The sequence below is a fragment of the Dipodomys merriami genome, unplaced genomic scaffold (assembly GCF_024711535.1).
Source record: "Dipodomys merriami isolate MVZ:Mamm:240054 unplaced genomic scaffold, mDipMer1.0.p SCAF_34, whole genome shotgun sequence".
Lineage (NCBI taxonomy): Eukaryota > Metazoa > Chordata > Mammalia > Rodentia > Heteromyidae > Dipodomys > Dipodomys merriami.
The window spans coordinates 12128925-12199012 of record NW_027204937.1 but is presented as its reverse complement, the minus strand read 5'-3'; the positions used below and the strand labels follow the sequence as shown (position 1 = coordinate 12199012).

Genomic DNA, 70088 nt, shown 5'->3' with positions numbered 1-70088 from the left:
GCTTAAAACCCTCCAGTGGCTCCCATTTTACCGAAACTAAAATCCCAACTCCTTACTCTGCTTACTAAGCTTGCCATGAGGGGAATTGTATCCTTCTCCTCACCTCTCCAATTTCATCCCCACCCCCATCTCTGTAGCCATTTTTTTTTTCTTGTTTTGACCAAGTTCATGCTTCCTTGGGGCATTTGTAGTGGTCATTGGTCATTTCCCAAGTGTGCAATGTTGTTTCTCTAGACCTTTGCATGGCTGACTCTTGTCATTTGGAACTTAACTTAAATGTCACCTCTCAGCAAAGACCTCCCAGCCATCCAATTCCCCATCACACCTTTTTGAGGTTTTTGTTGTTGTTGTTGTTGTTTGGCACGGAACTGTTCATTAACTAATGTCTTTTCATCTTGTTTGCTTACTTCTTTACTGTCTCCCACAAGTAGAATATGGTCTCCACCACAGCTTATTCATACTATATACCCAGTATCAGGCACATAGCAGAGTTCAGGAATTATCTATTAATTAGTAACAACTGGTTTGAAGTAGTTCTCATTTCCTCTAGTGAGAAGAGAAAGAAGGGACACCAGTTCTGGAACCATTTAATGAATTCCCTTATCCAAACCAACAGTAGCTCCCTGTAGGAGGCAGGGCTCTCAGGCCCTGGAGGATACCCCAGCTCCAAGTTCTCTGCTGAAGCACTGGGCCTCTGAGGAGGTCCATGCTGCAGGCATGTGTAAGACTTAGCCTTCACCCAAGATCCCACTGTAGCTCCCTGCAGGACACACCAGGCCCTGCATGAATTTCCAAGGCCAGGGAGCTTGATGCCCCTGTGCTGCCAGAACAATGTCCTCACCTTCCAATGAAACAGCCTCTGCAGTGGTCCCCCTCAGGGGCCTACCATGGATAGGCTAGCAGGGCTACGGGGGCAGAGCACATCTGCCAGCCCCACTCTCCTACACAGCGGGGTCAGACTGCCCTCAAGGGACTTGTCCCTTAACTCTCACCTAGTGTCTCAAGGGAACCAGTCTGGCGACCTAGACAGATTGGGGTTGGGGGAAGTTCTCTGCTGGGGTTGCGTGGATGGTGAGTATCCTTCCTGATGTGCCTGAGGAGGAGGGGATGCAGAGGAAATAAATGATGATCTGCAGCTGGGGTAGTCAGAAAGCGGCTCCTCTAGAGACTCAATGTCTCCCTCTTCCACTCTATTCTGGCCTCCGTTCTCCTTACAGCACTGACCTTTGATCTGTTGATTCAGTGGTTCACTGACTTCCCTGAATCCTTATGTGACATTCACTCTTCCCCAGGAGCTAGGTCCAGAAGAAGACCTGGAGATCTTGTGAGGAAAAATGAGGAAGGAGTCCAGGAGTATAACTCTGAGAATCCAGCAGCAGGCAGGAGAGGGCTTGGGCCTGGACTCAGTACTGAATCTGAGGCATCTCTTCCTGAGGAGGTGGGTGGGAGAGGGTGGTCCAGACCACATTGCAAGCAAGCAGCATCAGCAATGGCTTCTCGGCTTCTCTTACCTTCAATCAAGGCAACAGGTGACATCTGGGGCTGCCAATGACCCAGAAGAGAGAGGATGAGCCCAGGAAGTGGCTCTGTACACCCATTTTCACACACACACACACACACACACACACACACACACACACACACACACACACAAATATCCTGGACCATGGCAGAAGAGATGCCTTTTGGGAAAGAGGAAGGGAGGCTGATGAAGCCAGGTTGGGTGAGTTGGCTGTCATGGTCCCCAAGGGTGGTGGGCCAACGTGTGCCACCATCACTGTTTGCTTGGATTGCTGCAGGGAGAGGAGGGGCTGGCTCAAAGTTGCTGGATCTTCCTCCAGCCCCTCCCCCAACCTTCCCCTTATTCTTCTTGTCAGCAGCCCTCACCCACCTGGGCAGATCCCAGGCTGAGATCCCAGGCAGGGCCCACATTCCCAAAGTCCAGAAAGGTCTGAGTTTTACACTGGCCTCAAAGCTCTTCTCCCCTTGCCATCCCTGTTGGGTGGCCATGCCTCTAGACTTCCACCTCCTCCCCCTCCCACTCACAAGTGTGATGTTGACAGTTACCCAAACACTGCCATCCCTCGTCTCTCACAGAAGCCTGGCAATTGCACCCACAGTCACACTCCTACGTTCATCCAGCCTCCCTCAGCTGACACACCTGTTCTGGCTGACATTACCAGGCACGTACAGTCTCAGACAGTCTTATCTCCAGCCATGTACTCCACGCCCCTGGGGTGCCCTTCTCTTCATGAAGAACTGGTGCTAGGATGCTGAAGCCCTTGGCCACAGGCTGAGCCCACCGTCAGGGGCTCTATGTCAGCTTCTCCATCTGGACTGCTCACCACAGAGGACTGAGTGTAAAGATGCTTTATTAAGAAGTGAGGCACAGCAGGAATGGCACGGTGTGGGCGTTGCTGGCAGTGAAGATCACACAGCAGTCTCTAGGGCTGAAGAAGTCCTTCAACTACTGAGGTCCTAGCTTCAACTCCCCTGCCTTTAGTCAGACAGAAAGGGCAGGGTGTGTTCACTCAGCTCTATCCTAGGAACCATCCTGGCTGAAGTCAGAATTCTTCCTCCCAAATTAATCCTAAAAGTCATTTTGGGATACAGACAAGGGAGAGAGGGTAGAGGCAGAAGGAGGGTTGGAGGCCTTTTACATAGCATCCTCTCCTTCTCCTCCTGCCTCCCTGATTGTCAGCTCTTCGATCAGTGGATGCTTCTACCTCCACAGTGCCCGGATGTCACGGGGGAGGGGCCGGGCTCCAAGGGCTCCTGGTTTCATCAAGGCAGGGCTGAGGGTGAGTTGTTGAACCCGGAGACCCCGCTTAAGAAGCCAAGGCTCTGCTTTCTACTTTGAGGTGAGGGTGGGCCCACACCATCACCACATTCAGCCCTCCAGAGCTCTGGAGATGGGGCAGATGAGACCATTGGATCTTATCAAATTCTCTCTCCAGCCCTCACCCTCTCTCTCCCTCCCTAGCTTGAATTTTTGCTTAGATGCTATTGGACAGAGAGAACCCAGAAAGGTGAGTTGGGCCGGGACCTGGCCTGCTAGGAGGCGGCCCGCTCCCTGGGTAGGTTGAGCTGGTTTGCTTCGGGTCGTGGCACATAGACGGCTGCGGGGGCCGGCGGGTCCAGGGCGAAGAGGCTGGGGCCGGGGCTGGAGCGGCCGGAGGACGCGGCCGAGGCGGCGGGGCTGAGCTGCACGGCTGTGGTGTCCTGCGCCGTGCGCTCGCTGCTCTCCATCTCCAGCGCCACGGGCCCGGCGCGCCCAACGCCTGGATCCCGGCCAGCAGTCGCCAAGGAGCGCGCGCGGGGCGCAGGGCCCCGGCTGCTACACACGCAGCAGGCCGCGAAGAAGCCCAGCGCCAGCACCAGCAGCGTCGGCCCCACGATCAGTGGTGCGTTGTGCCCCGGCAGGAAGGAGGCAAAGGCGCCCACCAGTGTCACGTTCACGCCCGCCAGCAGCACGCATAGACCGCAGGCGCAGCAGAGCGCGGGCGACGGTAGGCCCGGCAGCCGGCCCTGGGCGCGGCCCTTGGGCGCCTGGGCCCCCTGGATGTTCTTCTTTGAAAGCGGCATCGTCCTGCACACGCAGGGTACGCCTCAAGCTCCCGCCTGTGAAGGACGAGATCACCGTGGTCCTGTGGGCACACAGCAAGAGGTGCAGCTCAGCCTCCCATCTGGCTCAATTCTGTGGGTATATTCAGGGCTTCATAGCCTAGGGTCATCTTGGGTGGCCTCCTGCTTCTATCTCTGGGTAATAACCCACGGTGCTGTGGGTTGTTGTTGTTTCTTTGCTCAGTCCCCAAGTGTCCCTAATGGTGAACCTCACCATCCACTAATCTTGTCTGCCTTCCACCTCCTTCCCTCCAGGAGGAGAAGAACCTTCCCGGGCTACTTAAGAGAGTGAATAGCTGTAAGTGCTCATCATCATCAACATCATCCTCAGTACTCCTCCAAGGCAGGTAGGTGGTTTAAGAAGCTCTTAGGTTTTAGATAACTCCCCACGTGGAAGAAGCTTGAGGATTATCTGGTCTGGCGTATCCTTGCTAAAATGGAGAAACTGAAGCTCAGAGAGACCTATGTATCCGAGATCCAAGACCAGGAACAAAAGGACCACATGAGACTGTGGGAGGCATAGCACCGAGTGGCACTAACTTTCTTGACCTTCAAATGAGGAGGCTCTGGACTGGGTGGGCTATGTGATAGAGAGGAGCTCTGGATGTTTCTGATGTCCAGAGTCGGGGGCCTGTCCTCACATGTGCTGGGCCCTAAGGCTCTTTCCAAATGGTGTATTCTATTAGATTCCAGGAATGCCTCTATCCCATCAATCCAGGATTCTCCTGTTGGACCTGGGTCCAAAAACCTGAAAATGGAGACTAGAATTCCTTTCTAGGAATTTCTAGGTTTATCTGGTGCTAAGAACTATCACTGGACATCAGAATTCTGAAAATGCTTGCAAAATCAAGAGTAATATAATTGGAGTCTAGGGATTTATGACTTGGATTTGCAGATTCTGCCTTATCACATGAGAGCATTGGTAGTAGGTCCTCAAAGGATGAGACCATACTTGTGAGCTGTGTTAGTATTATGAAACAATGTCAGTAAAGAGTCCTGGATGAAGAGAAAAGCAAGCAGATGGTAGTGCAGGTAGGCGAGAGCAGAGTATTTAGGGTAGGGAACATAAGACTAACCTCATAAGATACAGTGATAATGAATGTCTTAAGCTACACAAAGTGCTTAGAATAGTATTTCATGAACATTAACCACATCTTATGTTGTATTTGACAAAGATGGGGGCTTTTGAAGTCTTAGATCTAAGAAGTGGCTTGTGTCTGATTTGGAAATGGGGAAGTTGGTCTGTTTCCCAGGTAGAAGTATTTTCCTGCACAGAGTAGGATTGAAGAAAACTTGATGACTTAGGTGAGTGAAAACAAAGGCTAGTATCAGGGAAGGGTGGCTCAGATCCTTTACTCTGGACATAGGTTGGATTCAGCTTGGCCTAAGCAGGTCAGAGGGTCTCATATCCAGAGCTGAGTGTACCAGGATTCCTCCATATTAAGAAGTGGCAGTTTTCCTGGGAAATGCCAGAATCACCTTGCTGCCACACCCAGCCAGTAGGAAGACAGACATGTGCTTTCTTCAAACACATGTTGACCTTAGAGGCCATCAACAAATGGTAGATTCCTCAGGAAACTCCATACTGTCTGATCCAACCTACAGATGAGGGTTCTACCCAGCAACTACTAAAGGGATGCAGCATCCCACAGTCGCTCACTGAATCCCTAAAAGTATGTAGTGTTGATTAATAGCTATATTTTATAGTTGAGGAAACTGAGGCTCAGAGAAGTAAGTATTTGGGGAGTGGTGGCTGGACTGAAAGAAGAAAAAACCTGAGACCAAAGTCAGAGAATAGATGATTTGGTTCACACTGCATAAAAATTTTGCTTCATTTTAAAGAGATTAGTTTAATCCTTGGGAGGGATGAGATTCTCAGATCTCCTTCTTTCAAATTGTCTGCCTGTCCCTCACCCTACCCATATTATCACTACCTGACATTTGGCAAAGATGGAGTTTTTCTTTTTCTGCTGGGCAGCTGACAGGGCAAGCCTGGTGGAGGGAATGGAATCTTCATCTCACCTTACCTCACACCATACTAAAAGCTGACAAGAGAAATTCTGGGCAGCTGAGGGTCTAAGAATCTCACTTCTTTTTAATTCTCAAATTTCCCTACATTTCTTTTTATTTTCTAGCCTTTTTCTTTTTTGACAGTTGTGGGGCTTGAACTCAGGGCTTAGGTGCTGTCCCTGAGCTCTTTTGCTCAAGGCTAGTGCTCTCCCACTTTGAGACACAACACCACTTCCAGTTTTCTGATGGTTAATTTGAGGTAAGAGTCTCATGGACTTTCCTGCATGGGCTGGTTTTGAGCCAGAGTCCTCAGATCTCAGCCTTCTGAGTAGCTAGGATTATTGGTGTGAGCCACCAAGTGTCCAGCTACAATTCCCCCCCCCCCCCCGGCCCCCATACCCAGTTGTGAGGCTTGAAATCTGGGCCTAGGCTCTGTCCCTCAGCTCTTCAGCTCAAAGCTAGCACTCCACCACTTGAGCCACAGCACCACTTCCGGTTTTCTGGTGGCTTATTGGAGAAAAGAATCTCTCAGACTTTCCTGCCAGGCTGGCTTTGAACCGTAATCCTCAGATCTCAGCTTCCTGGGTAGCTAGGATTACAGGTGTGAGCCACCAGTACACGGCCCAGCTACAATTCTTTTTCATAGATTCCAGTTTTCTATCAAAAGATTCTCTACTGTTAACTGTTTATTTTTAAACATTTCAGCCTTTAAGTCCTATGCCTAATATTTCCATCATTTAGCTCTCCAGAGAGGTTGTTTCTAGAGACTGTTTTATTGCTCTTGGATTTTGGTCATCTTGTCTTTCTCCTTGAATGACAGATACTTTAAAGGGGGATGTTGTGCTAGGGATTGAATCCAGGGCATTGTATATATCAGCAAATGCTCTTACCACTGAGAAATTCACCACATCAGCCCTTAGATAACAGTAGAGAGAGCATATACTCCAGATAGAATTTACTTACTGCTCCCTCAGGCATCTGAAGAAGGAATAAGGCTACTTTAACGTAATCTGGGATGGATCTGATTAGAAACTCTGTTCCAGTTTTCTTGAATCTAGTCAGTATCTGTCTAGTCATTGTAGCCCTTTGGGCCAGTTAACTGAAATCTGGAGGAAGGTTGGTGTATATAATTCAGTGATAGAACATGTATCTACAGTGGGCAAAGCCCTGGGTTTGGTCTCCCTTTTGTAAGCCCTGAGTTCTAGTTCTGATTCCCTTATCCCATTGCCTTCTACAAATTGTGAAATACTTTAAAGGAATGATTGAAACAAAATATTATTTCTTTTCTCTCCACCATCTCCTGGACTCTTTATTGTCTATAAACAGATTTTGTTCTTTTTTTTTTTTTTTCAGTACTAGAGATTGAAATCAGGCCTTCTTTCTGGTAAAGCAGGCATAAGAGAGGCTGAGTGATGCTTCCAGCCCATTTTGGCTTTGATTATTTTCCAGGTATAGTCTTGCTTTATGCTTGCATTGCAATTCTACTTGTGTTGCCCAGTATCACTGGGGATGACAGTCATGTGTCACTGTGCCCAATCATTATGCTTCCTCTGTAGCTAGGATAACAGGAATGTACCACTACTCCCAACTATTGAGAGAGATGGAGTCTCAAGAACTTTTATGGACATGCTAATCTTGATCCTCTAATCTCTACCTCTTGAGTAGCTAGGATTATAGACTTGAGTCAGCATGACTGTCTTACAAAGAAATCTCTTAAAGCCCAACACTGGGGCCGGGAAGGTGGCTCAGAGGAAGAGTGCTTGCCTTGCATGCATGAGGCCCTGGGTTCGATTCCTTAGCACCACATAAGCAAAAAGAAAAAAAGCCGGAAGTGGCACTGTGGCTCAAGTGGTAGAGCGCTAGCTTTGAGCTGAAGAGCTGAGGGACAGCGCCCAGGCCCAGAGTTCAGGCCCCACGACTGGACCCCCCAAAAAAATAAAAATAAAAATAAATAAATAAATTTAAAAAGCCCAACGCTGGTGGTTCACACCTGTAATCCTACATACATAGGAGGCTGAGATCTGAGGCTTGAGGTTCAAAGCCAGCCTGGGTCAGAAAGTCTGCAAGACTGATCTCCTTTTAATCACCAGAAAACTGGAAGTAGAGCTGTGGCTCAAAGTGGTTGAGTGCTAGCTTTAAGCAAAAATGTTCAGACACAGTGCCCTAGTCCTGAGTTCAAGCCCCATGACTGACAAAACAAACAAACAATGACATCTCCTAAATATTCAATCAATTTTAAGGTTCTTCTCAATAGTAAGTTGAGTGAGTCTACCTTAGCTAGAAACAGAAGTCTAGATGGGAATCTAGCATTTGTATTTTCAGACTAATAATTAACATTTGTGCTATATAGAATGCTTAATAATATTTAATTTTTATAACATAAGATTGAGTATTACTATTATGTCCTAATTTGACAGATGAAGACATTGAAACAGTTTCTATAAAGTCACTCAAGACCACTCAATGGCAGTGATGGTACAAGGATTTAAATTTGCTGTTTTGGTGCCCTGAAACCTGAGCTCTCAACCTAGCTGGTGCTAGATTAACATTTAGCAAATGTTACATGACTAAAGCACCAGGCCCTAGCTCTTCTCCAGGTCCTGTAGGTGAGCTCCTGTAATTAGGACTTACACTATTCAAATGTCAACAGGAGAGCAGCACAGGATATGTTTTTTTCTACTGTAAGGAAAGGTAAACTCTGCTCATCCTGGGATTTAGTACACTTGATTCAACAGATTGCAAATTCGTGCTTAGGGATCCAGCTTCCAAGAGCTAATTGCCAATGAGTGATTCTTATCTGGGAGGGAGAGCTGGCAAAGAGAGCTGACTTGGAAACAAAACAGCTCCTAGAAGAGTCTCTACCCAAGGCACAGAAAGATGTAATAAATTGTGGGTGTTGGGTTTATTCCTGAAGTTTCCTCCATTGTGGTGAACAGGGATTTGGATCTGTGCAGGGGTGAGGTGTTGAGGTCATTCAGTGTGCTTGCTATTCAATTTGCCCTGCCATTTCCTCTGGCAGACTGTGGCCCTGGATGCCACTGGTGCAGGGCTGGACTTATTTTGTGTGGCTGGCACTGCCAGGATTGTCCTTGGTACTATTCATGCCATCTTTCTGGTATTTCCCTCTTCTAATCATGTTACAGCAGCATTTCTTGCCTGATTTGAGCTCTGGCAAATGTATTCTAGGCTATTAAGGAAGCAGGGCCCCCTGAGCTGATGCTAGTGCTATCTCAAATCTACCAAGCCCTATTTGATTACAAGCCCAGCCTTCAGTTCAGTGCCTGAGCACAGAGGAGGTCACTGCTTTGACTCATGAGTTGCTAGGTTTGGAGAACTGTTGCTTTAGTGAATCCCCCAAGCTGCTGAATCTGGGGAGATCACCTGGACCAAATGCTCCTGCTTAAAATTTTATTCTAAAAATTATTACTAGGATTATGATGGCTATTATCATTTGCAGTGCTAAGGACTGAATCCAGACCTCACTTATGCTACATAAGTGCCTTACCACTGAACTGTATATCCTTTGTCTTTTTTTTTTTTTTTTTTAGCAAATGTACTTATTTTGAGACAGGGTCTTGATAAGTTCCCTTGGTTGGCCTCAGATTTGCAATTCTCCTACCTCAGCCTCCCGAGTAGCTGGGATTACAAGTATACATCACCACAACTCACAACCAAGCCTTCCATCTACAGATGGGAGAAACTGAGGCTTGGCATGGGAAAGGTCATGGAAGGAGTCTATGCCAAATCAGAACAGAATCGTCCTTTTTCCAATCCAAGTGTTCTGAACACTGATATCAGCTGCCAAGGATTCTGCTTAAGAAGTTCTTCATCCCTGCCACCCTATCTTTGGTCAAGAAGATCTTGGCACTCTTTGAAAGTCCGGTCTAGAAGCAGTTTGGGGCAGGGGCAGGCACTTGGGAATTTTGAGTTGAACAACTTGGAAGAACTGGGACTCCTTTTTGGGTAATTGTAAAAAGAAAGAAAGAAGGAAAGAAAGAAGGAAAGAAAGGAAGGAAGGAAGAAAGAAAGAAGGGAAGAAAGGAAGGAAGGAAAAGGGAGGGAGGGAGAGAGAGAAAGGAAGAAAAGGAAGGAAGGAAAGAAGGAAGGAATGAACTAACGAATGAACAAGCCAGGCGCTGGTGGCTCACGCCTGTAATCCTGGCTACTCAGGAGACTGAGATCTGAGGATCAAGGTTCAAAGCCAGCCCAAGCACAAAAGTCTGTGAGACTCTTATCTTCAATAAACCACTCAGAAAACAGAAGTGGCACTGTGGCTCAAGTGGTAGAGCACTAGCCTTGGGCTGAAGAGCTGAGGGACAGCTCCCAGGCCCAGAGTTCAAGCCCCACATGACGAACAACAAAAAGAAAGAAAGAAAGAAAGAAAGAAAGAAAGAAAGAAAGAAAGAAAGAAAGAAAGAAAGAAAGAAAGAAAGAAAGAAAGAAAGAAAGAAAGAAAGAAAGAGAAAGGAAGGAAGGAAGGAAGGAAGGAAGGAAGGAAGGAAAGAAGGAAGGAAGGAAAGAAGGAAGGAGTAAAAGAAGTGTGTAGCCAGGTTATTGTCCCTGAATTAAGGTCCCTTGTCAACTTGCTGCTCTACCTTCAGTTAGCAGAGGTTTATAAAGGTGGAAATGGGGACTTGGTTTTATATGCCTGGTTGTTGAACTACTATGAAATTGAAAAGTCCATGTTTCTCTGCACCAGAATTACTGCTTCCTGGAAGGTATGGAGATATTTCTTTTCTTTTCTTTTCTTTCTTTCTTTCTTTCTTTCTTTCTTTCTTTCTTTCTTTCTTTCTTTCTTTCTTTCTTTCTTTCTTTTTCTTTCTTTCTTCCTTTCTTTTCTTTCTTTCTTTCTTTCTTTCTTTCTTTCTTTCTTTCTTTCTTTCTTTCTTTCTTTCTTTCTTTCTTTCTTTCTTTCTGTCGATTGTGGGGCTTGAACTCAGGGCCTGGGCACTGTCCCTGAGCCTCTTCGTGCCCAAGGCTAGTGTTCTACCCCTTAAACTATAGCACCACTTCCAGTTTTTGAGTGGTTTATTGGATATAAGAGTCTCAGGAGGACATTTCTGCCAAGGCTGGCTTCAAACTACGATCCTCAGAACTCAGTCTCCTGAGTAGCTTGGATTACAGGCTTGAGCCACTGGTGCTTGGTTTGGAGATGTTTTAAAAGAGTATAGTCATTGATTATAACCAGGTAATCATCAACAAGCTTAGGAGTGGTTCTCGGCAGAGGCAAGAGTTCTTAGGGAGAGGGTTTTTGGCTGAAGACCCTATAGGTGAGTTCATGGTTCTAAGATGTTCATGTTGCATGAGATCAGCTGCTTTTCCCAGCTGCAATTGCCCAGCTTATGGTCTCAGGTTTGTACTCAAAGGCCCCAAGAGCCTCTGGATGAGAGACCTGGGCTTTGGCAGAGATCTCCCACTCACTCCAGACCCTCTGTCCTCCATGTGAGACCCTGCCCTCATTTGCTCAATCGGAATGCTTTGTTCTTTCACTAGTAACTCTTCTGTTTCCTTTCCTGAAGTCTGGGCAGCCTATTTGTCTGGTGCTTCAGCCCCCTCTCTATCCCCAGTCTGCCCCCTTCCTCAGGGAACCTCCCACATCACTATTACTCATTGCTGGCTGGGGGTTATTCACTACCCTGCAAGCTCTGAATTTTGTCTCCCCAGAGCCCAGAGAGCCACCATCACCCCACTCCACCCAATCTACAGGCCCTTGCCCATCCTAGGCACACAGATGAGTAATCCCCTCCCCCATATTCCCCAACCTAAAAACAAGGCTTGAGGATGAAGGCCTGGCTTTGCCTGAGGGGATGTGTATGTATGTATGTATGCTCACCCCCCCACCCAATGGCTAGACATAATGGCCAGCATATATGCAGCTGCATTCCACACAGTGCTGCAGACAGGGTGAAATACAAACCTTCCCAGTTTCCTCTATGACGGAGTGGGCTGCAGCTCAGCAGAGCTACCTCTGCAGATGCCCTTCCTGGGAGAGTGGAGGCAGAGGCAGGTGCTTGAGAGAAGTGGTCCCTTGGGAGAGGTAATGGGAACCACTTTGCTTCAGTCATTCTGAAGGCATTCTCACATGGACAGTAGGTCTCCATGCCTCTAGCTAGCAAACCTCTCACAGCCTTGCAGGCTCTGGCTTCCAGCAAATCAGAGGGCCCCTGGATTCTGCAGCCTTCTTTGCAGCAATCACAGCCCTGTGTACATTAGACTAACCTGTGCACCCATTTGGGAAAGGTGTCTCCTCTGCCTTCTGCTTTCTGTCTTCTGATTCCTTCTAGTCCTTCCTGATGCTCTCAGCCCAGTTCCCAGCCAGAGCAGATTGGAATCTTTGGCCTTAGTCTGGACCTCTGCCTCCTTCCTGGAGCAGCTGGAGGAGATTTCAGACTGCTGGAGTGGAAACACTGCTTTCTGAGGCTGTGAGACTAGCTATGCCTTCCCTTCCAGTCTGTTCTACCTCCTTGAGGCACTGCAGCATTTTGTGTCCTCCTCCCCACTTCGCTCTTTGGCTCCTCATCTCCATTGCCTTGTTCTCCCTTCTACCTCCCCTCTTGTGACCTTCAAGATCTTACTACCTTTGGCATCACCTTGACCCAGTCTACCTCTGAGAAAGCCTGCTTTCAACTTACCCCCACTCCTATTGCTATACAAACACTTGTACAGCATCTGCTATGTGCCCAACACAGTTCTAAGCTGCTATGAGATCAAGTATAGCTTGTCCCCTCTAAAGCCTAGGTTTTCATTGTGATGGTGTTGGGAAGGAAGGCCTGTAAGAGGTGCCTAGGTCATGAAGAGGGATTAATGTCTTTCCCACTGGACTGGGTTAGTTCTGTCTCTTTGGGGGTGGGTTACTCACTGCAAAAGCATGTTATTGAAATGTTTTTGTCTGTTTTGCTCTTCTGCTGTCTGCCACAGGTTGAGCAGCTCCCAACTACTGCTAGAGTGTCCTGCTCTTAGGCTTTCCATCCCTGCTTACTCAGCCTCTCACACTCAGAGAGGCTACATTACTTGCCCAGGGTCACAAATGCAGTAGTCATACACGGTAGAGCCAGGATCAAAACCCAAGCTGCTCATCTCCTAAGTCTGTGCTCTCTTCTAAATCTGTGTGTATCTGAACCCTGTCAAGGTTCCAGGCTGCACACTGCCTGTTGCTGTCACTGTTCTCTGATCACATGCCATCCTCCAAACCCTACATTTTCACCATGGTCCTCTTGCACCTGCCACTCTATGCATCCAACCTAGATCTCACACTTGCTGATTTCAGCTCATCTCGTGTGTGTGTGTGTGTGTGTGTGTGTGTGTGTGTGTGTGTGTGTGTGTGTGTGTGTATGTGTGTGTGTGTGTGTGTATGTGTGTGTGTGTGTGTGTGTGTGTGTGTGTGACTTGTGCATGCAGCTTGAACTCAGGGCCTGGGTGCTGTCCCTGAACTTTTTTGCTAAAAGCTAGACCTCTACCACTTTGATACATAGCTCCACTTCCTTTTTTTTTTTTTTTTAAGTGGTTAATTGGAGATGAGTTTCACAGCCTTTCCTGCCTTGGCTTTGAATGGTAGTTCTCAGTTCTCAGCCTCCTGATTTACAAGGATTACAGGCATGAACCATCTGTACCTAGTTTCCTCTCTTATGTCTGAATATGTCCCTTTGTCCTTTTGCCAAATCTGTGCAGCAAAGCCTCAACTTTGACCTCAGTCCAGCTTGCTACCTTCCCAAGTGTGTGCCTACACAGCGAAGCCTAGGGTAGAGAAGAAGCCTCATCTGGGAGGGTGGGCCACCTGTGCATCCCTATTTCTGGCTCTACTGGGGCCCTTGAGGTACTAGGGAAAACCTCATCTTCTAGTTTAAGCTCCCCAGCTCTCCATCCCCCACCAGACTGTGCTGAAAACAAAAACTCCCTCCCACCCCACATCAGTCTTCAGCTAATACTCCCTCCCTTTCATGAAAGTGCTGCCTACAGTCTACTTCATCTCCTTCCTAAGTGTCATCCACCCTAGACTGGCTTCTGTTCTAGCACACTCCTGCTCACCAAGGCCACCAGCTGACTCCCTGTCACAGAGTTTAACACTTCCCTACCAAGGAGCTCTGCCTCTAGGCTACAGGTTTCCCACCCTCTCTCACGAAGCCCACAGCCTCAGCCCTGGCCTCTCTTCCTGCTGCAGGCCTCCTCCATACACTTTCAACCCCTCTCAGGGCCCTGCCATCCATTGCTTCCTCTCTGTTCTCACTGCTGCTCCTGCTTGTTCCCCTGTCCCTCTTTCCTGTTCAAACCCTCCTGGGTCCCCACTGTAGCTGTTGCCGCCCAAACTCCCCCAGGTAGCGTTCCCCTCCACTCTTTCTCAGTGGTACTGGGGTTTGAAATCAGAGCCTTGGGAGAAAAGAAATGCTAAGCAAAGTGCTCTACCAATGGCCAGACCTCCAGGCTGGGTATGGTGAGCTGGACTGCCCAGGTCTGGTGATCTGGTGTGCTGAGTCTGGTTTATCCTCAGCTGGCTGCCCCAGCTCTATCTTCTAGTGCAGCTAAAATGACCCCTGCCTCCTTCTTTGTCCCTCCCTTCCTCATTCCCTCCCTCTCATAGGCTCCCAAACTTCAGACTCCTTTCCAGCATCAATTCTGTGTACTGTGCCCCAACTGGCTTGAGCCCCAGGATGAGGCCACCTTGCTTACTGCAGCTCCTCCATTACCCAGAGAATATGAATGGCGAAGGGAGGCATTGGTCGGAGACCACCTAGGTTTGCCTTCTGCCTAGCTGGCTTCACTTCTCTCTTGGATTTGAAGTTGTTGGGTGTCCACTTGTGTGGGCTCCCTCCTCACTTTGGGCTTAGGAAGGAGGGAGGGTAGAGGGTGCTGGAGGGCAGATCCTACCAAGTTGAGGAGGCCAGGAGTAGCCTCTGTGGTCTCCCCTTCTCCCATGCGCCTCTTTGTCTCACATCTTTATTCAAGACTACAAGTCCCTGTCTCTTCCCAGGACTTCAGAGCTGGACAGATTCTCCTTGATTTCCTCAGCCCTCGCTCGCCCTCCCTCCAGCCTCCCCCAACTCGCCTGAGGGGTGCGTGGGCTCTTCTCTCTCCTGCCGTCTGACCAGGCGATCGTCCAGTGCCAGGGGGCTGTAGGGGAGTCGGCCGCGGGCCGGCTTCGAGGCTGGACGACGGGGTGGCTTCCCGGGCAGCGGCGCCGTGAGAGTCCGGCTCAGCCAACGCTGGGAAGGGGTTCCAGGAGGATGCGCCCCGCGCAGAACCAACACGCACAGCGCACAGCGGCGCTCGGTTCGGCTCCCTCGGAGCGGCTCCCGGGGCGGAGCCAGGCCTCCTCCCCCGGTCCCCAGCCCCTCTCCCCGCGTGGGAGGCTGACCGCGGCACCGGGAGCCCCCGGAGAGCTGCGTCCCCGCGGAGTCCCTCCCACCTCCCGCTCGCGTCCTCCTCCCCTCCGCGCCTCCAGGTTCGCGCTTTGCAGGCAGCCTAGCAAATAACGCCCGGCCGGCCGCCGGCCCACACGGTCTGGCCCGCGCCGGCCCGGGCCGGCGTGCATTCCGCGTAGCTGCCTGCCGGTCCTGCCTGCAGCTGGTCCTGCCTGCAGCTAGCAAGGGGTGCGGCCGCAGGCACCGAGCCCGTGACTTTATCTCCGGCTGGGGTTGGTTCCAGCACCGGCCAGAGATAGGGAAGGTGGCAGATCCTACAGAGTTGAAGAGCCAGGGGAGGAGGTTCTAGGCTGGGCTGTGTGGCGGCAAAGCTGCTGCACTGACTTCCCTGGTCCTCGAATTGTATCTCTCCCTTCATTCATTCATACGCAACCATTCACAAATGCCACCTGATGGGGCTGTGATGGAGCAGTTTCTACAGCCACCCTCCATTTGCAGATGTGGAAACTCAGGCCCAGCCCCCGCCCCCAACTTCTGGCCTCAGCTGCTCTTGGCCAGAAACAGGATGGCTCATTTCCACTTCCCAGCCAGAATCAGTCGTTCAGGTGGGACGGCAGGGTATGCCTTCAAGGGGCTGCCTGGACTAAGCACTCTTCAGCTTTGGCCCACCACTATGTTCTCAGCACCCAGCCCTGCCCAGCCCAGCTACAGCCCACATGTCAGGTGTGGGATTGAAAAGCAGGGATTCCTTTTGAAAGAAGGCTGAAAGAGCTGGGTCCCTGTCCACCCCCACCTTCGTGCTGAAACATTCAAGGGTTCTGTCGTTGCTTAGAGGCAAGGAGTCACTCCTCCAAATACCACTTAACTGTACTACCCTGCCAGCTTGGCTGTGACCTGGGAGAGTGGAGATACACCTGGGGAGGTTGCAAATAACCATCCACCTGCATAGAAGGCTTCAGAAAGTCCAGGTAGGGGAAGAAGGGGGACCAAAGGCCCAGGCCTCAAGAGGTCCAAGGATCCTCTGAACCCTCACTCAGATCTTCTCCAGTGGGCATGGAGATTTGCCATTTGTGTTCACTCCTTCATTCATTCCATTTGGATCCCTAGCACCTCTCTGGGCCTGGCTCTGCTAGGCATTATGGTACCATAACCCTGCCTTGGGGAGGTCATGCCTGGGAGGGGTTGATGGAGAAGGAGAGTTCAGGCTCTACATCCCCAGTTTCCACTCTCCAACATTGGACATCTTTTGGGGGGAACAGAAATGAGGAGTAAATATAAGAGGAAGGGTTTCCTCATTGATCAAAAAGGAGCCAGAGTTGTTTTTGTTGATGATGATGCAGAGGAAAAAGAGGAAGGAAAGGAGACGGAACAGGAGACAGGCAGAAGGGAAGTAGAGAGGAGGGAAAATTCAAGGAGAAGGAACCAGTTGGGCTGAAGGAACCAGTTCCCCCTACTGGCCAGCATTGTGGAGTTCAGCCCCTTTATGGAGATTGTCCCACTAGGGTCAGCAAAGCGAATCTTGTACCTGAACAGAGGACTGAACCTTGGGTGCAGAGACATGGGAGGAGACCTGGATGTAAAGCCTGGCTTCACAACCTTCCCTGCCCGACGAGCCTTTATCCCATAAGACCTCAGCTTTCCTATCTACAATGAGATGGATTTTTCTTCTCTGATTATTTTCCCCCAACTTCCATGGGATGCTTTTTGTACTCCCTCCCTCTGTTCTCAAAAGGGAGAAACAGATCCGAGTTACTCAAAGCAGTGAGCTGGAGGATGCCTTGGGGCTGTGGAATGACAGCTTAGTCAGAGAAAAGGTTCAGAGAAGACAAAGATCATGGAAGAATGAGATGATTCCTAGCGTCCTCTTCTCAAGCCAGGATATGGAGCAGGTGTCTTAGATGTCAGGCAAAACTGCTGTGCGTAGAGATATAGGCATGCTGAAGAATTTCTTCCTGGACATCAGCACCCGCATTTCCTCATTTCAAACCCTGATGTAGATGAGATCCCTGACGTGGTTCCTTAGGAAAGTCTACGGAGATGTTTGCACATTAAATCTAAGCCTCTAATGTTTATTGAATATCTACTGGGTGCTGCTTGACACTAGGGGCTAGAAAAGGAGCGACATTCAGTGGGTTTAAGGAAGCTTAATAATTGTTTTTATGACAAAGCCTTCAAGGTTTCAGAGAGAGAGGAAGGGGGACCAAGGCTGCTGGCAGAGGATGAGGACAGCATGAGGTTAGGGTGTTCTCTGAGCTGACTTTTAAAGAAGGAAGTTACCATGGGCAGAGAGAGCAGGGATGCCTTCAGAATATAAGGCCATGCTTTGAAGCAGACACATGTTAGCTTGTCCTTGGAGCAGGAAAATGATGAGGCAAGGAGACTAGAGTTCATCTGGGATTCAGGATCTGTTCCCAAGAAATTGCCCAGGATTTGAACATTCTGAAAGGATCTGGTTCTAGTCTTCCCTTCCTCTAGAGTCCCAAGGGCCAGTCTGTGGGAGCTGGGGACTCAGCTGGAGCTGAGTCCTATTGCCAAGATGAAGCCAGGGACTGGAAGTGGTGTGGGCGGGGGGAGGGAGGGGAGGGATGATGATTGCTGTTATAAGGCCTTAGACCTCAGATTCCAGAGAAATCAGCCAGTAGATCAAGGCTTAGCTATATTCCAGAAAGAAAAGCTAGATGAAGAGACAAGACATGTGAGCCACAAGGCTGGCAGCAACCCCAGGGCAAGCAGTTCTGATGAGCCTCAGCCAGAGGCAAATGCAGGCCTGCTGTCTTCAGGGTCTGGCCATTCTTCTGGTTTGGATCTTCTAGCTTGGACTCAGGAGGCCTGTGAGATAGGGGTGTCAAGCAGGAAGGGGAGGGCCAGGCAGGGGGGCAGTGCCTCATCCCTCCTCAGCCACACGGCCTCCTGGCTTCAGCTTCTCCAGGGTCCTGCTTACAGTGGACAGGCTGCTACGGGTCCCTGGAGGAGAGATCAGGTTGGGGCTGCCTAAGTACAGATTGCCATGGAGTTGTAGGTCAGGGGAGCCCCCAAAGGACCCAGGATAGGTGTTCCCAAGGCAGAGCTCAGACAGTTGCAGAGAGGGGCCTCCCAGAGGGATAGCTCCAGCCCAGTGGGGACAGGACAGCCCATCAAGAAGATAGCAGGACAGTGTGGAGGAGGGGTAGGCCTATGGGGCTGCTGTCTGCCTCCACAACTCTCCCCACCCCCATTTCCTAATTGTGTGATCTTGTGTGTGCTACTTAATCTCCCTGTACTTTGGTTGCCCCATATACAAAATGAAATGAGTATTGGCCCCTCCCTCACATGGCTATTATGAAAATTAAGTGAGTTGATATAGAGGAAGTGCTTGAGATAGCATCTGGAATAGGCCTCTGCTGAGTGAGTACTAAGCATCCCGCCGTTGGTGGCAGAAGCTGTGGGCTGGGCTCCCTTGGAGACACTCCTGCCGTGGGATTTTCCAGTGCATGGGGGACAGGATTGGTGAGTGAGATGCCTAGTGTCAGGTGTCAGTTCTGAGAGCTGGATTTCATCAGAATGAACAGACTGGGGAAATAAACTAGGGCAGGGTACCTGGAGGAGGGAAAGGGAAAGTGCCACCCCCATCTGTGTCCATGCTGGGTAGACAGGGCATCCCTGAGGACCAACAGGAGATCAGGTCAGCTCCAAGCAAGAAGGGTTCAGACATGGGGAAGAAGTATTCAAACTACCATGCTTTGCTGGGCTGGGAATGCCCCCCAAATTCCACTTGGGGGCCCACATTCTGCTTGGGTCCCCCAGAAATGCCCAGCCAGAGGGAGATGAAAGATGGATTCTGAGATTTCAACAATTTACCTTCCTTATTGCCATTGGTGCTGGATCTTCCCTCCACATGATCTGGCCCTGGGTTGGGGTGGATTCTCAGGTTCCCTGTGGGGTGAGAGCATCCAAACCATTGGTTACTGAACCATTCCCAAATCAGGTCCAGCTTGGGATGGGAAAGTTCTTCCTGCTTTCCCATCTCTCTTTGCTTTCACTGAATTCCTTAAGGTATCCCATGTACATTGAGCTGAATTGGGAAGGGGACAGTAAAAAAAAAAATGAGTGTTTGGAAAAGATAGCAGGGTTTTGAAGGTAGTGAAGGTCCAAGTGAGAACTAGGGATATGTATGTAAAGCCCAGTAGGACAGAGGGAGTAGGGAGGTGCTCTGTGGGTTGCTGAGAGGAGCTGGGAGCTATTCAGAGGTCCTGGGGCCTGGGGACATAGAGAGTCATTATGGGCCTCAGGGACAAGAGAAGATGATCTGGCTTGATTATCTGACCTTGGCTTTGAGGTGATGAAAAGTCTCTCAAGGGAGGACTTCCTAGGTTCAGCCACCTTTGCTCAGGCAGCAGGCTGGATTCTGCTACACTGTAGCCATGGCAACTGCTGCACAACACACACAGATAGCAACTCCAACATACAGCCAGGAGTAGTCTTACATAGACTCACTTAGACTGCACAATCAGTCACAGCCTTGTACACCTAGGGCTTTGAGCTGTCCTTGGCAGAAGGTCTCTCCTGGGGGAAAGGGGAAAGAGTGCTCACCTAGTGCAGGCAGGATGTGGTCCAAGTTGAACCGAGCCTTCAGGAAGGGGTAGGCGAAGATGAGAAGCCCTGAGAAGAGAGACACAGAGGGGTTCTGTGGTGGGAGAATCTGATCAGTGTGAGATGTAGGAGGCTATAGGTAGGCTGAGGGCCTGTGGGCTGGATTGTAAGGGTGATAGAAGGTGCATGGAAGGGCAAAAATACACTGGATTTGCGCTGTGGACATGCAAATGGAAGCCAGTGCATGTGTACATGAGGTAGCCAATCTAGGTTGGGAGGACTGTGTCTATCTGGGGAAAGGGTTAGAGACTGCGAAGGCCAGGCAAAGAGCAGGTTGGCTACCTTCCTTCTTACTTGGTGGGAATTGGGCTCTACTGACACCACTTTCCCTTCCAGTCCCTTAGGGCCCTCAGAGCTGGCTGAGGTATGGGAGCCTCCTCAGCAGGGAAATAGCAGCCCAGCAGGTCCTGCCCTACCCCCTCTCAGTGCCTTCCTAAACCAAATGCCTAGCAGAATTTTCAGATACTCATACCCCGAGCCGCTGGCTTGGGGCTTCAGGTTCTAACTTTAGCTTAAGGTGATGGGGTACAAGATGGTACTCAGCATAATTGTGGGGATATCAGTAGTCCTGGCCTGGATGGACAGATAAGAGTCCAGGAGCGGAAGAAAAGGAAACCCTTTGGAGCTGTACTGTTTTTCTGGTCTCATCAACCTGTTCTAAATACTCTGATGCATCCTACCACAAATAGAAGCCCTCTGGGTCTGAAAAGCAGGGTTGAAAGAAACAGCTCCTTCTTCTTCACACTGTCTCTTCCCTTCCAATGGTCACTCTACCCCAAACCCTAGGGCTGCCTCGCTCCCACCTCCAGCTTCTACTCCCCAACCAGTGCCTCCTGAGCCAGCCTTCCCCTCCATTTCTCCTTTACCTGGCCAGGCTACTGCTTCCCACAGGAAAGTCTCCCCTCTCCCCCAGCCCAACTCCTGCTCACCCAGCCCGGCAGCACCAAGGAAGATACCGCCCACTGCAGCTGCAGCCTTGGACACAGAGACTCCGATGATGATGCTGCCGGCCACGAGGCCAAGGGCCACACAGGCCAGCTGCAGGCAGTGGAAGTCTTTGCTGCTGATGGGGATGTCCATGCAGGCCTCTCCAGGTGCCTGCTCCAGCTTCCTGGGGCTCTCTGTCTTCTTGAATGTCCCTTTGTTATAGCCCTACCTTGAAGATGATTGCTTTCGGGTAGTAAGAGTCCAGGCTGGTAACTCTTGGGTTGATCTGTAATCCTATCTGATAGTTCTTGCAGGGGTCCCCAGGCCCACCTTGACCGGGAGCTTCAGCTTACTCTTCTTTCCCTAAAGACCCCTGGTGTTGGAGGCCACACATGGGACTTCTGTCCAGCTGCATTTCTGCACCGACTGCTTGGGTTCTAGGATCTTCCTCTGTCAGTCTCCACACAGAACCTGGAAAAGCTTGGTCTAATCTTTCCCACCTAGGACCTCCTGCCCCAGCTCCCTGCAGCCTGCTACCCAGACTGAGCCTATTAAAGTTTAAAGCAATGAGTGGCAGGGGGTGGGGCACTGGTCTGAGATATGCAGGTTCCTCTGAGGTACAGGTAGCAGGGAGCTGCTGAGTTATTCATGAAGTTGCAATGTGAGCCATGCCTGGGTCTTGAGGGCCTGTTAGGCAGTCAGCCCAAGTTCCACTGTTGGTTTCCATGTGGGAAGAAAGAGTTGATGGCTGTACATAAAGCTCAGGAGCCAGGGATGTTGATGGGATTTCCTGGTCGTTTTGTTCAAGGCTCACGCTTGTCCTTTGGCTTAGAGGCATTCCTGTGCCCTGCACTTGGAGACCTAGAGACAGAGACAAGAAGGAAATCTGGATAAGGCTCAAGAGACAGGAACTGGGAGAGGGACAAGAAGAGGAGAGAGAGAGGTAATCTCCAAGTCCATTTTTTTTTCCAGTACTAGAGTTTGAACTCAAGGTCTGCATGCTGTTCTTTCCTGCCCCTTTATTCCCCCCAAGGGTAGTGTTCTACCACTTGAGCCACAGATCCATTTCCAACTTTTTGGTTATTATTATTATTATTATTATTATTATTATTATTAGTCCAGTTGTGGGAACTCTGGGCCTGGGTGCTGTCCCTCAGCTCTTCAGCTCAAGGCTAGGGCTCTACCACTTGAGCCACCGCGCCACTTCCGACTTTTTTTTCTTTTTGCTTATGTGGTGCTGAGGAATCGAACCCAGGGCCTCATGCATGCAAGGCAAGCGCTCTACAACTGAGCCACCTTCCCAGCCCAACTTTTTGGTTATTAATTGGAAGTAAAAGTCTCATAGACTTTCCTGCCTGAAGTGGCTTTGAACCATAATTCTCAGATCTCATTCTTTTTTTTTTTTTGGTTGGTTGTGGGGCTTGAACTCTGGGCTTGGGCACTGTCCCTGCGCTCTTCAGCTCAAGGTGAGCACTCTACCACTTGAGCCACAGTGCCACTTCCTGCTTCCTAGTGGTTTCTTGGAGATAAGAATCTCATGGACCTAGCCGGGTGCTGGTGGCTCACGCCTGTAATCCTAGCTACTCAGGTGGCTGAAATCTGAGGGTCATGGTTTAAAGCCAGCCTGGGCAGGAAAGACCATCAGACTCCTATGTCCAATAAACCACTAGAAAACTGGTAGTGGCGCTGTAGCTCAAGTGGTAGAGCATTCGCCTTGAGCTAAAGAGCGCAGGGACAGCGCCCAAGCCCAAGCCCCATGACCGACAAAAAAAAAAGAATCTCATGGACTTTCCTGCCTGGGCTGGCTTTGAACCGTGATTCTCAGATCTCAGCCTCCTGAGTTGCTAGGATTACAGGCATGAGTGACTGGCGCCCGGCTTCAGATCTCATTCTTGAGTCACTGATTTACTGATGTCCAGCTTCAAGTCCACTTTTTTTTTTTTTTGTCAGTAGTGGGGCATGAACTCTAGGCCTGGGCACTGTCCCTGGGCTCTTCAGCTCAAGGTTAGTACTCTACCATTTGAGCCACAGGGCCACTTCCAGTTTTCTGGCAGGTTAATTGGAGATAAGAGTCTCAGAGACTTTCCTGCCTGGGCTGGCTTTGAACCTCGATCTTCAGATCTCAGCCTCCTGAGTAGCTAGAATTACAGGCGTGAGCCACCAGCTCTGAGGCTATCCCTCCTCCTCCATCCTAGGCACAGCTGGTTGGGGGGGAGAGGCTTGTGTCTTAGTTTGAGGCTTGATCTTACAGGACCCTTTTTTCCTAAGGTAGGCTTGGCAATCATTACTCTTCTAGTTGCCAGTGGGATAAGAGGGTGAACCCTTCCAGTTGTCCTGGAAATCCCTGGCAGGGAGCTGGCGGAGAAGAGCAGTGATGGTGAGTAAGAACTGGAAAGAGGAACTGGGAGGCTGGACGTCAGGAGGTTTAGAACAGGTAGCTGGCACATGGCTACTACTTTCTGACCTGGCCTGGATATCTCTACCCAGCCTGGATGACCTACTTGTAGATATACCAACCCAAGATCGGGCAATGGTAACCCAACCCAGTCTAGTCCTGATCCCTGAAGCCAGATCCTAGTTCCAGCTTTCATCATTAATTGCATTCTCTGGTCCTGGATCAGGGCCTTCCCAGTCCTAGAACATGGCCTGGCCTTAGTCCTCAGCTGACACAATACCCAGCATCCCATCACCCTGCTCAGAATCCTGTCACTGATCTCACCAACCGCTTTTTGGCTGGTCCTTCTCTCACCATTACAACTGCAGTCTCATCCAAGCTCTAGATATCCTGCCTGCACAGCTTTGTGCTCCTCCCTCACTCTCCCTGCTGAGTGTCCGCCAGGTCCCTGCTGTTGGAAACCCCTTCCTGGTCCAGCAGGATTTGCATGGCCAGCTGTCTTTGAGCAGCCTTCCAGATCATGCCTGAGCTGACCATTGCGGCTCTGTGATTCCACATGAAGGATTTATTCCCTATTCTTGTTCTGTTTCTTCTGTAGACTATGAGCCCTTCATGGCAGGCTGGGGTAGTAAACTCCACAGAACGCTATGGCCAGAGGGACCTGGGAAAGGTATCTGGACATAGGACAGAGATATAGAGAGGGTTTGGACCTGCATGACCACTTGGGATTGGTAAAGAGGAGGGTTGTGGGCATGGAAAAAAAAAAACCCTCTGTCTCTGTCAACAGTTTTCCACCAGGCACTCATGGCTCATGCCTGTAATCCTAGCTACTCAGGAGGCTGAGATCTGAGGATCATGGTTCAAAACCTGGCAGGAAAGTCTGTGAGATTCTTATCTCCAATGAACCATCAGAAAACTGGAAGTGGTGCTATGGCTCAAAGTGGTAGAGTGTTAGTTTTGAGCAAAAAGAGCTCAGAGACAGTGCCCAGGCCCTGAGTTCAAGCCCCATGACCAACAAAAATCAAACAAATGAACAGTCTTCCATTGTGGAACAAAGTGCTAAGAAAGCTCAGGATTACCTGAAGGGAGCTTCAGCCAGGAAAGCAGAAAGAGGGTGATACAGAGCTTGGATGAGCATTCAGGACCCCTTAAAGAGGAAGCCCCTGGAATTAGGCATTCCATAGGTACAGCTGACCCTTTCCCTCTAATTAGGCATCAGATTATAGCCTACATCTCTGTCACATGTAACCAATCAAGCACTGACTAGTTCTAGAAGGGGTTGCTGAAGTGTCCATGAAAATGTTCTCCTGAGAGTGGTGGTTTGGGAATCTTGATGCTCTGCTTGATGCTCTGCCTCCTATTCTCCCTGAAGTGTTAGTTGGCATCACTCCAGGTCATGCAGGATCTGTGGTAGTTCGTCAGCCATACAAGGCTGAGGGCCACTCTCCCACACATCAGCCAGAGAGAATTTCCTGGGGCCATGCTTCCATCATGCACTACACAACTTGCTGTGATCCTGTGAGTGGGACTGGGGTGCAGAGGCTGGAGGCCGAGAGCTCTGAGCTCTGTGAATTCCAGATTCCACGGGTCCCTGACCTCCAAAAATTGGAAAACATTTTTTTTGTTGTTGTTGTTGGTCATGGGGCCTGAACTCTGGGCCTGGGCGCTGTCCCTCAGCTCTTCAGCTCAAGGCAAGCACTCTACCACTTGAGTCACAGTATTACTTCTGGCTTTTTCTGCTTATGTGGTGCTGAGGAATCGAACCCAGGGCCTCATGCATACAAGGTAAGCACTTTACCACCGAGCCACCTTCCCAGCCCTGGAAGCCAAATTTACATTTGTGGGTTTTTTTTTTTTGTCACTATAAATCCCTAAAGGCATAGAAACAATTGTGTGATTATCAAACCAGGTGCTAGTCCAGAATCCTCAGTTGAATTCCTGTGTCTAGCTTCCTGCTCAGTTGGGAAGTTCTCTAGCATAGCTCTCTCCTGCATTTCTACATTATCTTATTTGAGGTTAAAATATTTGGTAATCTTACTGTATTTCATCTTTCTTTCTTTCTTTTTTTTTTTGTTCATTGTGGGGCTTGAACTCAGCTTCCTGAGCACTGTCCCTGAACTTTTTCACACAAAGCTAGCACTCTACCACACTGAGCAACAGCTCCACTTCTGGTTTTCTGGTGGTTAACTGGAGATATGAGTCTCACAGACTTCCTTGCCCTGGCGGGCTTTGAACCATGATCCTCAGATCTCTGCCTCTTGAGTAGCACAGGCTTAATCAGTGCCTGGCTTAATCATTTTCTATTGCTATGACAACATATGTGAGGCTGGAATACTTTACAAAACAAGAGAGGTTTATTTAGTTCACAGTTGGGGGTCCAAGTCCAAGATTAGGTGACCTTACCCATTGGCCCCTGGTGAAGGCCTCATGAGGGATGGATCATGGTAGATGGCATTCCAATGGCAAGAGCTCATGTGAGAACAAGAGATCACATGACAAGACAGGATGCTAGACAGTGGGGAGAAAGTGATCTTGCTTTTAAAAAATGTTAACAACCAAGCCTCATAAGAACTCACTTAAGTAACCAGCATCAATCCCTTCTAAAGACAATGCTTCTTCCCAATGCCTTAATTAACATGCACTGGGCCATATCTCTTCAAGGTCCCTCCCATCATGGCCATACTGTGGACCAGTGTTCTAACACATGAGCCCTCTCTCAGGAGACACACTCACACCGTGTCTAAATCATAGCATCTACTGGTAGCATTGACAGGTGACATCATTTAAGACTCCTGAATTGATGGTAATGACTGCTGCTCCACTGATTCCAAACGTAGTGAGAGACGTCCATTTTTTCCTCCTGAAGAAGAAAACACTTGTTGGTCTCTGGTTCTCACAGTAAAGGAGAGTGAGTTCAAGGAAGTTCTGTCTGTGGGCAGTTCTGAGGTGGTGGCCCAAGGAGCCCCATGGGTTCCCAGGCACAGAGCCCTCTTCTCAGGAGCCTGGGTCCTCCTGGAGTCTTAAGACAGAGGGTACAGCTAGGCCATAGGCATATGTAAGCTTCTACCACAGAATCTCCTGTCTTCTGATAAGGCATGGGCTGAAGGATGTCTCCCTGTGCACCTTCTGTCCAAGTGTAGTGTGAAGGCGGGAGGAGTGGGTGACCAGGTCTCAGCTTGGTTTGGTTCTGTTTATTTTCCTTCAGGGGTGAGAGCCCTGGAACAGAGTGTGATTAATTCAACATTTCCCCCCAGGGGCGGGGGATGCTGAAGTCAGGGAAGTGGCTTCCAAGGCAACTGCTACCATGGCAACAAAAGTGTTAGCCTTGGTGGGGGGACCTTGCTTTCTAGGCCCCCTCCAGACCTGAAGCAGCGGGAGCAGTTGGCATGGGATCAAGGCCTTACTGTTTATGAAGATGGCTCTAGTGAGAGGCAGTGGGCCAGGAGAGAAAGTGGTCCCCCAGTGCTCAGGAAGGTAGACACACAGAGGCACAAAGTCTTGATCATCTCTGTGGCTAGAAATACTTGGACAGGAGTCCTCAAGCTCTAGAGCTGTGACCAAGGCCTGCTAGCTGGATTTGAGGAATGAAGTCTGAGGTCTGAGATATTCCAGCTAGCTGGAAGCCACTCTCTTCTTCTAAGGTCCAGCCAAGTGGCAACCCTGGAGCTGTGGGACTGGCTTCCACCACCGCAAATCCCATGTCTTACTCAAGGGCCTCCCTCAGTACATCTGCCATGTCTGCCTCTTCCCAGCAGAACCCTGTGGACTAGAACCCAGGTCCTCTGGTCCCCAATAACAAGCTCTTCCTCTGGGGCAGAGGGCTCCCTGAGCAGAAGGAAGGGAAAATTCATTTCCATCTCTGGGTCTGTGGCTTGAATAATTCTGTTCCAGGAGATAACAGATGGAACTGAAACCATGATGGGTAACACTGAAGAGCACCTACTACGTGTACTGGATCCACACTCAGTACTTTTACTACTTTGCAGTTTTCTCAGTAACACCACGAGCCAGGCACTGTCATCCTTTTGATGGATGAACAAACTGAGAATCAGAGATGAGCTAACTTGTGTAAGGTCCAGAGCTAGGAAGAAGCTGGGCTGGATTTGGAACTGGGGAATCAAGGCCCAGGGTCTTAAGGAATTCTATTTCTAGCATTCATTCTTAGCTGTATATCCCGGGGCAAAATATGTTTCCTTTCTTTTCTTTTTTTCTTTTCTTTTCATGTTAAGTGTGTGTGTATGTGTGGGTCAAGTAATAGTATCTACCTCATTGGACTGTTGGGAAAATTAAACACCACTCATAAACTTCTTAGAATGTACCTGTTAGTAAGTGTACAACAAAACTAGCCAAACCAAAGGAGCCACAGCAGCATTTATGCAAGGCTGTGCAGAGAAGGGGGCATTGCTGCATGGACCAGGGAGAGAAGGTAGGTGGGTGGGCACAGCACATGAGAACTGGGTATGTGTGTGGAGGGCTGTGAGGCTATGGGGTGTGTCTGTGGCAGAGTACTTGATCCAGATGACCATTTTAAGTCACATTTCTTTTGGGCTAACCTGGGGAACTGACCAGCCTGGTTCTAGGCCCAGAAACCTCAGCTTCTGCAGGTCTACTTTTCTACCTGACCTCACTTCAGAGGCATGAAGCTTTAGGCATGACGGGGTATAAGGCTTGTTATGAAGGGAGGGCCATCAGCAATGTCATCACCCATGTGCAGGTATTTGAGGGACCTAGGACCTGAGCCCATAGTGAAGAGCCCCACACCTCCTTGCCACACCTCCGTGGTGATTTGTAAAGGTCCTTATCTGGCTCTGGGATGATTCCATGGACCTGTGCGTATAGACGTCCTTCCACCTGATGTACATGGAGGCTGTAGGAAGGGGTACCATTTATCTTTGTTGCTAACTCTTAACAGGAAAAGGGTAGTCCTGGACACAACAGCTCCTCAATCAAGGCTTAGTAATGCTTTAGACAGAGGGGACATTTGTTCCTGCATGGCGTGGGTAGAGGGGACATTGAAGTCAAGCAAAGTCTGTTTCTTTCTCATTTCTAGGTCCTGGCAGACATGATTGATACATGCTTGATAAATTTTCTTTTCTCATGTTAAAACAGAAAAGTGAATATCTCCTTTACTGTGCCATTTCCTTTTCTTCTTCTTCTTCTTCTTCTTCTCCTCCTCCTCCTCCTCCTCCTCCTCCTCCTCCTCCTCCTCCTCCTCCTCCTCCTCCTCCTCCTCCTCCTCCTCCTCCTCCTCCTCCTCCTCCTCCTCCTCCTCCTCCTCCTCCTCCTCCTCCTCCTCCTCCTCCTCCTCCTCTTCTTCTTCTTCTTCTTCTTCTGGCACTAGGGTTTGAATTCAGGGCCTCTTTGTTCACTCAGTTTGCTTGCTCATGGCTGGCGCTCTACCACACTTTACCCCCCCCCCTCACTCCCTGCCCCCTGCCCAGTGATGAGGAGTTTATTCTTCAGCCAGAAAATAAGGAAAAACTGAAGAGGGGGAATAGCTCATAGACATGTTTCTCATCTAAGGAATAGATTCCTTTTAAGACTAAGGGAAAAAGAGAAATTTTAACTAATGAGTAGGATTAACAACTTTTTTTCAGGAAGAGTAACCAGTCCACATGCATCCTCTATGGTTAAACTGTGTGTTGCCAAGTCTCATTCTGCCTTATGGCAGCAATTGAGGCCCCAGCTGTCTGTGTGGCTGCCTAGGTGAGGATCTTGTCTTGAACAGATCACTGGCTAGCACAAGGGATAACTCCCACAATTTGAGAAATCATTTGCCTGTGACACCATGGTGCATAGCTTTCAAGTCCACTCACAGCCTAATGCTACCTGGAGCATGGCCAGCCATAGTCCGGGTGCTTAAAAAAAAAAAAAAATTTTTTTTTTTGCCAGTCCTGGGGCTTGAACTCAGGTCTTGGGCACTGTCCCTGAGCTGCTTATTTGCTCAAGGCTAGCACTCTACCACTTGAGTCACAGTGCCACTTCTGGCTTTTTCTGTTTCTGTGGTACTGAGGAATCAAACCCAGGGCTTCATGAATGCGAGGCAAGTACTCTGTTGCTAAGCCACATTCCCAGCCCAGTCTGGGTGCTTCAGTCCCAGTCACGTTAATCACTCAGCTACTAAATTAAACCCAGTGACAATTTTTCATACCAGGTCTTTGTTACCTTCTCTCTGATGCCTCCTCAGATGATGATTCAGTGCTCAGAGGATCACAGAACCAACCTTGACCTACAGTAATGCTGACTTCAGAATGGTTTCAGATGGTTGCCCCTTCTCAATAAAGGGAAATCAGTGTTCTCTCAGCACTGAGCATGGGCAAGTGTCCTCACAACAACCAGCTAGGTGTGCTTAATCCCACATGTGGAAGGGAAGATGAAGTCCAGGTGGTTAAGTGACCCCTGATCTCATAATTCCATAGCCTCTTAGTGCTTCACACTCAAGTTCCAGCCCAATCTAGTTTTGAAACACAAAAATCCTCCAGGACTCAGCCTCTGGAGTAGCTAGGATTATAGGTATGAGCCACTGGAACCCAGACTTAATATTACTTTGTGGATCAGAGGTAGTATTTATATGCAGCATTTACATTATATCTGGAGGAGAGGTCCTTACAAGGGATCTTGCGCCCTACCTTGCCAGGTTGAGGCTTAAGTCTTCAGGTCTGTAGGTAAAGAAAAGACCAATAAGGGAGCCCTGGCTAGAATTTAAAATAGTTTTATTAAAATAAGCAAAATGTAGTGGCTATGGTTATATTTTCTTTATGTAACTCAACAGCTTATTTGACAATGGCCACACTTTCATTCTCCAGGGCAGCAAGCAATGGATCAGATCAGGGCAGTGGGCTGCCTTCCATTTGGCAAAGTGCTCCATCTATCTGGACCTGCATCATTCTCCACACAGGCCCCAGGGGACAGCAGGAGTGGACACCCACACTGTCTCCAAAGGGCTCATCATAGTAACAGTTTAAAACCAGTTCAATTGTGGGGAGGAGCTGATTAAAACCTAAGTCTGCTCTGTGAAGTCCATGGGCTTGCAGCGAAGTTAAAATGTTCCTGTTTGCTGGAAAAATATGGTTAAAAGAACAAATACTTAAAAAAAAAGAAGTAATACTGACTTTAGCAGCAGTCCCAAACAAGGAAGAGGATGATAAATGAGGAACACATTTTGGTCACGGCAAAGAAAGATTATGTGCTTCTCCATGCTACAGACTGGAAGACTGATCTGCCCTCTGAGGAAGGGGGGCTCCCTGCCCTTCCTGAATTGAGGGGATGGCTTCATTCAGCCAAAGAGGACATCCAGAGGACAGAGGAAGGGGGAAGGACTGTCAGGAAGGTGACAGTGCAGAGAAGCACACGGGTCCAGCAGCCCCTGTCAGCTTCTTGAAAGCCGGCTCCCTGGAGGCTGCTGAAGCCCCAGCAGCCCAGACACAGCCCTGCTGCAGGCTGGATGGGGTCTGCAGGCAAGTGAGCAGGTGGAGCCCAGCAAAGAGATGACCCTGCTGTAGGCGATTATGCAAAGTGACAAGTGATTGCTTTCCTTTTCAAAGACAACCCCTTTGGAAAAAGCTTTTTCCTACAAGGACCCTGGGGAGATGGGGGTTGTGTGGGAACCCCAGGGCCTTTGTGGATAGGAAAAGCTAGACTGGAGTGGCAGAGCAGCCCCTCAGCTTGCTCACAGACTTTGGCCTTGCAGGTTCCGGGAGTGCAAGGCCTGCACAGGTCTGGGTCTAGGAGGTGTGACTGGAGTGGTTGAGTCCTGTAGGTGTTGGGCATGGCTTAGCATCTCCACCACGGCCTGCTTGGGCCAGGGCTCGCCGGCGGGCCAGGCGAGACTTGGAGGGAGGGGAGAGCTTCATGGAGCAGAGCCCCTTAATCAGGGCCTCCTGCTCCTCAGCCAGTTCATTCTCCTCATGCTGGGACAGCTGGCGGTTAAGGGCGATGGCTTCAGCTGCAAAGAGTGTCAGATCCATGGTGCTGCTGTTTCTGCAGGGAACAGAAAAGGCACAGAGAAGAGGGAAGCAGAACCTAGGGTCAGCCAGGCCAACTCTGGGATGTGCCCACTCACTGCTGGGTTCTATACTCCCAGGAAGATTTTCCTGAGACACCAGCTACTCTTTCCAAAGCAGCTCGTGCATCGGGTTGGAACCTTGGTTGACTGAAACTAAAATGGTCTTTGAGCTTCAAAGGCCACACTGGCTGGGCTGCACATGCAGGACAAACTGTCCCCTTTCCCCAGAGCACCCTCCTCTAGGTCACACCACTCTGCACACAGCTCTTCCTGAGACAGCCGTGACACTAACTCTCCTGGTAGGGCAGGATGCTATGAAGCAGGGACTGTGTATTTACGTCAGTGTCCTCAGAACCCAGGACATGGCAAACCTATGACAAACACTTTGGGTCTGCCTAATCAATCACCTAAGGAGGATCTGAAGTTAGGCACTTGAAGGCATGAGGAACAGCTGGGAGTCTGGTAGGAACCCTCGCTGGGCAGCAGGGGCAAACAGACTGTACAGCCTAAAACTTCCCTGTGTAATTCCTAAAAGATAGTTAAGAGGCTGGATCCCCAGAGACGTCCCATAAGGCTGAGCCCCAGTCATATAGTGTGGTCTCAGAGATTATATCATCCAGTGTTGTCATAGCTGTCTTGGTTTGTGGTAAGTACTCTATGATGTTTGCACAGGATGAAATTGCATTTTTTTCTTTTTCCTTTTTTTGGTGCTGGAGGTCAAATCCTACAGCCTCATGCATGCTTACACCTCTGGCACTATGAAATCACATTTCAAACGACACATTTCTCAGGATGTATTCCCATCGTGATCAAGGTACTGAACACAAAAAGCTCTTAGCACCATGTCAGATGTGTTGTAAATATTTAAGACATGGAGGCCAGCATCATTACTGTCTGTCTTCTAATTCATGTGACAACTAGACCCTCTACCTATATTGCCTATACACCCCTGGTGAATAACCCACAGGTAAAGTCTGTCTGGATTATGAATGGTGCCTGGAAGTTAGATTCAAAGGGGCACACAAAACAAGTCTTTGTCCTGAAAATACTGCAAGTCCTTAAAGGTACCAGCAAAGAAAACAATTTAGGTATAGAAAACCAAGGGAGAGAACTACCTGGAGGGAAGAAAGAGAGAACAGGAGGTAGAGAAGGGGCCAGGGGACCTCTCCATTAAAGGGCACTTGAGCTCAAGGATGGGCTCTCTGTCCCCCACCTCCATTGTGACATGGCTAAGGGCTTGAAGGAAAGTAAAAGCCAAGGAGCAAGGGTGCTGGTGTGATTGGAGCATTTACCTCTGGAGGACTTGCGGCGTGGGGAGTCCCCTTTCTGGAGCTTGCTAGAATGGGAAGGACAGATTGTGGGTAAGTGCTGCTCCTTCCTTCCAAGGTCTACCCCCATCCCAGGCCAGCACAGAGCAGACAAGTGATTACACTACAGGCACTGGCCCAGTGTGGAACTTGGCCATGCTTGTCTGCAGGGGTAGAGCTTCCAATGAGAGAAAAAGAAAGTCACAGCCACTTCTGCACAGACAAACTTCTTTTTTCTGGCAAAGTCCCAACTGCCCTCCAAGATCCAGCTAAAGGGTCACTTCCTCTTGGGGAACAGCTCCCTTCCCTGTCATAGTCCCAAGCAGAGGTGAAGCCTTGGCCATTTGAGCCCTTAGAACTTTAACTTTCTTTCTTTCTTTCTTGTTTTTTTTTTTTTTTTTTTTTTGGGTCTGGTCGTGGGGCCTGAACTCTGGACCTGGGAGCTGTCCCTCAGCTCTTCAGCTCAAGGCTAGCGCTCTACCACCTGAGCCACAGTGCCACTTCCGGCTTTTTTCTTTTTGCTTACATGGTGCTGAGGAATTGAACCCAGGGCCTCGTGCATGCAAGGCAAGTGCTCTACCAATGAGCCACCTTCCCAGCCCCGAACTTTAACTTTCTACATGTATCCGCCATATCAATTCACAACTGTCTCTCTGTCCACTATGAGTGTGATGATGGACTTGGATCTTAATTGCGTCTGCAGCTCATCTTTGACATACAGTGGTGCTCACTCTTGGGTGTTTAGGAATTAGCCACTGAGATATTCTGGTGTCCCACCTGTGCCAATTTTGTATTAGAAGATGGAACCACAAGCCTTTGGTGACACCATGACGCTACTGCCTAGGGTGGACGTGGCTGCCAGTGGTGAGACATGTCAAATCCCTGGAGGCTTATGGCCAAAGTTAAAGCCAAGTGTTTGGAAGCAAGGGCTCTGCTAGGGCTTGGTGGGGGAGTAAGTTTACTGCGTGCACAGCAAGGGAGCTACTATCTCACCTCCCTCAAACTGGCGGCAGCCATTCAGGCTGGTGATTGGCTCTTGCTAGGACGAGAGCTTCCTCATGGCCACACCACAGGCCTGCAGAGGTGGCATGCACTCCAGCCCATACTCACCCCCTGCACCCATGGGTGCTGCAGAACTTGGGCCGCACTGAGTCTTTGCTTTGCATCTCGAACCAGGAGCTTGGAGATGAGGTCCTTTGCTTCACTGGAGATGTGAGCCCAGTCCTTGTCAGGAAACTCATACTTGCCCTCCTGGATACTCTCAAAGAGCTTGTTCTGGGGAAAGAAGATTCTTCATGAGTCACCCTGGCTGGGGATGGGCTGGATGAACCTGTCATTGATTTGAGCATTCTTGTTCCAACTAACCTCATTTGTAGCTGTTGCTCATGGCTTGAAGTCACTATAGATGGGGACCCCTTCTGAGAACCCCCCCCTCCATTCTCCCCTAAGTCATCAAGCAATACAGAATGCTCTTGGTAGGCCAGGGTGGCTATGCCACTTAGAGGGCTGTTAAGAGAATAATACCATAGAATAAAACCTTTCTTCAGCCCTTTAGTGAGGTCTTGCTTCAAACTGGCTTCTGGAACTTCCTAAGCCTTGACCCTAACTACCGACAACCTGTTTCTCTCTTCTTCCCTGTATACATGCAGCCATTTCACACCTCCATGTTTGCCCATGCCATTCCTACTTCTCTTTTTAATTGTAATTAGAAAGGTGATGTACAGAGGGGTTACAGTTACATAAGCCAGGTGAAGGATATCTTTCTTTCTTTCTTTTGGGCAGTTGAGGGGCTTGAACTTCCGCTCTACCACTTTGAACCTCAGTGCCACTTCTAGTTTTCTGGTGGTTAATTGGAGATAAGAGATAAGATTACAGACTTTCCTGCCTGGGTTGGCTTTGAACAGTGATCCTCAGATCTCAGCTTCTTGAGTAGCTAGGATTACAGGTGTGAGCCACCAGCACTGGCCAAGAGTACATTTCTTTTTGGACAATGTCACCTCTTCCCTCGCTCTCTCCCAGTTTTCCCCTCCCATCCCCATTCTTAAGTTGCACAGTACACTTTCAACATAGTGTCCAGTGAGTATCATTGCTGCATTTGTTCACCCTTTGTCTCTCCATGTCTGTACCATTCTTACTTTTTTCCTTGTCCTTCTTCCCCCGGGCAAGACATCTTTTTCAAAGTCTACTCAGCTATGCTCTCTTCTCCAGTAATCTTCCCTGAACTTCTAATAGGGCCGAGTGTCAATCTCTGCTTTGTCTGTGGCTGCTCTGACAGAAGAGGCGGGAGCCCTGTAAACCTCTTCCAGATCAGGAAAAATCTCCTAGTACAGTCGTGCTGGGTACCCCACAGCCACCCTGATCCCTTAGGGCTTCCACAGTGGATCCTGGGGGTGTGCTTACCTGGCACACCCTGCACACCTCTCCTCGGTCCCAGCCACAGTCAGCTCCACAGTGTCCCACAAAGGGGGGGTAGCCACTCAACATGATGTAGAGGACCACACCCAGGCTCCACAGGTCACAGCGCTTGTCGTAGAAAGTGGCCTCATCTCTGAAGACCTCTACCACCTCAGGGGCCATGTACTCTGCAGAGCCACACTGTGGGTCAGGGTTCAGGGAAGGAGAGATGGCAGAGAAGAGAGATGAGTCCAAGGGAGAAGGGATAGCAGAGTATAAACACAACACAGGATAGTTGGAGTCAGAGAAAGGGGAGGGGTAATCAGGACAACCAATATACTGGCCTGATCAAGAGAGGCTTAAACTGAGCCCACCCTGCCCCATGGTGCACATGGCCAGTTCCAAGTCACCTTCTTGTTTTTTAGGTACTTCTCTAATGGAAGAACCCCTGAACAAGAAGCCCAGGACCCCTTTCCTGCCTCAGCTCTCCATAATGAACCCTGCATCTGTTCTGGGAGAGAGGCCCATAGAAATCCAACTCTTTCCAGCAAAGACTTGTTAAAGTGGCTGCCCAGGCTTCTTGCTAGCTTGGGAGCAAGGAAGCATGGGATTTAAAATTAAGAGACAATTAAAGCTAGAAGAACTCTGATGACAAGAACAATGCTGCCACCCCTCCCATCCACAGGGAGAAAGGCAGGGCCCAGGCTGGGACATGAGGCACAGCAGTGCCAGAGCCAGGCCAGGATGCAAAACTGCCCTCCTGTCCTTGCCCAGAGAACCCCTGAGAGGAATGAATCACATTCTTTTTTGTTATCCTCTTCATTATTTCAGGCTCATCGACAAGTAGCTCTGCACTCCTACCCCACAAAACGAATTTGATTGGAAGGCAGTGAATGCTCTCAAAAAGGATATTTTCTTTGCTATTGGCAATTAGATCTAATTAATGATTTCGAGAACAAGGTACCTACCCTAGTGTGTTAGAAGCTAATACAGAAGCATTCCTAATAATGTTGCTTAGAGTAAGATGCAATAGAGCATGTTTAAAGGCATGCTCTTTAACAAAGGCTATTAGGGAAAAAAATCACTTATGAAGCATGCAAATCTCAAAAGAATTATCCTAATTATAGTAATATCAAGTAAGTACAAGACATGTATTAGGAAGAAGCAGCTTCCAGCAGTACAATCTGGGTGTGAAATATGAAGTGGGATGAGTAAGCAACAGGACCAGCAATCCTATGTGGATGTAGCCTGGGGCCAGATTCACCACAGCGACTATGGGCTTGCCTCCATGGGGAGGATAGCACCATCCTCTACCACCATGGGGGATGCCACTATTCAAGAGGGAATGGAACTCTCCTATCCATGTGTCATGTGCTGACCAGGCTGGAAGTGGTCTTTTCATCTGGGAGACCAGTTTCAAGTCTAAGCTCCAGGGCAGGTTTGGGAGCTACTGGTACAGAGCACTGAAGCAATAGGACAATTCCAGAGCCAGAGAATCACACAGGCCTGGGATACACTTGGTTTTCCTTCTTCATCCCTCTGTTACAGATGCCACAGCTTTGGCTGGGCATGCCACATGCCCAGCAACCTAGCAGGAAGGCCAGGGAGGAAGTGGTTGGTCACACATACCGGAGTGGTTAGCTCTGGCGTGGTTATAGGAGTGCAGGAGTTGTTCAGTTTTACCCCACTTCCCAAGTCGAAGTCACATATTTTCACCAGAGACACCTGCACAGAAAAACAGAAATAAGAGGCCACAGATTAAGTGGGCACTAGTGGCTCATGCCTGTAATCCTAGCTACTCAGGAGTCTGAGATCTGAGGACCACAGTTCAAAGCCAGCCCAGGCAGGAAAGGCTGTGAGACACTTATCTCAAATTAGCCACCTAAAAACGGAAAGGTGAGTTGTGGCACAAAGTGGTAGAATACCAACATTGGGAAAAAAAGCTCAGGGATAGTGCCCAGGCCTGAGTTCAAGCCCCATGACCTCCACCACCACCACCACAACCATCAACAACAACAACAAAAAACGCTGAGGGCATGAGGAGAGTGGTATGTCTAATGAGGGCTGCATGGTCATATGGTCATCATGCCAAAATGCTCCATTTACCAGAACTTCTTTACTCTCCTGTCACTAACTAGGAGCCAGCAGGTGGTTGTTGCCAAGGTGTGTTCTTCCTCATGTACTCTTCTTGGAGAAAAACCAATGAACTAGATGCTAGAGTTAGAACATCTCTGGGTTATGCAATATTTCCAAGTTTAGCCTTTATAGGAACTGCCAAACCGTTCGCTATATTTGCATTTCAATTCCTCTATGACCTCACCAACCATTACTACTGTCCATTTAAAAAATACTGCCATTCTAGTAGTTTTGTAGTCTCACTGTGAGATATATATATATATATATATATATATATATATATATATATATATATATATATCTGTATATCTACATACTATACATATACACACATACATACACACATTAATAATGTATATTATATATTAATTATATAACATCTAACACTAAATACTGGTGAGCATCTAGCTCACCAGTTTTTCTAATCCTGAGGCTTGAGCATATGACTTGAGCTTTTTTGCCCAAGGCTAGTACTCTATCACTTAAGCCACAGCTCTACTTCTGGCCTTTTTTTTGGGGGGGGGGGCTGGTTAATTAGAGGTAAGCGTCTCACTTGACTTTCCTGCCTGGGCTCATTTTTAACTACAATCTTTCTATCTCAGCCTCTGGACTAGCTAGCGTTATAGGCCTGAGCCACCAGTCCTATTTCACTGTGATTTGCAAATTTCCTGATGACTACAGACATTGAGTATTTTTTCCTGTACTTCTTAGACAGCTTTGGGAAACATCTATTAGGTGCTACTAGATTTTGGTACCAGGGTTTTGTGCTTGCTAGGCAGGAACTTTTACTGCTTGAGCCACACATGCAGGCCTGGGCCATCCTTTTGTTCTGAGTGTTAAGAAACCTTTTTTTTTTTTGAGCATTAAACCCTTATCATATATATGTTTTGCAAAGATTTTCTCCTATTCTGTAAGTTGTCTTTTCAGTTTATTGGTAATGTTCTTTCTAAATTTTAGTTTTTCTAGCCATAGCAAAGGAAACAATGACGGCTATCATGAAGAACAAATCCAGGGGCTGGGAAGGTGGCTCAGTGGTAGAGTGCTTGTCTTGCATGCATGAGGCCCTGGGTTCGATTCCTCAGCACCACATAAGCAGAAAAAGCCAGAAGTGGCACTGTGGCTCAAGTGGTAGAGTGCTAGCCTTGAACTGAAGAGCTGAAGGACAGCGCCCAGGCCCAGAGTTCAGGCCCCATGACCAACAGGAAAAAAACAAAAACAAAAAACGGAACAAATGCAATAAAGGACCTGAAAGTACCTGTAAGCCAGTGGCAAAAGGGGTAAGTTCAGAGCACCTACAAAGTTTGGAGGTCAGCCTCGATAGTATTAGTGTTGGCTCTTCTGCCTTTCAGCTGAATGACTTTACAAAAGTTTCTTAACCTCGCTGAGCTTTACTTTCCTCATCCTTAAGATGAAGATAATAATAGTATCTACCTCAATGTATTTTGTAAATACTAAATAAGCATAAGTGCTGGGCACAGCATGAGCACTTGAGAAATGTTAGCTATAATTATTAATCCTAATTATGCCAAATTATAAAGTATTATGCCAGAACCACTGACAACAAATCACAAGATCTTATTCGAACTAACACATTATCAACCCCATTAAGATCTGTACCTAGCAGACTGACTCACTCACAGAAATTGTCTATACCCCAGGATAAGCTGCTCTTGTCTACACAGATGTATGGACACATATGGAGCTGGGACTGTGGTCTACAAATTCTACCAGGGCCTAAATCTCTTCTAACAGACACAGAAGTTCTCAAATTCATACACTCTTATGAAAATGCAAATGATTCCATTTACTAGTAGGTTGGGTTAAGGCAATGTTTACAACAGACTGCATTTATTTACTACCAAGCATAAATGTTTCTTCTTAATGAGCTCCTTCAAAAATAGAAATGGAAACAGAAACTCTTTTTGAGAACTTGCTGCCTAATTATTACTTCAATGATGGACATCATTTGGCATCCATACCATAAACATCATTTATGGGGAGAGATATGTCCATAAAAAGCTGAATTGTTTTGGGGCTGGGAAGGTGGCTCAGTGGTAGAGCACTTACCTTGCATGCTTGAGGCCCTGGGTTCAATTTCTCAGCACCATTTAAGCAGAAAAAAAAAGCCGGAAGTGGCGCTGTGGCTCAAGTGATAGAGCGCTAGCCTTGAGCTGAAGAGCTGAGGGACAGCACTCAGGCCCTGAGTTCAGGCCCCACGACCAGACCCCCCCCCCAAAAAAAAAAAAAAGCTGAATTGTTTTGACTCCCATCAGTTGTTCTCAGGTACACGGGACAAGAAAATTACTGATGTTGTGCAGGTTTTATATAGTTTACAGCCTGCATGCTTAAGCCAATCATAGAGATAAAGAGCAAAGAAAGGATAAGGACTAACTACTTGAAATGCTGAATCATCTCATTTTAGGCAACATAATCTCATGTGTCCACAACAGTCAGCTTCAGTTGATACCAGAGGCCGAAAGAACTGCCAACAATCTCTACTGGAAGCAGGGTGTTACTCCTGATTACTATGAACTGTAACATCCCAATCAGCACCCAATCAGTACCTTTTCTGGAGATTCACATAATATATTTTCTGGCTTTAGGTCACGGTGAGCAATGCCTGAAATGACAAACAGCAAAGAAATGGTTAACATATGCACATAATTATCAAACTTTCCACACACAATTAATTTTTTCCAAATGCTGTTGTTCGCAGATTAATTCCCAATTATGGTACATTAAAAAATCAACGAGCTGCAGGAGGCAGAAGTAACCAGAGACATAAACCAAAAGCACAGTTGATTCTGCAAGTTCTTTTGAAGCACAGGCTTTAGAAGTCTGGAAGGGATAAGAAGGGCTAAATGAATCCCAGCCAGCCTACTTTCAGCACTGCAGAGACAACCAAGAATTCTTATTGTGCTGCCTGACACAGAGCAGAGCAGAGAGCTCTGCAAACACCAATGCCTGCAACAGCAATGCAGAAATAATTAGTGCCTTGTTTAAGAGCATCTCAAGGGGCTTAGACTCTCTACCTCATTTCTTCTTGTATAGCTGATCCAGAAAAACAAACCTTGTGAATCTCACAAGGCTTGTCAGATTCCTCTCCCCTGCTTGGAGGTCCAAGTCAGTCCTGCCCACAGCAGGGCAAGGACACTTTTGGCTTAAGGATACTGTCCTTCAGAGAAGTTGCCCCAGCATTTTGGCTGGATCTTCTATGAAGGACTGCAAATAGCAGCTGACCCCTGGAGGGATTAAAAGCTGCTAACCAGGCCAAGAAGGCACCTAAGAGGGGAAAGTCATTTTCTAGTCATAGAAAGAAAGAACTAGGGCTGGGAAGGTGGCTCAGTGGTAGAGCGCTTGCCTTGCATGGCTGAGGCCCTGGGTTCGATTCCTCAGCACCACATAAGCAAAAAGAAAAAAGCCGGAAGTGGCGCTGTGGCTCAAGTGGTAGAGTGCTAGCCTTGAGCTGAAGAGCTGAGGGACAGCGCCCAGGCCCAGAGTTCAAGCCCCACGACCGGACCCAAAAAAAAAAAAAAAGAAAGAAAGAACTAATAAACAGAATCATGGTGTTTTGACAGAGAACAAGAAACCTTTCCTCCTTCCTTCCACGGTATGGAGATAGGAGGCCTGTAAGGTTGAGCAAAAGTCAAATACCTGCTTCCAAGGACTGGGAGACAGCAGAAGTTTCTTGGGTAATAGAAACAGCAGACTTTACTTTCCTCTAATTCTCTGGACAATCAACTCCTTAGGTAACCACTTCTCTACTAGAAAGCAAAGGCCTAGGGCTGGGAAGGTGGCTCAGTGGTAGAATGCTTGACTTGCATGTACGAGGCCCTGAGTTCGACTCCTCAGCACCACATAAGCAAAAAGAAAAAAGCCAGAAGTGGCGCTGTGGCTCAAGTGGTAGAGCACTAGCCTTAAGCTGAAGAGCTCAGGGACAGCGCCCAGGCCCAGAGTTCAGGCCCATGACTGGACCCAAAAAGAAAGAAAGAAAGCAAAGGCCTGTCCTACCTGAGGCACTTAACTAAAGAAAAGGCCAAGCTCCAGCATGCTAAGTAACATCATCAGTCACCTAATTGAATGAGAACCCAGAGCAACTCAACCCGGCCTGCACAAATTGAGTCAGACTACTGCTCACTGCACTAAAAGTGAAAGATATTTTCCATTACAGCAAGTGCTCCCACAGAAGGATCATGAGCCGCACACGGAGCCTTACTCTTCAAATAGGTGCCCGTGGCCCATTCGTCCCCTCAGCCTGAGAACAACTCCAGGAGCCAGCCTGTAATAATGGGCCTGCCGATGTGAGTGCACCAGCCATCCAGCAGCTCCAGTTCATTTCCCAGAGGTTAAGCTGCAGTGTGTCCAGTATTTAAAAGTAAGGAACTTGTTTCAGGGCTGACCCATTCTTGCCAATTCATCTTCCCAGCATGAAGTTATTTAGAAAACAGCCAAATTCAGCTGGAAATCGTTTTTCATGCTCTCCAACTTCTACTCACATGGGCAACTGGCCAGTTAGACATTAACAAGCACTTCAGAGCTCCTAAGACACCACCAGCCTTTGTTCCCTTTGGTGCATTCTTGTAAATAAATAAATAAATAACACACACACCCCTTTACCCCTCCTCCAAGGTATGGCTCTTGTAAAAAGCATGACCCAGTTTTGCAATCTACAGAGGCAGCTTGGGGAACAGTTGTAAATCTTTGTCAGGCAGGTGTTACCTACATGCATCCCAGCTTTCAGAAACACAACTGCTGCTATTCATCACACTGCGGAGGGTACAGATACTTCCTTCCAGGAATTTTCAACTCTAACATGGCCACTGTCAGTTTTTGGATCTCTGTCAGCTACTGGAGGAAACCAGACAGATTCCTCGAACCTGAACCTCCAGCACATCTGCCATGCCACACCGGGCAGCACTCTACTATTGGCACAAAGTGAGATGTATGCATAGTATATCTATAGTTGATCCTGAGCACTCTAAGCCAGTGCGGCTGGCCACAGTCCATTGTGAAAGGAGTATTCCCAAATTACTTATTCTTCCAGTCCCCTGGCAGAATGTTTTACCTTACAGGGAATAAAATTAGAAATATAAATATTTTCTGCTTGGCAGTAGATGAGGGGAGAGGAAATAACATTTAATGAAGAACTACTATGTGCCAGGAATGATGTTCCAACCAAGCCCTACGCGCGCGCGCGCGCGCACACACACACACACACACACACACACACACACACACACACACACACACACACACACACACACACACACACACACACACACACACACACACACACACACACACACACACACACACACACACACACACACATCCACATATCACCATATACAAATAAAAATACATTTTAAAGTTGGGTGAGGTTGCCTACATCTATAATCCCAGTACTATGGAGGCTGAGAGGCAGGCCGATCCCAAGTTCATCTGAGGCCAATGGGACATAGAGGCCCATACCTATAACCCTAGATACTCAGGAGACAGAGATCAGGAAGATCAAGATGGCCAGCCAATCTCAACCAATAAAAAGCTGGGTGTGCTGGTGGCTCACACTCATAATCCTAGCTATTCAAGGCTGAAATCTGAGGATTGCGGTTCTGAGGATTGCAGTTCAAATCCAGCCCAGGCAGAAAAATTGCCATGAGCCTCTTATCTCCAATTAACCTCTCAAAAAGCAGAAGTGACACTGTGGCTCAAGTGGTAGAGCCCTAGCCTTGAGCACAAAGCAGCTCAGGAACAATACCAAGGCCCTGAGTTCAAGCCCCACAACAGACAAAAAAAAAAAAGCTGGGTGCAGTTCTGTTGCATGTGATTAATGATGATGATGATGATGACAGCATTTTTTCATTTACTATAAGCAAGATCCATTAAAAACTATACATATCCAATCATACCAATTTTAAGAGATATAACTAATATGCTTCAAAGGACTAAATAAAATGAATGACACTAAAATATTTACATTAGAGTGATCATGTCATGCATGAGTTTCATGTTCTTCATCAGGAAAAGAAAAGGAGCACCATCTACTCAGAATTGCAGTGTACACATGAACACAGGATTTGTTCAATCTGAAATTCATTTATTTCCTTCTCCCTTCTCCTGTTTCTCTATCCACTACCTATATTACAGCTCTGCCATCCCACCATTCACAGTAGAAGCCAAGGAGTCATGCTGGACTGCCCCACCTGTGTGGGCATCCTGATAGCTGCACCCACTCTCGGGCAAGCTCCCCTGGGAAGCCTATCCCCTCTCCCTTTGTACTCAAGAGGCTGTCCAGCCTAACCTCCCTGCCCAAGGTGGAGGCTTGGATCACCTTTGGTATGTAGGAAGTCAAGGGCAGCAGCAACATCCCGAACTACTCGGCTTGCTTCTAGTTCATTGAAGTGCTTCCGCTTCTGGATGTGGGCTAGGATGGAGCCTGAGGAGCAGAGGGAATGTGGAAGAATGAATGTGAAGGGTCTAGTAAGCAGAGTCGAAGCTTTTACAAGTTTGGGATGGGGATACAAGCTAAATATATGCTAAATGTCCAGCACAAAGTATGGTCTTTTACAGAGGAGGGACTAGCATGTATCTGCTGAACAAAACTGGACTTTAACATTGTGTATCTATAAAGAACTCAGAAGCAGCAAAGAACAAGTATATATATTGTAAAATAATAATAATGATGATGATGATGATGCCAACGGGCTGATGTAGCTTCTGATATCAAAAGAACTAAAAAAAATGTACTCTTTACATGACTTACGTAACTGTAATCCCTCTGTACATCACCTTTATAATAATTAAAAAAAAAAAAGAACTAGAAACAAATGCACATAGGGCTGAGGATCTCAGGAGTATTTCTTCCACAGCCTCTGAGGTCAGACCTAGGTAAGAGTTCATACTTTCCAATGGGAGATATATAAAAGTCTGGAAACCGGGGACAAACTCTTCAACTTTCCCCTATGCTACTATTATTATTTTGTTAGCAAGGGATAACATTTATTGGGAAGGTATTGTGTGCCAGGTACTACACAATGCTCTTTAAATAAATTCTCAACTATAATTGTAAAAAATGGGCAGGACATCAATCCCCATTTCAACTTGATGCCAAATATGGTTAAGCAACTAGTCCAAGATCACACACCTGGAAGTGGCAAAGCCAGGACTTAGGGCCAGTAAGTGGACTTCCTTCAGTAGGAATGTAATCTAACTACTGAATGCACCATCTGAGCCAGCACACTGTTTACCCTCTAGGTCTGGGGGAAGCTCACTTAGAGCTGTACTCTTGTTGTTTTCTTTTGGGTCCGGTCGTGGGGCCTGAACGCTGGGCCTGGGTGCTGTCCCTCAGCTCTTCAGCTCAAGGCTAGCGCTCTACCACTTGAGCCACAGCGCCACTTCCGGCTTTTTTCTTTTTGCTTATGTGGTGCTGAGAAATCGAACCTAGGGCCTCATGCATGCAAGGCAAGCACTCTACCACTGAGCCACCTTCCCAGCCCCTAGAGCTGTGATATGGCTACCAACGACTGGTGCTGCATCCAGCATTCCAAATACATAATTCACGACCTGATGGGGCTTGGTGTGGCACAGGATGGGGTGGGACAGACCACAGGCATGATCATATAGCTTGGCTTCATGTGAGCCATACTCATTACTGAAACCCCACAGCTGGACTGAAGGTGTCATTCCTGTGTCTAAGCTTACTGCTTATTATTTCTGTTCTAGTAGGGTGTTTTGATTTTTGTACAGGAAGGGGATGAAAGAAGCACATGTCATCCAATCCAAGCTGTCAAAGGTCATCCAATCTGTCAGATTAAAAAATCAAAACAGCTGGGCTGGGAAGGTGATTCAGTGGTAGAGTGCTTGCCTTGCATGCACGAGGCCCTGGGTTTGATTCCTCATCACCACATAAGCAAAAAGAAAAAAGCCGGAAGTGGCGCTGTGGCTCTAAGTGGTGGAGTGCTAGCCTTGAGCTGAAGAGCTGAGGGACAGCGCCCAGGCCCAGAGTTCAGGCCCCACGACTGGACCACCCCCCCCCCCAAAAAATCAAAATAGCCTATCATGCTAGAACCAGCTCCTACCTAGGCTCTGGCTTGTTTTGCTATAGTAAGCCTCTTGTTTCTACATTTGTTAAAAGTGAGGGCAGAGAGTAATATTCTACATGTTTCTAAGGCAGTCCCCAGCCTACCTAGTTGTTTTAATGATATAAACAACTAACATTTCTTGAAACATTCATTAGTGCCTATTAGGTACAGTGCCCTGCATTTCACATGGCCTATCTCCTATAGTCTTCATAGCAACCCCATAAGGCAAGCTTTACCAACAGACAACAATGCTGTTTGGGAAACAAGGTCATATAGTTGGTAAGTGATAGAGCTAGATATGCTTAGCTTTGTGCCTCCCTAACCACCAGGCCCCTCTGTATACCCCTCCTCTGAACTCCACACATCTCCTAACCTTCACCTTGCAAATGTGTCCTATGGTTGGGTGAGGAATGGGAAGGGAAAGTGTTTGTCTAGCTCCTTCAGAAAGGCAACTTCAATTCACACATGTGGGAGGTAATAGCAACATGGTGGTAGGCAAGAGTGGCATCCGTCCCCCTGACGGGTGGCATGTTCTTGGCCTCCCCTCTATCATGGGTCTGTGTCTCAAACAATGGGACACTCCTCTTTTCTGTTCAGCCTATATAGACTTCACAATGTAAGCTGAGCTTCCACCCCATAATTAATTTAGTTAAATAGTGAATGTGTCAAAACAGGGGATGGATAAATTGATCACTAGATCTATCTATATATATATGACTTCTATTATAATGAAAAGGCATTTACAGAAAGCCCACACAGGTGACATTCTAAGCTCTGCAAAATGCTAATTATCATCCTTCCCTCCGGCTTCTCCCAAATCAAGGGCAGTTTTTAAGTCCTTCATCCTTTGTATTAGCTAGAAGTCTCTGGGATTCGTGATGGATGATCACCACCCTGGGTCTTAATCCAAAGTCTAAACACATACTCAACAAGAAGTACCTCCTTGTAATTTCTCAAAGACCAAGTAAAACCTGGTGTCATCTTCAAAGAACTCAATCAGCTCCAAAATGTTCCTTAAATAGGGAAAAATAGGAGGAAAGGGAAGAGGAAGGGTGATAGTATTATATATTAAAGTCCACTTACAATACACAATGAAAAAAAATACAACATCCTGTAGCAGAGCAGAAATCAACTTGAATCAGAATGCTTATTAGAGACCCATGTTTGAGAAGCAGCCAATGGTGTTAGCAAGATTCAGGTCACCTTATCTTTCCATAATGTTTAGTCTCTGGTGTTTTCACCAAGTCTGCGCTGTCAAACCCCAACCCTAAAACCCACTAGGTAGAGTTATAAAAAAAAGTCCCGGTCACATTAAACTGAATAAAATCTGCAGCCGACTGGAAGCAATTGCGCCTAATAACACTGAATAGTAGGTGTGTGTCCTGGAGGCAAGCAGCAAATAATTACTTGCCCTCCCTCTTGCCCATAAATCACGGGGCAGTATTTACATTGCCTGGAGAAAATGGAAACATCTGTCAAATAGACTTGGGGCCTAACGTGGGCACCGCTAGACCCTAACTGCTAAGCGCTGTTTAATGAAACGGCCGCGCTCCTGGCCACCATAGCACTTGTGGCCTTCCCCGGTGAGCACTCGCTGTCTGCCCAAGTACTGTGGTGCTCGGCCAACAAGGTCGTCTTGTAGCTCAGTAGGGAAGCTACTGGCCTGGATATTGGAGGTGTTGGGGGCTTTTTTTCTTTGAAAGAATGAAATAAACCAAGTAGAATCTCTAATGCTGTACTAAGAAGCTGCAGGGCTGAAAATAAAAATCTGTACCTCATAAAAAAAATGCTGACCACTTGGGGAGATACCAGGCTTTTTATTAGTGTGAAGGCGTCCAAATAAGATGGCCAAAATGGCCTAATTTGAAAGATTTTAGAGGCAGTGCCTGGAGTTAAATCAACAGCAGCCCCCATCCTCCAGGCTTAATGACAGAACCATCAATACCAGGCCACTGGCTCCCCGCTGAACCTGCCATAGAGGAAGCGTGGGCAAAGCAAGTCTGGGAGGTGACTCTGATTTAAAGCCACATTGGGAAGGCCCCTCATTTGGAACAGTCTAATACAGGGCTACAGGTTAGTGTGGCCAGATATCAAGCAAAGAGTACTGGCCTTGGTTTTAGGGTAGCAGTATTTGTGCATATGTAGGCCCTGGCTTCAGGTAGCAGTATCCATGCATATGTGGGACTTCTTTTCAATCTCATCTTGGTATTAAAGAAGCCCCAGCTGGGCACTGATGGCTCACATCTATAATCTTAGCTACTCAGGAAGCTGAGAACTGAGGATCACAATTCGAAGCTTGCCCAGGCAGAAATGTCCCTGTGAGACTCTTATCTCCAATAAACCACTCAAAAATCAGAAGTGGCTCCAGTGGTAGAGCACTAGCCTTTAGTGCAAAGAGGCTCAGGGACAGCACCCAGACCCTGAGTTCAAGGCCCAAAACCAAAAAAAAGAAAAAGAAAAAAAGGAAAGAAACCCCAAAGATTTTATTTTATTTTTATTTTTTGTTGGTCATGTGTCTTGAACTCTGGCCCTGGGCACTGTCCCTCAGCTCTTCAGCTCAAGGCTAGCATTCTACCACTTGAGCCACAACACCACTTCTGGTTTTCTGGCGGGTTTATTGGAGATAAGAGTCTCACAGATTTTCTTGCCCGGGCTGGCTTTGAACCGTGACCCTCAGATCTTAGCCTCCTGAGTAGCTAGGATTATAGGCACGAGCCACTGACACCCAGCTAGCCCCAAAGATTTCTATCAAGCAACACTCAGCCGGCCCAGCTTCCACAGGCACTAGAAGGAAATGAAACATCATTTTTAACTCAGCCACTGACTGCCACTGCTCACCCTTCTACCTTGCTGGATGGCTAATAATAGTGTTTCAGCCTAAAGAGAAAACGGCTTCTTGGGCCTACTGCTATTTATCCTCCCTCCCTCCATCCGTCCTTTCTCTCCCACTGGAAGATCAAATTAGGAGGAAGGGTTGACGGTAAAGCACTGGGGTCAAGGGATGGTAATCTTTTCTTTGGCCAAACCTCTCCCAGAGAAGCAGCAGACACCACACAGGACACTCACTTGTTTCCTTGACACTGGTAGAGTGTCTCCACCTCCCGGAATACTCGACTCCGACTGTGGCCTGCTTGTTTTTCAATGATCTGTGGGAAGAATAAGATCTGTACACCATCTGACCTCACCATAGCCCCTCGACAGGAGCCCCTAGGAGAAGGCAAAGGCAGATACAGTCCAACCCCCAGTTTTAAGCAGGAGTTGGGAGTAGGTCTTGGTGACAGGCATATAGCTCTGTCAGGGAAGCAGGAGACTGGCATGAGGAAATTCAGCCAGCTGCAACCATACATGACACCAAGGAAGCCTATGTGGCGGCTGCCTCAGCTGTACTGGCAGACAGAGGCAGCCAGCAAGAGTCTATTCAGTTCTTTCTGCCTCATGAGAAACAAGTGAGAGCCTCAGTGGAAGGACCTTCTAGAGCTGGAGAAAATAGGAGTGAGGGAGGAAGCTCTGAGGAACAACAGCCTCCAGGCCAGCTCAGATGCCACTCCACAACTCCCCAGGCAGAAGTAAGCACTTCCTCTTCTGAGAATTTAACTTTTCTGTATGCAGACTTCAGGATAAGTAATTTAGACACTTAATCTCAGTGGACCTTTAGAACTGTGTCAAAAGATAGGATGGTATAAAGCATTCTGTTCATAGCCCAAAGCTGATTCCACAGCCCCTCGCTATCCTACATCAAAGAGTGTCTGCCATGACCCAATGGCTTCATCTCTCCTCAGATACTGTAGGCTGCTCCCTCCACACTTTTATCTGGAGATGCTTTGCACATGCTGGCTATAGGATCCTTGAGTCTACAGAGTAGTGGTTTCTGCAGGGATTCGCTGATTTAGAAAAGCTCTCTGGAACCATCTAGAGTTCCAGATCTTCAGAAACAAAGCCTACAGGTAAGTCTTCTTCAGGGCTGGCCCTGTCTTACAACTCCAATGGGATCATTCAGTTCCTTTCCTCCAATACTGCTCGGGACACTTCAAATATCTCCAATATGCTATATCACAAACATTCATAACCAACTATAATTTCCTAACTAAACCCATATCTGCTAGTAAAACACTATGGGCTCATTTTCTGAGCTATCTTCCAGGTACAGGGGAATAGAAGCAATTTGATGCCAGGTCTCATTCACTAAGCAGTTCAGGTCAAAGTCAGGGAGAACTTCCCAGCAGATAGGCTTTCCAATAACAGGAAGCAGAGTTGATATCTAGCAGGCTGTAGCCACTAGAGATGGGGAACAGAACATGGACAACTACTGGGAGGCTAGATCAAATTATCTAGCCATTCCTTTCTGGTCCTGAGGTTCATCATTTGGATGGCTGTAGGGAAGCAGTGATAAACCAAGTCTTGAGAAGTCATGCTGGGAGCAGTAGTCCATCTTAGGGAGCTTTCAGACAGTAGAGGTGACATGAGACATGTGCAGAATTGCTGATACCAAAGATCTGGCACACCAAAGCTGGTGTTTGCCCCAAGCTTCCAGTGGGACATGCAGCAAAAGGCCACATTTCCACTTGTGACTCCATTTGGAAAAATAGATCTGTCATCCATAATGTATCAAACCTTTGAAAACCAACTTATATTTGTGGGTTTCACCACATACATTTATGCATAATTTTAAAAAAATTGCTTGCAGACCAGTGCCAGTGGCTCATATCTGTAATTCTAGCTACTCAGGAAGCTGAGACTTGATCCTGGAGGATCAGGGTTCAAAGTCAGCTCTTAGAAAAAAGCAAAATGCTAGACTGAAAGGCACAGTTTAAATGGTAGAGCACCAGTTGTGAGCAAGAAAGCTGAGTAGGAACATAAGGCCCTGATACCAGGACCAAAAAAAAAAAAAAATTACTTGTAATTCTTGCTGATCTGTTTTCAAGAGGAACCAATTTTTTTGAAACTAGCTAAACTTGCCAGAATGTAGTAGCACCTTAGACCTGGGGCTCAGGTGGCTGATTCAAAATAAGCTTAAACTGCCCACCTCGGATTTGGTAAAGCTTTCTCTACCTTTTTTTTTGTTGTTGTTGTTGTTGGTCATGGGGCTTGAACTCTAGGCCTGGGCGCTGTCCCTCAGCTCTTCAGCTCAAGGCGAGCGCTCTACCTCTTGAGCCACAGCATCACTTCTGGTTTTCTAGTGGTTTTTATTAGAGATCAGAGTCTCATGGACTTTTCTGCCCAGGCTGACTTTGAACCGTGATCCTCAGATCTCAGCCTCCTGAGTAGCTATGAAAAACTGGCGTGAGCCACCAGTGCCCAGCAGCTTTCTCTAACTTAATGATTATTTATTTATTTATTTATTTTTGTCGGTCATGGGGCTGAACTCTGGGCTTGGGCGCTGTCCCTGCACTCTTCAGCTCAAGGCGAGTGCTCTACCGCTTGAGCCACAGTGCTACAAGTTTTCTAGTGGCTTACTGGAGATAAGAGTCTCATGGACTTTCTGCTCAGGCTGGCTTTGAACTATTATCATCAGATCTCAGCCTCCTGAGTAGCTAGGATTACAGGTGTGAGCCATCGGCACCCATCTTAGCTTAATGATCCTTAAACATTGGCAAGTCTCAGATTTACTGAGCAGCTTAGTGAAAGCATAGACCCAGGCTCTCTCCTATACAAAAAAATTGGCTCTCTGTACACTTTATCAGCTGGTTGGGTGATCATCCCCATGTTCCCAATATTGCATCAATCGTTCTCCATCAGAGTTCTCAAACTGAAGTAAGCATCAGCATCACCTGGGTGGTTTTTGGACATTCATACTGCCAGGGCACCTCCAGTTTCTGGGTCAGTAGGTTTGGGGTAGGGCTAGATCATGTATCTTCCTCACAGATTCTTAGGTGGCACTGAGAACGTGGGGGACTTCACTCTGAGACTCAGAGCTCTCCATCCATCCCTCTTTCCACATGGGGCAGCCAAATGAGAGCAGTGTGATGAAGTGAGCCACACCAGGGCCATACAGCTAATTAAAGGCAGCACTGAGGGTACAAGTCACACCTTCTGCCCCTGAAGCTGAGTGCATGGTCACTTGAGATTTTAGTTTTCATGATTCTGATACTGTACATGACTACTTGGTGGTTTGTAAAGTGTTACTACCACTACTAGTTCTGTTTTTTTTGGGGGGGGTTGGTCATAGGGCCTGAATTCTGGGCCTGGGCACTGTCCCTTAGCTATTCAGCTCAAGGCTAGCACTTTACCACTTTGGCCACAGCACCACTTTCAGCTTTTTCTGCTTATGTGGTGCTGAGGCATCAAACTCAGGGCCTCATGCATGCAAGACAAGAGCTCTACCACTGAGCCACCTTCCCAGCCCTTACCAGTTCATTTCCAACTGCATAACCACCTCATGAGACAGGAAGGGAATTCAGAGATGTGGAAAACAAGGCTTAAGGAAGTTAAATGACTTGACCAAAGTCAAATAGTAATAATTTGTCAAAATGGAGATTGCAGAAGGGCTTCTAGTTCCAAACCTGGCTTTCTACTTCCTGTTCATTTCTTACTCCGTTTAACAGAGAAATGAGAAATAGCCTGCTATGCTTCAACCATTGTCTTAAGCACATTATATGTATTAACTTACTTTTTTTTTTGGGGGGGGGGGGTCCGGTCGTGGGGCCTGAACTCTGGGCCTGGGCGCTGTACCTCAGCTCTTCAGCTCAAGGCTAGCACTCTACCACTTGAGCCACAGTTCCACTTCTGGCTTTTTTCTTTTTGCTTATGTGGTGCTGAGGAATTGAACCCAGGGCCTCATGCATGCAAGGCAAGCGCTCTACCACTGAGCCACCTTCCCAGCCCTGTATTAACTTACTTAATCCTCACAATTCTAAACAGGTTTTATTAAGATACTCATTTTACAGATGAGGAAAACTTAAGGACAGACTAGTCAAGCAACTTGCTTAAGCTTACATAGCAATCAAGTAGAAAAAGTAAGATCTGAATCCAGTGACTAAACATGGCTTTGGAGCCTTTCCCCTGTTTTTACTGAGCCACGATTTTGCAAAATGTGCCATTTCTTTGGTTGGGGACAAGCTAGGAATGACTAATTGCAAAGTTAACACTCACTTTGACAGCATACTCTTTGCCACTCTGCAGGCTCACAGCACCTTGAACTTTGGCATAGGCTCCCTCTCCCAGCAATTCAGAGGTCAGCTTGTACATATCTAGAGGGGAAATAGGTGAGAGGAAAACAAGGTGAGTTGCGGGGCGCCAGTGACTCAGCCTGTAATCTTAGCTACTCAGAAGGCTGAGATCTTAGGATCATGGTTTGAAGCCATCCTGGGCAGGATGAGATTCTTATCTCCAATAAACCCTCAAAAAAGCCTGAAGTGGTTCTGTGGCTCAAGTGGTAGAGTGCTGGCCTTGAGCAAAAAGAAGCTTAGGAACAGCGCCCAGGCCCAGAACTCAAGCCACAGGACCGGCAAAAAAAAAAAGAACAGAGCGCTAGCTTTGAGCTGAAGAGCTGAGGGACAGTGCCCAGGCCCAGAGTTCAGGCCCCACAACCGGACCCCCCCCCCCCCAAAAAAAAGAACACAAGGTGAGTAACCTCACTTCAAGCTAATATGAAAAAAGAGCTCTGTCACATGGCTTCCCTGGTTTCACCAGCCAGGTAGAACAGGCTATGATGACTCTGTAGCCATCAGTGATGAGATGTGCCACTTTCCCTGTCAGTGCAGGATTTAAGTCTTTTGAAAAGATCACACAGAATGCATCCTGTTCCTCATTTGAGATGAGGTCAGAGATTGAGTTTCACCTCAGTACCTATTTCCTGAGCACCTATTCTGTGGTGGATAGCAAAACAAGGACAGACTGAGGAATAAGATGATGTCCCTCCCTTCTCATACTCCAGTGGGAAGACGGACACATACACAAAGGGCCCCAGAATAAACCAGGCACTAGGGAGTTCCATCCTGGAAAGATAGTATAGTAAAGAAAAAAATAAATAAACAGAAGGGGCACAATTTAAAAGGACAGCATTTATTCACTTACTTATTTGCTGAGTGTTTTTTTTTGGGGGGGGGGGTCCAGTCATGGGGCCTGAACTCTGGGTCTGGCAATCAAACCCAGGGCCTCAAGCATGCAAGGCAAGCGCTCTCCCACTGAGCCACCTTCCCAGCCCTTGCTGAGTGTTTTTTATGTGCCAAGCTCTGTGCGAGGCACTGGTGAGATGAAGGTGAATACCATTCTAATTGATTCACACAATAGAGGTAGAGGTTTCTGAGAAGTTTCTAGAAGTTTGCCCACAGGAAATCAGAGATACAAGTAGGATATAAGCAATGCCTTGAGGTTTTAGACCCAGAGACTTAGAATAATAAGCCTGGGCTAAAAGAATTTTCAAGTGACCTGCTCAAGTTCATAAACAACCCGAGCTCTCTGAGCCCCTCTAAAGAAAGCCTCATCTTCCCCACAGTCCTCCCTTGTTCCACTCCTTAGTTTTTCTTTCTTGAGGCAGCCTAACCTTTAAACCCATTGACTGAGCAGAAGACTTTAAACCATGATACAAGACCTCATCTCAGGGGCTGGAAAGGTGGTTCAGAGTGCTTGCCTTGCATGCATGAGGCCCTGGGTGCAATTCCTCAGCACCACATAAGCAGAAGCCGGAAGTAGTGCTGTGGCTCAAGTGGTACAGCACTAGCCTTGGGCTGAAGAGCTCAGGGACAGCACCCAGGCCCAGAGTTCAGGCCCTACAACTGACCAAAAAAAAAAATCTCATTGCTCTTAGTCATGAGAAGTCCTTGATTGTACAAATTATCTTTAACAGGAAAATCATCTGTTCTCAGAAAGAGCGAAATACCTTTTAGAATGGTTTGCAAGCTGTTCTAAAAATGCCCACCCATCGTTTCCCTCCCCCCATGCACACATATACATATTCACAAACAGATACACATGCATACCATTTGAATCAAGGGGAAAACAAATAAAACAATGTCTTAGTACTTTCTTGGTCCCATCACGGTCTGGACAGGCAGCTGCCCATATGAACAGATGGCCCACGGCTGTTTGTAAGTATTCTCCCACAGTGCACACTTTGGCATTTGCTCTTTACACATGTCAGCATGTGTAACCAATGGTAACCAATATTCCTCACTCATAGAGTGCTTGTTATCAGAATACTGCTCAAAACAATCAACTAACTGGTGTGTCTGCAAGGCCAGGAAGAGGGCCCAGGAGAGAAAGAAAGGAAACAGGTGCTGGGACACGTGACTCTCAGGAGCAGTTATTGGTCCTTCTGGTCCTTAGCAGAGGTACCCAGTGAATCCATCCTTCCATCAAAGGCCAGCGAGGACAGACCAGTGCAGAGTCTGATCTCTCATATAGAACGTCCAAAATGATGACACATGTCATGTTCTCTGAATACCACACACACACACTAAAAGGAAGTCAAACACTGCACACATAGCTGCAATCTCTGGGAGCTCAATTCTCTATTGAGAGAAGATAGCAGTGTCATCTGCAGTCATTCTTGCTTCCTCTTCTGTGGTTGTTCTGCCTCTCCACATCCCTTCCAGGAAGCACTGGGGAAGGACCATGTCTGCAGAGGAGCTGGTTTACACAAGGATCTCACTTGACTGGCCTTTCTGCCTGCCAAGGGAGTGCTTGGAGGTGAGTGTATTGTCTGAGAGCTTTTCCCATACCTACTCACTCTGTGTCATTCCTTTGTGTAAATTCACTCACTTCTGTCTTCTTCTATCACCCAGATGACCACAGCTGGCTCTAACATAGGGCATCCTGTGATTTGGACAATAAACACCAGGATGCTCCCTCCTCATGGGAAACCACAGGCTCAAATCTAAGACTAACCTTCAAACCTTCCCGGCAAGGAGTCAGTGGCCCGGGACTTCCGCTTCTTCTTTCTTCTCTTGTCACTGTCCACGATGGGAAGGGGCTCGCTGCTGCCCATCTCTGGGAGACAAGAGGAGATACAAGGGGAGTAGCAGTGTACTGATCGAACAGTAAGTTTACCCAGAGGGAGAAAAGGGGGAGACTCAGGAGCTTTACACTGATGGTTTTTAAATATCTGTGAGGACTATTGATTTGTTTTGACCCAGAAGGCAAAACTAAAGGCAAAACCATTACAGGAGATCATTAACTGTGGAAAGAAACTCAGACAAGCAGGCTAGATTAGAAGCCTTCACCAAGCTCATTAGCACATGGATTTAGATCTGCTAGCAAACCATATTCCCCCACTGGAACAAGGGATCCACAGCAGGGCCCTACCAGTGACAGCCTTCAGCCTCAGCACCAGAAAGGCAGGACTCAGAGAGATGGACTGGAAAGGTGTGGGAATAGGGGCTGTGGATAAAATCAGAGGCCCCAACAGCATCCCTGTGGATGAGCACAGGGTTGCAACTGCTGCTGGGAAAGTAACAAGAGGGATGGGATAGTGTTAAGAACAGCTCCAAATTCCTCCACATCCAGGAGCACTGACCAGAGTGCCCATGCAGCCCAACAGCATTCTCTCTCCTCCCCAGTGCCTTCCTGAGAGGGGGTGCAAGGAGGGACCACTCAATAGCCTGCAGATGACAGGTCTATACCAGGCGGCTTGATGAGGTCACTTATTACAAAAACATCATTATCTTTCCCTGGCAGGCACCTGGCTCCCCATGTCTTTAAAGGGAGGATTCATGAGGCAAACACAGACCTGGGACAGACTGGGCAGGAAAGGGTCAGGACAGAAAGAAACAGCAGGAGACTGGGAAAGAGAAAAGGGGAACAATGAACCAGTGCCCAATTGCAGTTCTGTTTCTAGGACACTCTAGGAGGGGCCTTCCCCTGTTAAAGATAAATTACTTATAGAACATGTCATGCCCCTGATCCAGAGTGGAGCCTTAATACTCTTTGCCTGCAGTTAGAAATAATAAGATTTCTCCGAAGTCTCTGGGTCTAAATCCCCACCAGGGTGATTAAACCTCCACATCCTTCTAAAATAGAGGCACTTGAGTGCTGATGGGGCAGATGATGTGAAGGACTTTTACACCAACCTTCAATAAACAGAGGCTCTGGGTTGTTGGGCTTTTTGTTTTGCTTTTTTTTTCTTCTTCTTCTTCTCTGAGAGATTTTAAAATGGAAGCTGGCTTTCTGCCTATGGAGGGGAATGGCCCAGTCCCTTCTCTGAGGGAGGGTCTGGCTGAATGTGATGGAAGGTTGATTAGAGCCAATGCAGTCTCTATACTATTCCCAGAGGTGAGCACATGGCAGCCATTATGAGGAAGCACACGGAATGGTCCTTTCAACACCGAGATCCAGAAAGCTAAGTGTCTGACAGCTCAATTTAGGTGCATTCTTCCTTCCACTTTGGGACTCTGATGACAGAAGATTTTCAATGAGAACAGATAACCAACTAGGCAAAAGGAATCCATAGAGGATCTCAAAATGTATTCCAGCTTCACGCACAAGCTGTAACATAGGACAGCAATGCCCTATGAATTAAACAATTAAATGTAAACACAGGCACTGGAATACTCACAGTAACCAGGTAAATGAGAAGAAAAAAAAGCAGAAATGGCTGGGAAATAAGACACAGGGTCACTCATCTTTGGGACCTTAAGGAGGGGTCACTGGGCCCTTGTCCTGAACAGCCCAGAGGGACAGTGTAGCCCATTGTCAACTGCCGTTCCATCAGCACTGAAAGCCAAGTGTGGAGTAGACAGATGTCAGTGGACAGATTTTTGGTTCCAGCTTCCTTCACCCTCCCTGTCCACATTCCAATGGTGGGCCTGCCAACAAGCGAAATAGCCATCAGGCAGGTAGTGCAGATCAGCAGGAGAGCTGGCGGCATTGTGACTCACAGGGGAGGCTCAGCCACACTTATGGCTCTAACCCTGTTAGCAGCAATTTATGCTTGCTCTTTACCACAGCAGGGCCGCAGGGCCTCCTGTGGAAGCAGCATACCTCTGGGCAGCGCCACACACTCAATATTAGATTTTATGGCTTCACACACAAAGATAGAGTACCTGGTCTATTCTGCATGGAGCTCAATGGGAGAGGGTACGCCAGAAGGGACAAGTGGTTAAGACTTTCCTTGCAAAGAGAACTTGCTGGGGGAGAGTTGTTTTTGAAACTAGGAAGGAAAAACATAGGAAGACAGTGACATGAAAAAATATGTTAACCTCTCTGTTTTCACAGAGGGAGGAAGAGGAGGGAAGGGGATGTCATAATCCCACCAAGGGGTTGCTGTTTCTCCATCTGGAGGCAGATCACAGGCTCTTCAGTTTCATTAGAGTCACTAGCAGTGACTTAATTCAGTATGCACCAGTCACTGGACAAATGCTTCCTCAGGTAGAACCATAATCAAGCTACTCTTGACCCACTTGATTTCCCCAGCCTAGGAATTCTTCTTGGCTATGGAACCCAACTTAAAAAGTCCTTACCTCTCTGTAGCCCCCTAATAACTCCAGATAAATTAAGAGTTTGTGCAATCTGGGGGCAAATCATAGGTACTGCTGCTGTGCGGAACTATCTGGTGCTCCATCCTCTGCTCTCTAACCCTCTGGGAAGAGCTCTGCTAAGTACTGCTTTTACTTTGCCTAGCTCATTCCATGTGTTCCTAGAGGCCAAGATTGTCCCCTGTGCATACTGTTTCTCCTATAGATTGTAGCACAATGTCACACACATATCCTCCATCAGAAACTGTGCTAAAAGCCGGGTGCCTGTGCCTCACGCCTGTAATCCTAGCTACTCAGGAGGCTGAGATCTGAGGATTGGAGTTCAAAGCCAGCCCGGGCAAGAAAGTCTGCAAGACTCTTATCTCCAATTAACCACCAGAAAAAACGTAAGTGGTGCTGTGGCTCAAGTGGTAGAGTGCTAGCCTTGGGCTGAAGAGCTGAGGGACAGTACCCAAGCCCCAGAGTTCCAGCCCCATGACTGATCAAAAAAAGAAAGAAAGAAAGAAAGAAACTATGCTGAAATGGAAATGCCACGGGACAACCCATATACTAGGTGATATGGCAGGGTGTGTCAATTAGGCATATGCAGACAGACTAGTAACTGGTAACGGGGCACAGATAACTAATGCACACTCTGAAACAAATATGAGCATACTTGGGCCCTGCAGACAGCACAGTGAAAGGCTGCTGTGGCTGAGGCTAGGATTGTAGGCGTGAGTCGGGGCACCCAGTGAAAACAAGCTATTTGTATTTTTTTTTTTTAATGAGTTGGGCACTGGTGGCTCATGCCTGTAATGCTAGTTACTCAGGTGGCTGGGATCTGAGGATCCTGGTTCAAAGCCAGGCTGGGCTTATCTCCAAGTAATCAAAAAAAAATCCAGAAGTGGAACCATGGCTCAAGTGGTAGAGTGTCATCTTTGAGCACAAAAGTTCAGTGACAATGGCCCAGGCCCTAAGTTTAAACCCCAGGATCAGTACATACAGACACACACACATACAGAAAGTTTCTTTGCTAGGCATGGTGGCTAACATCTGTAATCTTAGCTACTGGGGAAGTTGAAATCCAGAGGATTGTAGTTTGAGGCTATCCCTGCTCTGTCCTCAGAAACATTCAAGGATTTCATCTTAACGGAATAAACTGTGTGTGGTGGTGCATGCCTGTTACCCTAGCTATGACAGGAAGCATAAAATTGGAGAATCACAGACTTGGCATGGGTCCAGGCAAAAAGCAAGACTCTTTCTCAAAATAACATTGCAAATAGGGATTGAAGTATGAATCACTAGAATATCTGCCAAGCAAGAGTGAGGCCGAGTTCAAAGTTTAGTATGCCTTCCCCTTAAAGATGTTACTTTTTAAAAAAGAAACAAAAAAATCCCCTGAGCATTGGAACATGAGAGCTATATAGCTCTATTTTTTTTTTTTTGTCAGTCGTGGGGCCTGAACTCTGGGCTTGGGTGCTATCCCTGTGCTCTTCAGGTCAAGGTCAAAGCTAGCTTTACAACTTGAGCCACAGCACCGCGTCCTGTTTTCTAGTGGTTTGTTGGAGATAAGAGTCTCACAGACTTTCCTGCCCGGGCTGGCTTTGGACCACCAGTGCCTAACTCTATATAGCTCTTGCTTCTTTGAGAATCAACTGCATCAGGTATTAAACAGGTAAGAGTAAGGATGGTTCACTTCATCACAGGTTGTTGTGAGAATCAAATAAGAAACTAAGCCAAGCACCAGTAGCTCATGCCTGTAATCCTAGCTATTCAGGATGCTGAGATCTGAGGATCATGGTTCAAAGCCAGCCCAGGGCCATTTTCTCCCTTTCCTCATGAGAACTTGGTCACATCGGCTTTATTGGCAATAAATCTTTTCTTCTACTTGGAAAAAAAAAAATCCAGCCCCGGCAGGAAAGTCCATGAGACTCTTACCTCCAATAAACCACTAGAAAACCAGAAGTAGCACTGTGGCTCAAGCAGTAGAGCACTCACCTTGAGCTGAAGAGTGCAGGGACAGAGCCCAAGCCCAGAGTTCAAGCCCCACAACTGACAAAAAAAAAAAAAAAAGGAAACTAAGTTGGTCACTGATGGATCATGCCTATAATCCTAGCTACTTGGGAAGCAAGACTAGAAAATTTATGGTTCCTTTTCAAGAAAGAGCTGGGTGTGATGGCACATGTCTATTATCCTAGCTATACATAGATGAATCCTACCAAGGCACTTGCCCAGGATTAAAATGAGATCCTATCTCCAAAATAACTGTCAAAAATCAGGGCTGGATTAGAAAGAATAATATCATGTCATTTGCAGGAAACTGGATAGACCTAGAACAAATCATGTTAAGTGAGGTAAGTCTAGCTCAGAGAGACAAATGGAATATGTTTTCATATGCAGAAGCTAGATCTAAAATACATAGGGATGTGATAAATGATACAGGACTGCAGGCATTCACACACAGTGAGACCAAAGGAGGATACTCTTAGGAGAGGAAAACAAAAGTGCAATGCCTATGTGCATCTGATCTCACACAACAGTATTTATTGAAACGAACTCTAGGAAATGGAAACAAGAGGCTTTTTCTTTATTGCTGTTTCATTTTCTTTTCATTTTGTCTTATTTGTTCATTTATATGTCATTGAGTGTGTAAGGGGAGACACAGAAATGGAGAGAGAAAGGCTGAACAAATGTAACAGTGGTACTCACTAGACACTCTGTTGAAAATGAACTATACAACTTGTGGATGGGGATAGAAGGAAAAGAGAGCAAGTGGGAGAGAGCAAGTGAAGGGGTGACACTGTCCAAAAAGAAACGTACTCTATCTGACTTATGTAACTGTAACCCCTCTGTAAACCACCTTTATAATAACAATTAAAAAAATTAAAATCAGGGGTGGAGATGTAGATCAGTGGTAAGAGCCCTACCTAGCAAGCGTAAAGATCCAAGTTCAACTCAGTACTGTCAAAAAAAGAAAAAGAAAAAAACTAGCTATGAAAGCAGCACTAACTCACTCATTTAACAAGTACCCTAACCTAGTTGGGTACTTATTCCAGTAAGAATCTTCCAGCTAAGCTCACACTTGAAGGCTGAGTGGAACTGCCAGGATGGACCTAAGGAAACTGTACCAGACTGAGACCTGCAGGAGAGGTGGCATGGCTGCTTAGAGCCACTGCCTGCCACTCAGGTTGGCTGGAGCAGGAAGTAGGGGGGGGGGGGGGGCAAAGACAGATTGAAAGCTGCCTCAAAATTATCAATAATTACCAATATTTCCATTCCTAGGCATCTGGCTATCTTATTTTCTGTTAAATATAGAACACATGTTTTCATTTCCTTGTGAAATCTATTAGCCAACAAGTACTGATTGCAGTGGAAGGAAGAGTAGCAGGTGTTAAGGATACAGATCCAAGTGTCAGCCTGCCACCTGCACAGGAAGCAGTTTAGATAATTCACAGAGCCATGAGAGGAGCTAAGGAGTTCTGGAGGAATGAGGGTACAGACCACAGGTACTGATCACTGATCTCCCTAGTATCCAACCTCACTTTCTCCCCCCTACCCCCTCACCAGTTCAAGCCCCAGGGCTTGAACTCTGGGCCTGGGCACTGTCCTTGAGCTTTTGTGATCAAGGTTAGCACTCAAACAGTTTGAGCCACAGCTCCATTTCTGGTTTTCTGTTGGTTAAATAGAGATAAGAGTCTCACAGACCTTCCTGCTTGGGCTGGCTTTGAACTAGGATCCTCCAGATCTCAGCCTCCTAAGTAGCTAGAATTCCAAGTGTGAGCCACCAGTGCCCAGCTGAATTTTACTTTTTATACTTTGGTTGTATTTGATTTTGTTCTGTTATAATGTAGTTGTTTTTACTCGTGTAGTTAAAAGTAAATAATTATGTCTTACTACACAGTTTTCCTTACAACACTCTGCCATTTTATTCTGGAGGAAATGGGTTCCCGCTAACACTTACCTGTTTCAGGCAGTTACTGACACAGCTAAGCCCAGCTGCCCAACCAAATGCTGAAAACCACCTATGCTTAGATGACCTCATGCACACCCTTTCCTCTGGAATTATCATATCATTTGAATCTGAGGTAATGTAAGAGGACCTGTGCAACAATATATTCAGTCTTACTAGTATGTTATTTCCAGCTTCTGGGTAGTGATTCTCTGTGAACTTCAAATCACCAAGGAATCCAAACATTGGTGTCTTTCAGCCACGTAGAGTGTTTCACTGGCCTCTGCTGAGCTGATGTCTTTCAGTTCTCCATCTGACTCTGTTTCATCTTATCTGGCATGGATATCTTCAAGAAGCAGAAGTAGAAAGCATATCAAAATGCTGACTTGTCTAAGAGGCACAGAAAAAACAGCAATCAACCCAAGGGTCTCCAACACTGAGTTAACCAGGAAGTAGATAGGCACGCAAGAGCCACAGATGTCCCCATATTTAAAAGTCCCACAGGGTACTATCTGAAAATATTAAGCATTGAAAGATTTAACAAGAGTCAGCATACAAAACTTTCAGATTCTGTTTTCACTGTGAGATTTCAGACCCAAAAAGGTCTAACTAGATTAAGATGACAGATATGAACCCCTCTGACCACTCTGACGTTTTTCATGAGGAAGGTAAAAGCTGACACCTCTCTGCTGCTCATTCTAGAGATGAATGAGCTTTGGCTCTGTCTCCTAGGCCAGGTACAAGTCTTATAAGAAAGAGCAAACAGTGCCAGAAAGATAAAGTAGATCCTAAGAGCAGTAGGTGGCACAGATACAAACACAGTTTTGTGCCAAATGTATAATTATTGCTCGCTTCCAAGGTGATGATTTCATTTCTGTAGGCCCACTGCTATTTTTAATCCTGTGGCTCTTAGCTATCATGTGTCAAAGTGACATGCTGCTTTGTCAACTTCTTCTCTATGGAATAAATAGGCACTTGCCCTTTTTCCCAGGGGAAAAGCACTGAAAATGCTTGAATCTGAGTTCTGGGCCTTTGTGCCAAAGTTTCTAAGAAAGAGTTCTAACTGAAAGCTGGATATGTTTCAACATGAGCTCAAACCACATGTCCAAAACTGGACTTGTCCCCAACTCCTACCCCTAGCTTCCTTCCTCTTGATTTCTTCTTTGTCAGATTACCTCATCTGACAAATGGGTGACTGCACCCATTTCCAATGTGTCTTTCTCTTCCATCTACATAAGCTTCAAATCGTCATTCTGTAGGGCTTTCCCTTAGTAGGAACACAGCTTCTTGAAAAATAACTCCAGCTCATCCTTCGAGACTCATGGCCTTTGTCCATGGGTCCAAGCCTTGGTCCAAAGGCCAGCCCTTAGCCTGTCACTTTGTGTTAAAACCTTTAATAAATGCCACCGAATCTAGAATAACAGAGCTCCTGTGGACCTCCCATCATACACTATGTTTATCCTTCCCTTCCAGAAGCTAGAAGCCAGGGGGTGCTTCGAGCTGATTGCTCTAAATAATTTCCAGCTTCCCACAATGGTACGTGATTTAGTTCCAGTATCCCTGATGTTTTATGTCATTTCTCCTTCGACTGAATTAGGGGTAGGGTAGAGACTAACGTCTGGGTCAGCTCTGGCTCCCCTATACCCAGCACAGAGCCTGACTCAGGGCAGATGCTTAATAAATGCTAATAAATGAATGAAGCCTCTGAAGTTATTCTCTCCTTAAAATCTTTTAGTGGGACTCTTATTAGCAGACTGAGCAGTCTGGGTCCCTGCCAGGAAGGAGAAAAACCGAAGAGAAAGAAAAGAAGCATAGCCAATGTGATCCAAGCAATGGAAAATAGGTTTTGCGGGTGAAGTGAAAGCAGCCCAGGCTGTTTTGCCTGGAGAAGAGAAGATGAGGCCTAAATGGATTCCGGCTTTAAGTACAGAAAAGGTTCTCATGAGAAAATCTTGATCTCATCCTCCCTTTATAATCAGAAGGAACTTTTCCATATTCATGGAAAATGGAACAATAAGAACTGGCTTAAGCAACGGCCAGAGGGATTTAAACTGAAGAGAAAGAAGAGCCAAACTAGGCACTTCTCCAGAGATACTGTACTGTTGTTTTTTGGCAAGTGAACTGGAGTGGTCTTGCTTAGCACTTCTGCTGAAGGCTGCACAGAAGGAAACAGATACATTGCACTGGGCCTGTTCACTGTGGAGGGAGGTCAGGGAAGACACAAGTCAGATTCTTCTGTCAAGCCACTGACTTCTTATAGACCCTTTTCCTGCGGGCACTTTTTTTTGTGGTGTCATGCTTTGCAATCTTGTGATGGAGTAATCTAGCATTTCCAAGTTTCCTGCTGGGGCACAGAATGAGAAAATACAACAAGGTCAGAGTAAGAAAGTGGAAAAATAGCTCTAATGAATATGCTTTCTATAAAAATTGTGCCAAATGGGGCATTCATGCCATTGCTAATATTGCCATTAAAGCTAACATTGAACACCTACTACATGCCAGGCACTGTGCTATTTAATATTTTAACTCAGTTTTCCTAACAACTTCATGAGGTAGGGAATATTCATATACCCATTTTACAGATGATAGAACTGAGATGAGGCACCCAGCTAGCCAATGGAAGGACAGTCGCAGGACTCTACCTAGACAGTCTAACTCTAGAGTCTATACCCTACCTATCATCTCCCTAGAGAGAAGCTGCTGTCTGACTCCACCTTCATGTTCTCTGCCACTCCTTTAGACCACACAAATCAAGAAAAGTAAAGCAATACATGACAGGCAGCCTCTGAAGTGAACCAAAACCTGTTCAAGAGAAGGAGGCTGAGCCTGAGGACCTCCTAACTACTTAGGAGGTTGAGATTTGAGAATTGAAGTTTGAAGCCAGCCCAGCAGGAAAGTCTGTGAAACTCTTACGTCCAATTAAACACCAAAAATCAGAAGTAGAGTTGTGGCTCAAGTGGTAGAATGTTAGCCTTGAGCACAAAAGCTGGGAGCAGTTCCCAGTCCCTGAGTTCAAACCCCAAGACCAGAACAAAAACAAAGCAATACTGGAAGGGGAGATGTGGCTCACGTGGTAGAGTATCTGCTTTGAATGACAATTCAAAGCTAAAGGACAATGCCCAGCCCTGAGTTCAAGCCCTAGTACCAACACACACACACACACACACACACACACACACACACACACACAAATAGGGGATATATAATTTGTATATTACAGAGACTCTTAGGATTAAACAAATTATAGTCTGTCTGTTGCAAATCACAAAGTATACATCGGAAAATGCTAGTGTTCTCCACAATCTGCCATTTCAGCTTATTTTCCTTCCTACAAAGTCTCCTTCCTCTCCTTCCAATAGACTGTACACACACACACACACACACACACACACACACACACACACACACACACACACACACACACACACACACACACAAAGTATACATCGGAAAATGCTAGTGTTCTCCACAATCCGCCATTTCAGCTTATTTTCCTTCCTACAAAGTCTCCTTCTTCTCCTTCCAATAGACTGCACACACACACACACACACACACACACACACACACACACACACACACACACACACACACACACACACACACACACACACACACACACACACACACACACACACACACACACACACACACACACACACACACACCTGCATTTCTGCCTCCAGACCAGGACTCAAACTGCTGCTTCTCCCAGGAATGAACTCTCTCCAAATGCCCCACCATCAGGAATTCTCTGGTCAGGCTGGGGATTGATTTCTCCTTCTCCCACACTCCCACTTTGTTTACATTCCTTACTACATTTACCAGAGTCAGTCTGATTTCAGTTATTTATGTACTTATCTGTCTTCCCAACGACACTGGAGGGAGAAGGCTTGAAAGAAGACAATTACTTACAGGAGAGCAGGAAATGTGTTGTTGTCCTCTGTGTGTATTTCTCAATACCAGAGGCCTGTACATAGCACAAGCTCAATAATGTGCTTATTGAATTGAATCTTTCTACCTTAGACTGGGAATTTTGATGGAAAGATCCTGGACCTGAATTTTTTTTTTTCTAAAACTATGCATTTGCTGCCTGACAATAAACAGGCAATTTTTGTGGTGGTGCATGCTAGGTAAGTACTCTACCTCTAAGCTATTGCTCTAGCCCAGCAAGCAAGTTATGAAGTATACTCATATTCCTAACCTAAGATCTACCAATACTCCATGTAGACCTGTTTCATTCCTTTTGTCCATTATGCCAATATGCTATGGACTCCTTTTGGGACATCTCCCAACATACAGGATGGCTCTCACTCACAGAGGGTCTGGAAGCAAGCTCTTTGGAAAATGGTTCCACTCCACTGAGTACAAGATGATGGCCTTAAAGCTGTACTAAAAATCAGAATTGTGAGATCTGAAAACAGATTTTAATGATTTCTATTTGCTCTGGTTTCTGAGTCTATAAAATAGTTAAAGTACTTAAAACAGTGAGTGGCACACAGTAAGCACTCACTAAATGTTAGATATTATATTAGCAATGTACATCTGGGCATAGGGATGTGCATCTGTAGTTTTAGCTACTTGGGAGGCTTAGGCAAGAGGACTGCTTGAGCTCAGTAATTGGAGTACAGACTGGACAACACAGAGAGACCCCACCGCAAAACATTTTAAAAAAATAAACTTTTGAAATTATATTTAAAAACCCAAAGGCAGGGGGCTGGGAAGGTAGCTCAGCGGTAGAGTGCATGCCTTGCAAGCATGAGGCCCTGGGTTGGATTCCTCAGCACCACATAAACAGAAAAAGCCGGAAGTGGCGCTGTGGCTCAAGTGGTAGAGCGCTAGCCTTGAGCTGAAGAGCTGAGAGACAGTGCCCAGACCCAGAGTTCAGGCCCCATGACCGGCAAAAAAAAAAAAAAAACTCAAAGGCAGTAAACTGGGGAAAACAAAGCAAAACAAAATGAAAAAAAAAAAAAAAAAAACCAACAACCAGAGTTAGGACTTCCAGAGCTATTCCTGCTCTATATAATAATTATACTCTGTATAATCTCCATCAAGACCTTTTCCTTCTCTGGGTCTTTCCTAGAAAGAAAATGAAGGTAGTAGGACTAGATGGTTCCTCAGCTCCTTCTGCCTTCAATAGTGTATACTTTCTTATGAATGATAAAGAACTTCCTCTTCCATAAGTTGGAGCTATTGGCAAGGAAAAATTTGAATTTTTAGCTGCTGATCTAGATGGGAGGGATTACTGTTGGCCAAGGCCAAGGACAGAGTAACTGATTAGTCAGCCACCTGTGAGCTTTCTCTTGCATGAAGTATAACACAGACTGTGTAGATCCATGAACAGAGTGCAAGTTCCCTCCCAAAAAACTCACAACCAAGGGAAGACAAGGCCTGAAAATGACATCAGCAATGAATATTGGCTTGGGTAGAATTCCTGCACTTGGATGCCTGTTATTAGGTCATTAGCAGTGTAAATGAGGGCCTTCCTCAGCTACAAAGAGAAGGAACACCAAGTCCTCTTTTAAAACCTGACAGCTTATAAAACAAAGCAAGTAAATAAAAAAAAAAAGTCATTGACTCATTTAACCACAAACACTGCAGGGGACTACTGTGTGGCTAGCTATATGACAGGAGCAAGAGGAATAAAACAGACACAGTCCCTTGCTACTAAGGTACTCAGAGTACATATGGGGGTGATATACCTAAAGCAGGCCATGATGAGAGCGCTATTATGAGTTTGGTCTCAGCTACAGAGAGGAAGAGGAGTAACTGATCCAGTAATCATCTTAGCAGGAGAATGAGAAGCCAAAGAGGCCTCATAAAAGATGAGGAAGCTAGGCACTAATGGCTTAAGCCTATAATCCTAGCTATGTAGGAAGCTGAGATCTGAGGATTGAGGTTCAGAGCCAGCCCTGGAAGACAAATCTGAGATAATCTAATCTCCAGTTAAGTAGCAAAGAGTTGGAAGTGCAGGGATAGCTTAAGTGATGGAGTAAGAGCATAAGGCTCTGAATTCAAGTGCCAGTAGACAGACACACAGACACAGACACAGACACTCACACACACACACACACACACACACACACAGATGAGTACTAAATAAAAGGAAAGGCTGGAGCAGGAACATGTTGGGAATGTTTGAGGAACAGAACTAACTCATTTTGACTGGGACTACGGATCAGGGTTGGGGAAACAAAAGGAAACAAGGGAAGAAAAATGGTTGGGGATAGATTAGGAAGGGATTTGTTGATAAGTCTGAAGACCAAAATATATAGCAGGGAATGAAGTTTGCACAGGCTTCTGAGCAGAGATATAACATGATCAGAAAAGTCTCAAGAAGATGACATGGGCACCCATGAAGAGGATGCCAAAGGAACCATATTATTGAATTACTATGGAACCACATAACAGGGGACCGTGCAATCCTAGCTAAACATTTGCTGTACTCTACCAGCTTCTGTCCACAGAGCTTTGCTTCTCCATGGTGCCTTCATGAAATCTGAGTTGCCAGACCCTCCAACTGTCAAAATCTGCTATAGAGTAATAGGACTACTAGACAAAGTCAAAAGCCTAGTCAACTCTCGGATTACAGAAAGAGAAAAGGCTGAGGTGGAAGCAGAAGGAGGAAGGGCATCAAAGGCCCTCCTTGGCTCAATTCCATATAAAAATCCAAACCTGGATCTCTTCTTCATAGCACTCCTAGTCTGGCCCCCTTCAGAGTGGCTGATGTAAGGACAGTAGGCTAAAAGCACCTGGCCAGACTGAGGATTCAGTGAGATTCTATGCACCAACTACCCAGCTAGTGCTTGACATATGGGCAACAGCAAATAGCTTTAGTTCCTTCTGCCATCTTGCAAGATCAGTTGGATCTGTAAGCCCCACAGAAACTTCAAGGCCAGGTCCCATACTTTTTCCCAGGATAACTCAAAAGTACCCCAAAGCAGGGCACTGGTGGCTCACACCTGTAATCCTAGCTACTCAGGAGGCTGAGATCTGATTGTGGTTCAAAGCCAGCCCAGGCAGGAAAGCCTGTGAAACTCTTATCTCCAGTAAGCCACCAGAAAACCAGAAGGGTCATTGTGGCTCAGTGGTAGAGCACTAGCCTTGAGCTGAAGAGCTAAGGGACAGTGCCCGGGCTCAGAGTTCAAGCCCCAAGACTGACCAAAAGAAAAAGAAAAGAAAAGAAAAAGAAAGTACCCCAAAGTTGACTGTCGTAGTTCATCGTGTACTATCACACGACAGGTACCACTCCCAGTGACTTACTATAAGCCTATGATGCCTTCACAAGGACCCTATCAGGTCTGGTTCGACAGATAAGAGAGGGGTAATGACTTGCCAGAGGGGACACAGCAGTGGTGAAATGTGAGCCCAGGGCTGCCTGACCCCAAAGTCAAACACTTCCAGCTACACTTCATTCCTATGGTCTGGTCTGGCCTTAGTGGTCTTCCACGGACAGCGCCCCAAGGCCCTCTAAGGAGACAAACTGAACCACACTCCTAACTCTCCCCACTGGACGCCACCTGCAACAAGGCAGGAACTTTTTCATTAGGACTACTGCAAAAGAAATGAGAGCAGCTAAATTTTTAGCAGTACATTTTATATATTCCTTCCACAAAACACTACCCACGACACTGGACTGTCTTGAGCTCTGCCACAGCCTTGCCCTAATCCCTGGGTAGGTGTGAGGCTCAAACCTGGCGCAGGCTGAGCTCCGACCTCGGGCACCAACCCAGACCTGGTCTGTTACAAGCCAGGCCCCGACCCTAGGCAGGGGGGACCCGGATTAGGCGTCTTGTTGCGCCCTGGTCTTAGTACAGACGGAGGCCCGACAGATCACAGACAAAAACCCCTGAGGACAGTCCTAAGAAACTGTCCCCTTCGGCTGTCCCTCCGCAGCAGCAGCGGGTCGTGACCCGGAGGCGCTCTGAAGGCCCCTAACTACCTCCTCCCGGGCACAGGACCCTCCCGCCCCCATTCTTCCCAGGTCGGGGACGCCGGGGGAGTGAACCTTGCTGTCTGGCTTTACCTGGGTTGACCACCGGGAGCGGCTGCGCGCACCCCCACCTGCCGATCTCAGCGCCGAGAACGCGGAAGAGGCGGTGCTACGGCGGGGGGGGCGGGCCCGAGCGGACAGAGGCGGACTGGGGCGGGACCGCGCCTGCGCTCTGGTGCTACACGTGGAGGACCGGCTGAGCAAACTGCGCAGGCGTAGTCGGAGGGGGAGGGAGATTGCAGGCTAGGGGCGGGGCCTGCTGCTAATCCACTTTTCCTTGGTAGAGCGGGAGGCTCCCAGGTGTAAATTTTATTTATAAAGTGCTTCTGCATGCTAGGAAGGACATTTTTAAATGCTACTGTATTTTTCTAAAATGGAGAATAGCCGGGCGCCGGTGGCTCACGCCTGTAATCCTAGCTACTCAGGAGTCTGAGATCTGAGAATCGTGGTTGAAAGCCAGCCTGGGCAGGAAAGTCCGTGAGTCTCTTACCTCCAGTAAACTACTCAGAAAAAGCTGGAAGTGGCGCTGTGACCCAAAGTGCTAGAGAGCTAGTCTTGAGCCCAAAGTGGCTCAGCGCCTAGACCCTGAGTTCAAGCCCTAGGACGGGAAAAAATAAAATAATCAAATGGAGAATTATTGTTTAAAATTTCCTCCCCTCTCTTAAACCCTCTCTCCCTCCCTTCTTTCCCTTCTTCCTTCTTTCCTTCCTTCCTTCCTGAGAAGTATCTCACTTATGGTAGCTCAAACTGGCTTCAAACTCACAATCATGTTGATTCAGTCTCCCAGATGCTGGGATTACAGCTCTGACTACCCTACCCAGTTCTGTAAGTTTTCTTTAAATTTTTGTTTGAGGCCTTGAGTTGGTTCAATACAAAACAAGGGGGGAAAGCACTT

At 47.2% G+C, this 70088-nt stretch overlaps 3 protein-coding genes across 7 annotated transcripts; all 3 read right to left on the bottom strand.

The window, feature by feature from the left end:
- Positions 1 to 3054: 3054 nt before the first annotated feature.
- On the bottom strand, positions 3055 to 11918 carry Tmem275 (transmembrane protein 275). Its single transcript, XM_069987065.1, has 2 exons — positions 11854 to 11918; positions 3055 to 3647 (listed from the first exon to the last, which is right to left on the bottom strand). The coding sequence occupies exon 2, from the start codon at positions 3583 to 3585 to the stop codon at positions 3055 to 3057; it is 531 nt and encodes a 176-aa protein (XP_069843166.1). The 5' UTR covers positions 3586 to 3647; positions 11854 to 11918.
- A 5863-nt stretch (positions 11919 to 17781) lies between these two features.
- Positions 17782 to 20699, bottom strand: Kncn (kinocilin). 2 transcript variants are annotated; one of them, XM_069987063.1, is made up of 4 exons: positions 20549 to 20699; positions 19556 to 19628; positions 18828 to 18934; positions 17782 to 17954 (listed from the first exon to the last, which is right to left on the bottom strand). In XM_069987063.1, exons 1-4 carry the CDS (start codon positions 20697 to 20699, stop codon positions 17875 to 17877), a joined length of 411 nt encoding a protein of 136 aa, XP_069843164.1. In that variant the 3' UTR covers positions 17782 to 17874. The 2 variants fall into 2 exon arrangements, with proteins under 2 accessions (XP_069843164.1, XP_069843165.1); XM_069987064.1 differs by having other exon boundaries at positions 18828 to 18902; positions 19560 to 19628.
- Positions 20700 to 29637: 8938 nt separating this feature from the next.
- On the bottom strand, positions 29638 to 69304 carry Mknk1 (MAPK interacting serine/threonine kinase 1). Of its 4 annotated transcripts, none has more exons than XM_069987314.1 (13): positions 69227 to 69304; positions 61380 to 61548; positions 54690 to 54791; positions 51954 to 52051; positions 47931 to 48010; positions 45804 to 45877; positions 43115 to 43219; positions 39348 to 39403; positions 36277 to 36372; positions 34654 to 34848; positions 33364 to 33528; positions 32239 to 32282; positions 29638 to 30921 (listed from the first exon to the last, which is right to left on the bottom strand). In XM_069987314.1, exons 3-13 carry the CDS (start codon positions 54787 to 54789, stop codon positions 30666 to 30668), a joined length of 1269 nt encoding a protein of 422 aa, XP_069843415.1. In that variant the 5' UTR covers positions 54790 to 54791; positions 61380 to 61548; positions 69227 to 69304; the 3' UTR covers positions 29638 to 30665. The 4 variants fall into 4 exon arrangements, with proteins under 4 accessions (XP_069843415.1, XP_069843416.1, XP_069843414.1 ...); XM_069987315.1 differs by having other exon boundaries at positions 61380 to 61592; positions 69227 to 69277; XM_069987313.1 differs by lacking the exons at positions 61380 to 61548; positions 69227 to 69304 and adding an exon at positions 56843 to 56939.
- Between the last annotated feature and the right edge of the window lie 784 nt (positions 69305 to 70088).

What these genes read in the sequence shown, in the direction of transcription:
- Tmem275 (XM_069987065.1), bottom strand. Translation starts at nt 3,585, where the DNA reads ATGCCGCTTTCAAAGAAGAACATCCAGGGGGCCCAGGCGCCCAAGGGC.
- Kncn (XM_069987063.1), bottom strand. Translation starts at nt 20,699, where the DNA reads ATGGACATCCCCATCAGCAGCAAAGACTTCCACTGCCTGCAGCTGGCC. An exon ending in CCTTGGTGCTGCCGGGCTGG is followed by an intron (nt 19,629 to 20,548) that starts GTGAGCAGGAGT and finishes CTCTCTTCTCAG; the next exon opens with GGCTTCTCATCTTCGCCTAC. An exon ending in CACCAATGGCAATAAGGAAG is followed by an intron (nt 17,955 to 18,827) that starts GTAAATTGTTGA and finishes TCTCTCCTCCAG; the next exon opens with GGACCCGTAGCAGCCTGTCC.
- Mknk1 (XM_069987313.1), bottom strand. An exon ending in CTTTGAGAAATTACAAGGAG is followed by an intron (nt 43,220 to 45,803) that starts GTACTTCTTGTT and finishes TCTGCTCCTCAG; the next exon opens with GCTCCATCCTAGCCCACATC. An exon ending in TATGTGAATCTCCAGAAAAG is followed by an intron (nt 36,373 to 39,347) that starts GTACTGATTGGG and finishes TTTTCTGTGCAG; the next exon opens with GTGTCTCTGGTGAAAATATG.